The 60948-nt window shown below is 39.7% G+C and overlaps 3 protein-coding genes and 1 long non-coding RNA gene across 4 annotated transcripts; all 4 read right to left on the bottom strand.

The window, feature by feature from the left end:
- Nucleotides 1-1694: 1694 nt before the first annotated feature.
- On the bottom strand, nucleotides 1695-44179 carry LOC139560654 (uncharacterized). The gene is made up of 2 exons (XR_011672002.1): nucleotides 44034-44179; nucleotides 1695-7558 (listed from the first exon to the last, which is right to left on the bottom strand). It is a non-coding gene; the product is annotated as an uncharacterized lncRNA (long non-coding RNA).
- On the bottom strand, nucleotides 27886-30751 carry LOC139560639 (homeobox protein Hox-C4a-like). The gene is made up of 2 exons (XM_071377601.1): nucleotides 30205-30751; nucleotides 27886-29629 (listed from the first exon to the last, which is right to left on the bottom strand). Exons 1-2 carry the CDS (start codon nucleotides 30641-30643, stop codon nucleotides 29244-29246), a joined length of 825 nt encoding a protein of 274 aa, XP_071233702.1. The 5' UTR covers nucleotides 30644-30751; the 3' UTR covers nucleotides 27886-29243.
- Nucleotides 44180-45681: 1502 nt separating the features above from the next.
- On the bottom strand, nucleotides 45682-49813 carry LOC139560640 (homeobox protein Hox-C5-like). Its single transcript, XM_071377615.1, has 2 exons — nucleotides 48412-49813; nucleotides 45682-47439 (listed from the first exon to the last, which is right to left on the bottom strand). Exons 1-2 carry the CDS (start codon nucleotides 48917-48919, stop codon nucleotides 47225-47227), a joined length of 723 nt encoding a protein of 240 aa, XP_071233716.1. The 5' UTR covers nucleotides 48920-49813; the 3' UTR covers nucleotides 45682-47224.
- Nucleotides 49814-51412: 1599 nt separating this feature from the next.
- On the bottom strand, nucleotides 51413-54708 carry LOC139560647 (homeobox protein Hox-C6-like). Its single transcript, XM_071377626.1, has 2 exons — nucleotides 53060-54708; nucleotides 51413-52292 (listed from the first exon to the last, which is right to left on the bottom strand). Exons 1-2 carry the CDS (start codon nucleotides 53457-53459, stop codon nucleotides 51994-51996), a joined length of 699 nt encoding a protein of 232 aa, XP_071233727.1. The 5' UTR covers nucleotides 53460-54708; the 3' UTR covers nucleotides 51413-51993.
- Nucleotides 54709-60948: the final 6240 nt, after the last annotated feature.

The raw sequence follows: 60948 nt of genomic DNA, 5'->3' as shown, positions 1-60948 counted from the left end.
AATCAAGAATCGGCTTTCTATTTCGCAACAAAGCCTCCTTCACGCACGCCGCCAAACTTACCCTAGATCCTACCGATCCTCGACTTCGGCAATGTCATCTACAAAATAGCTTCCAATACTCTACTCAGCAAACTAGATGCAGTTTATCATAGTGCCATCCTGGAGCCACCTTATACCACCCACCACTGCGACCTGTATGCTCTAGTCGGCTGGCCCTCGCTACATATTCGTCGCCAGACCCACTGGCTCCAGGTCATCTATAAGTCCATGCTAGGTAAAGCTCCGCCTTATCTCAGTTCACTGGTCACGATAACAACACCCACCCGTAGCACGCGCTCCAGCAGGTATATCTCACTGATCATCCCAAAAGCCAACACCTCATTTGGCCGCCTTTCCTTCCAGTTCTCTGCTGCCTGTGACTGGAACAAATTGCAAAAATCGCTGAAGTTGGAGACTTTTATTTCCCTCACCAACTTTAAACATCTGCTATCTGAGCAGCTAACTGATCGCTGCAGCTGTACATAGTCCATCTGTAAACAGCCCACCCAATTTACCTACCTCATCCCCTTACTGTTTTTATTTATTTACTTTTCTGCTCTTCTGCACACCAGTATCTCTACTTGCACATGATGATCTGATGATTTATCACTCCAGTGTTAATCTGCTAAATTGTAATTATTCACTCCTATGGCCTATTTATTGCCTACCTCCTCATGCCTTTTGCACACAATGTATGTAGACTCATTTTTTGTTTCTACTGTGTTATTGACTTGTTTATTGTTTACTCCATGTGTAACTCTGTGTTGTTGTCTGTTCACACTGCTATGCTTTATCTTGGCCAGGTCGCAGTTGTAAATGAGAACTTGTTCTCAACTAGCCTACCTGGTTAAATAAAGGTGAAAGAAAAAAAGAAAAAAAAGAGCTCTGTCAGAGTGACCACTGGGATCTTGGTCACCTCCCTGACCAAGGCCCTTCTCCCCCAATTGCTCAGTTTGGCCTGATGGCCAGCTCTAGGAAGTCTTGGTGGCTCCAAACTTCTTCTATTTAAGAATGATGGAGGCCACTGTGTTCTTAGGGACCTTCAATGCTGCAGAAATATTTTGGTATCCTTCCCCAGATCTGTGCCTCGATACAATCCTGTCTCGGAGCTCTACGGGCAATTCCCTCTACCTCGCGGCTTGGTTTTTGCTCTGACATGCACTGTCATCTGTGGGACCTTATATAGACAGGTGTGAGTCTTTCCAAATCATGTCCAATCAAGTAGACTCCAATCAAGTTGTAGAACCACCTTAAGGATGATCACTGGAAATGCACCTGAGCTCAATTTCGAGTCTCATAGCAAAGGGTCTGAATAATTATGTAAATAAGGTATTTCTGTTTTTCATGTAGAATAAATTAGCAAACATTTCAAAAAAAGTTTTTCTCTTGGTCATCATGAGGTCTTGTGTGTAGATTGCTGAGGATTTTAAAAACTTTTTTTTTTTGAATAATGCTGTAATGTAACAAAATGTGGAAAAAGTCAAGGGGTGTGAATACTTTCCGAAGGCACTGTATTTACAGGTCAAGTGCACACACAGAGTTTGAATTTCAATGGGATTGTTTTGCAAGACAACACTTGATTTAATGTCAAGTTATTCCGTGTAAACATATTCCGTGTAAACAGGACCATGCACAGACTTTTCAGGGGGCAGGTGCTCAAATTCGCATTTATTTATTTCTGCAACAACACACTCACTCATCATCACAAGTTGTTAGCAAGCTAGTTACAGTGCCTCCTAAAGACATGATTGACATCTGGAAAAGAGGGTGGGCTATCAGCTGATCTTTGATGTTTATGATCGATGTAAATCTGCTAGTTAGCTAGCTCGATTTATTTTACTGATTGTGATTTACCTCTCTGTCTTTCTGCCTCTCTCTGCTGAGCTTATCAGCCAACCAGTCCGAATATTGATGATGATGTAGGCTAAATCAGTTATGAAGTGTTAATCAAATGTTAAGCTGCTGTGGCAGTACTGTTGATATTTAAATTAGGTAGCTACACACACTGACCGGTGACGGCATCTCTCAAGGCATGCATGTATGGATACCGGGCGCGCAATCTCCATACAGGGCAGACTGGGGAAAAGGCTCAAGAGGGCACAAGTGAGCCCCACCTGTGCAGGTGCCTGCATGTAAAACAGCTGTTGTTCAAGCAAGAGAGATTTTCACATCTTTTGGAGGCTCTTGGCACATCTTGGAGGCTTGAAAGGGAGCTAATGATAATATTTCTGGACCTTCAGAAGTCACACACACAAACGCATAGTATAAGTCAAACCTTAACCGTATTCACACTCTACTTTTCTTAACCACAGCATGACTTGAGGTAGGAAAGAAAATACAAATACAAATGGAACAAGAATGTGAGAAGTCTGAGCAGCAGGCTTGGTTGGACCACTGGGGCAATAACAAATAAACACAATTATAAACAGACAAACAGAGGAAAAACTTGTTTGCTGTTGGTCATTGGGGCTTCCCTCCAGCATTGTGGCAAGTGCTTGGAGTTTCTCCTTTGATTTAATAGCCGTGGGATTTGGAGCCATGTGTCGCCGAAATGCTCTCCTATCTGCATCTGTTCCCGTATTTAAATCATTTTAATCTGAGTGTGATTATTCCAAAATGTCGCTATTCAGCAATGACTTGGGCCACCAGTATGACACCTTCAGGTAATACAGAACATAGGGTAAACTCTGTTCCAGGTCTCTGGGCTTCTGGAGTGATTTGGTTCTGGTGTTTACTCCATATTGTAACTCCAGTAGTATGGCAGTAGCCTACCGCAGGGCCTCCGGAGGAATGGTAAATGTTGCACTAAAGATAAACGGGGAAAAAACATAATTCTCATTTACAATAGTAGTTTGCATTTCTTTTTAATATAGGGTTATGAAAAACCCTTCGATGAATAAGAATGATTAATTTCAACACAATTTCTAGAATTCTCTTTTCGCTAAGACCTAAATTGAAGTTTTCAAGTTCCATTTGTGAAATCTGCAGAAAGAGAGGGTCTTCATGTGGACTTTCTTGTAGATTGAGTTGCATTAATTGCGCTGGTGTATTTCTTCCCCCTCCAATTGTTCTCCTGTGGCCGTGATTAATAGTCGTATGACAGTAATATCAGAATTAGAATGGTAGACCGCGAGGCTCGGAGCACGGAGTTGGCATTTGCTAGTGTCACAAACAGGGGCCATCAGCGGGCCATCTCCACCATTAAGCCCACTGCTGACTGCGTGGGTGATGGATGATAATGCAGTGGCGTATGTACAATAACAGCATCAGCATACACAGCCGCCACTGCAGAAACCATCAGAGAGGCAGCGAGAGAGAGGGAATGAGAGAGAGAGAGAGCAGTATGGATGAAAGAAAAAATAAGCAGTTTTATTTTCCCCAAATCTCATCCTATGTTATTCACTGTCATTGTTTGACAATTATTATTTACATATTCTCTGAAAATAAAATAATTTGAGATGCTAGCAGGTGTTCTGCAGTCATTATTTGGCAAAACCTTTTAACCTAAAACAGTATCAGACTAAATTAGAAAGAAAACAGAGGGACAAAGCTAGATTTGACTGCAATGGGGATAATGTCAACAAGCTCTCACAGTCTCACTGCAGAATTAGACGTTCATCCATGTACTACAAACGTCAAATTTTGAAGTTGCTCCAAACGTCACATTTCATAGCGTTGTTGTTTCTCGTGCTGCTCTGTATCTTTCCATTTCTCCAAATGTCAAATTTCGAAGTTCAGGGTTAGGTTTAGGAACTCATTCCGAATGGTTAAGGTAAGGGTCTGATCCAGAGTCATGGGTTTGGGATAGGGTTAAAACATTATGTTTAGGCAATCATTCCAAATGGCTAAGGTAAGGGTTAAGGGTTGGGAGTTAAAACAAAAAATATAAAAACTGTGTCTACCACTGGGATCAAACAGGCAACCTTCTGATCCAGAATCATGGAATTATGCCCATTCGCCACCCCCATCCACAATGCCCTACTAAAAGGCTACTTGATGGCAAAAGCGCACACTGTTGCACCTAATGGCCAGTTTTGAAAGCATTTCCCCATATCCTCAGGACATGAAGAGATGTCCAATTTTGAGCTCAATCTTGATTGATCTCTCTGAGGAAATTATGTGTTTTGTCTGTGATTTCCATACAACAAGGAACACACCGTTTTATTTGTCACTGTCATGAATCCCCCTCTATCTCTCACAGTAAGTAATGTTATTATTTGCATGTCTAATTTGAACATGTATCACATTTACATTGCTTAGTACTAATGGCACAAACTAGAAAAATACCATCAATACTTTTATTAAAGAGTTTAATCAACAATTTCACAATCTGTGCAGCAAATGTATTTCCAATCTGTCATTTCCATAGTTATCCCTTCCATAATATTTGATGGTGTGTCATTATCACAGCTGTATAATAGACATATATACAGTACCAGTTAAAAGTTTGGACACACCTACTCATTCAAGGGATTTTCTTTATTTTAATATTTTCTACATTGTAGAATAATAATGAAGACATCAAAACTATGAAACAACACACATGGAATCATGTAGTAAGCAAAAAAGTGTTAATCAAATCAAAATATATTTTAGATTTTAGATTCTTCAAAGTAGCAACCCTTTGCCTTGATAACAGCTTAACACACTCATGGCATTCTCTCAGCCAGCTTCACCTGGAATGCTTTTTTTTTTTACCTTGTCACAACACAACCGATTGGCTCAAACGCATTAAGAAGGAAAGAAATTCCACAAATGAACTTTAAACAAGGCACACCTGTTCATTGAAATGCATTCCAGATGACTACCTCATGAAACTGGTTGAGATAATCCCAAGAGTGTGCAAGGCTGTCATCAAGGCAAAGGGTGGCTAGTTTGAAGAATCTCAAATATAAAACATACATTGATTTGTTTAACACTTTTTTGGTTACCGCATGATTCCGTATGTGTTATTTCATAGTTTTGATGTATTCAGTATTATTCTACAATGTAGAAAATAGTACAAATTAAGAAGGTGTAGGTGTGTCCAATCTTTTGACTGGTACTGGATATATATATATATATATATACAGTTGAAGTCGGAAGTTTACATACACTTAGGTTGGAGTCATTAAAACTCGTTTTCAACCACTCCACAAATTTCTTGTTAACAAACTATAGTTTTGGCAAGTCGGTTAGGACATCTAATTTGTGCATGACACATGTCATTCTTCCAACAATTGTTTACAGACAGATTATTTAACTTATAATTCACTGTATCACAATTCCAGTGGGTCAGAAGTTAACATACACTAAGTTGACTGTGCCTTTAAACAGCTTGGAAAATTCCAGAAAATTATGTTATGGCTTTAGAAGCTTCTGATAGGCTAATTGACATCCTTTGAGTCAATTGGAGGTGTACCTGTGGATGTATATCAAGGCCTACCTTCAAACTCAGTCCCTCTTTGCTTGACATCATGGGAAAATCAAAAGAAATCAGCCAAAAATTTGTAGACCTCCACAAGTCTGGTTCATCCTTGGGAGAAATTTTCAAATGACTGAAGGTACCACGTTCATCTGTACAAACAATAGTACACAAGTATAAACACCATGGGACCATGCAGCCGTCATACCGCTCAGGAAGGAGACGCGTTCTGTCTCCTAGAAATGAACGGACTTTGGTGCGAAAAGTGCAAATCATTCCCAGAACAACAGCAAAGGACCTTGTGAAGATGCTGGAGGAAACAGGTACAAAAGTATCTATATCCACAGTTAAACGAGTCCTATATCAACATGACCTGCAAGGTTGGAGCCACTGCTCCAAAACCTGCATAAAAAAGCCTAACTACGGTTTACAACTGCACATGGGGACAAATACCTTTTGGAGAAATGTCCTCTGGTCTGATGAAACAAAAATAGAACTGTTTGGCCATACTGACCATCGTTATGTTTGGAGTAAAAAGGGGGAGGCTTGCAACCCGAAGAACACCATCCCAACCGTGATGCACGGGGGTGGCAGCATCATGTTGTGGGGGTGCTTTGCTGCAGGAGGGACTGGTGCACTTCACAAAATAAATAGCATCATGAGGCAGGAAAATGATGTGGATATACTGAAGCAACATCTCAAGACATCAGTCACGTAGGTAAAGCTTGTTCGCAAATGTGTCTTCCAAATGGACAATGACCCCAAGCATATTTCCAAAGTTGTGGCAAAATGGCTTAAGGACATCAAAGTCAAGGTATTGGAGTGGCCATCACAAAGCCCTGACCTCAATCCTATAGAATATTTGTGGGCAGAACTGAAAAACGTGTTGCGAGCAAGGAGGCCTAAAAACCTGATTCAGTTACACCAGCTCTGTCAGGAGGAATGGGCCAAACTACACCCAACTTATTGGGGGAAGCTTGTGGAAGGCTAGCCGAAACGTTTAACCCAAGTTAAACAATTTAAAGGCAATGCTACCAAATACTAATTGAGTGTATGTTAACTTCTGACCCACTGGGAATGTGATGAATGAAATAAAAGCTGAAAGGAATCATTCTCTCTACTATTATTCTGACATTTCACATTCTTATAATAAAGTGGTGATCCTAACTGACCTAAGATAGGGAATTTTACTAGGATTAAATGTCAGGAATTGTGAAAAACTGAGTTTAAATGTATTTGGCTAAGGTGTATGTAAACCTCCGACTTCAATTGTATATATATATATATATATGTACATTGTTACAGTATTCAATATGAATATCTTAATACACTATTTCAAAAATATAATTAATTAAATCTAATTTAGCAATGAAAAATCAACTCTTTCACTGATAGTGAAATTTGAGGAGTCACAATGGGTCCACCAGATACAATGTTAGTAGAATTACAAAATAGGCAGTGTGTGTGTGTCCTTAGAATGATCTTATCAGTGGTACTTGTCAGAGGCTTCTACCAATGTCCCAGCTTTAGCATCACATATCACATTAACATGACTGGAATAGGTGACGGTCAATGGAGCTGTTGGAGAGCTCACTGGCATGCCGGTCGACAGCAGTCCTCAGAGGTGTTGTCCAACAGAGGCTGATGACAAGCCCTTTTCCAAGGACCTGAGTGTATCACTCTGCTCCCAACAGCCTTCACTAGTCATAACATACAGTACAAACAAAATAATTTAATTTATAATCACTGGAAGACCCCCCAGTCTTAGGGGAGGCCTAAGCCTCTACAGTTCAGCCTTGTTGACTCCTCTGGATTCCTAATACTGAAGGTCCATTTACTAGGGGGCCAGAGGATGCCCCATTTGCTGTAGTAGTAAGGTGGATGGGACATAGCTTCTGCACTTAGGTCCTTCTCAGAGCACTGAATGAAGTGCTGCTGCACTCAGATTCTCCCTTAGAGAATCATATCAAAGGGGAGCCCAAGAGCCTTGTTCCTCACAGCATACATCCCTGTTCAGTGTACTGTGGTCGTCCAAGAGGAACAGGTGTGCTAGGCTCATCAGCTGACTTTGTCATCGGACAAGATCCACCCCACTGTGCCTTTCAGGTGACATACCTGTGGAGATAGAAGGCAGGGGAGAAAGACACATAGGGCAGAGGTTACACATACGAAATCAACAAATTAGAGACTGTCAATACATTTTTGTGACATGATGCAATGCAGCAATTCGCAAAAAGCAAAGAAAATATAATTTGTATTTGCAGAAATTTGACAAAGCATTCTTGTGTGATTTTTAGATGTACAGTACCAGTCAAAAGTTTGGACACACCTACCCATTCAAGGGTTTTTCTTTATTTTACTATTTTCTACATTGTAGAATTATAATGAAGATGTCAACACTATGAAATAACACATACGGAATCATGTAGAATCCCAAAAACATATCAAAGTATATTTTAGATTTTAGATTTTAGATTCTGCAAAGTAGCCACCCTTTGCCTTGATGACAACTTTGCACACTCTTGGCATTCTCTCAACCAGCTTCAACTAGAATGTTTTTCCAACAGTCTTGAAGGAGTTCCCACATACGCTGAGCACTTGTTGGCTGCTTTAACTTCACTCTGTCCAACTCATCCCAAACCATCTCAATTGGGTTGAGGTTGGGTGATTGTGGATGCCATGTCATCTGATGCAGCACTCTAATACTCTCCTTCTTGGTCAAATAGCCCTTAAACAGGCCGGAGGTGTGTTGGGTCATTGTGCTTTTGAAAAACAAATGATAGTCTCACTAATCACAAATCAGATGGGATGGTGTATCGCAGCAGAATGCTATGGTAGCAATGATGGTTAAATGTGCCTTGAATTCAAAATAAATCTCTGACAGTGTCACCAGCAAAGCACCCCCACACCATCACACCTCCTCTTCCATGCTTAATGGTGGGAACCACACATGCAGAGATCATCCGTTCGCTACTCGGAGTCTCACAATGGCACAGCGGTTGGAACCAGATATCTCTTTGCAGGTTTCTTTGCAGCAATTTGACCATGAAGGCCTGATTCACACAGTCTCCTCTGAACAGGTGATGTTGAGATGTGTCTGTTACTTGAACTCTGTGAAGATTTTATTTAGGCTGCAATTTCTGAGGCTGGTAACTCTATTGAACTTATCCTCTGCAGCAGAGGTAACTCTGGGTCTTCCTTTCCTGTGGCGGTCCTCGTGAGAGCCAGTTTCGTCATAGTGCTTGATGGTTATTGCGACCGCACTTGAAGAAACTTTAAAAGTTCTTGAACTGTTCCAGATTGACTGACTTTCATGTCTTAAAGTAATTATGGACTGTTGTTTCTCTTTGCTTATTTGAGCTGTTCTTGCCATAATATGTACTTGGTCTTTTACAAAATATGGCTATCTTCTGTATACCAACCCTACCTTGTCACAACACCACTGATTGGCTCAAACGCATTAAGAAGGAAAGAAATTCCACAAATGAACTTTTAACAAGGCACACCTGTTAATTGAATACCAAACATTTGTAAATCTGTCATCAAGGCAAAGGGTGGCTACTTTGAAGAATAGAATTAGTTAGTTTAACACTTTTTTGGTTACTACATGATTCCATATACGTTATTTCATAGTTTTGATGTATTCAGTATTATTCTACAATGTAGAAAATAGTAAAAATTTGGAAAAACCCTGGAATGAGTAGGTGTGTCCAAACTTTTGACTAGTACTGTACCTCTTTCCATCCAGAGCCTTGAACCAACACCAAAGTTAGAGGACAAGCTACTTGGCTTTCCCTCTTTCATATAACAATTGTATGGCATATTTGGGAGACTTTATGCCACATATAGCTAGCTGCCTTCCACCCTCTGAGTCACATTGTTAGGTAAATGGAAACGTTTGTAGCCTCCACACTAAAGAGAACAAGGATACTCGCTCATCCCCTAAGTGGTTTGAAGGATGTTCTGTAGATATAGTGCAACAAATTCAATTTGTCAATTCTACTCAGAGATGTTTGCTGTCTTTGTGCAACCATAGACCTTTAAAAATGCAATTTGCATTTATTTCAGATTTGCCAAGGCCCCTTTCTCTTGTGGACATCTACTTATGAGGAGGTGAGTCCATTCCTTCGAGAAAGAAAACATAATAGTTCCCTGTTTTAATTTGGTTACAGATATCACTACACAATATTTAGTTTAGTAACAGCCTGAGACTTCAGTCAAACATGTCAAAATGTATTAAAGCAAGGACGAAACTTGGACATACCACAGCAAATTTGAAATAGCGGATAAATATATACAACATATGAAATGTTGTTATAAATAGTTGATACTCGCAGTCTGACATAGAATTGTCACCAGTTCTTGTGGTCATGGGTGTCACGTATACTCCCTCTCTGGCCTCTAGGTCACCAGACTGCTGATTATTACGCACACCTCTCACCATCGTCACGCGGACCAGCGCTTATTGACACTCACCTGGACTCAATCACCTCCTTGATTACCTGCCCTATTTATGTCACTGCCTTTGGTTCCTTCCCCAGTCGTTATTGTTTCTATATCTGTTTCATGTCAGTTTGCTGTTAGTGTTTCTTGTTTTGTTCATGTTTGTTTATTTATTAAATGTATTCACTCCCTGAACTTGCTTCCAGACTCTCAGCGTACATCGTTACAATGTGTGTGTGTTGCAAATCAAATTGCCCAATGTTGAGAAAAAATTGCTTTTCTCAATCTGAAACATAAAATAACATATTATTAGAGACACAAAGTGGCCAAATAGACTATTGCTTAGTTCGGGATTAGAGTAGCCTCTTTCCATCTCCCCGATGATGGATGCCATGTAGGAGAGCATTAACCCAGTATTGATGCGGCCTCTACTGCATATACAGATATGATCTCCATTTAAATGTACCCTTCAAGCCTTTGCGGCCTCCACGTAGTGCTGATAAAACCAGTCTGCCCCATTCCATTAATGCAACTTAATGAGAATTTAACAACATATTATGAATAAAAGGATATATTAATTTTACCCACAGAGGTTATCATAAAAAAAGCTGTAACGAGGCCATGCTAGTCCTTGAAGGAAATTTCCACCCAAAAACAATATTTTGGTAGGCCCTGAATGAGACATGAGCTCCCCTTAACGCAACAAAAGTAAAACTTTGGGGAGGGTCTCTAGATTATAAACCTTGCTGTCTGTCTCTCCGACATTTGCAACGTTGTTTTAATATTCAAATTAGACCTCCAGCTGTCCCATGGTAATGAACATGTCGGGAGGAGACAGACAGAAATGCATGTAGCATTTCTCAGCCAGTTGAAATCATGAATCAGGTAAAACGAAACCAAGTGCAGCTAGTTTGCAGTCTTTCCAGCTTCATTTTGAAGTGATTGTTTTACCTGTGCTGTTGGCTAGCTCTTCTGAACAACAGTGTCCTGATGAGTGAGCACATTTTCTAATCCAGGTGAAATCGCGCCTCATTAGCTCATTGTTATGGGTGTATCCAAATATATGTCACTAGAAACAGCTTAAACAAATGCAAATACACCTACTTTGCTGTTATTCTGGCTGCACTTTTTGATGTGACTATAAGTTAGCTAGCTAGCAAGCAAGGGCTAAGAACCGGGGCAGCGACTAGCCTACTGGGTAGAGCATTGGGGTTGCTGGATTGATTCCCCGAGCTGACAAGGTAAAAATCTGGACTTCTACCCCTTAACAAGGCAGAATAAGAATTTGTTCTTAACTGACTTGCCTAGTTAAATAAATAAGAACGTTGCCAGCCAGTAATGGAACATTTCAAAAGAACGACTGTGTCGTTTCCATAAATACAGAACAAAAAGACTGTGAATGACTGGGTTCGGGTCCATAGATCCAGGATAAAAAGACTGAATCACACCAGCCGGCTTGGTAGCAACCCTAGATTTGTGTCGGGACTATATCTTGTGGAAGGATGGGAGTGTACGAATAAATGTATAAAAAAAAAAAAATGAAAGTATGTCAATCATTATTTGAATATGTTGTATAAAATGGATAATGGCATCGAAGCCGGTGTTTGGAGGATATATTTACATGGTTTGCCGGCCAGAGACCAAACACAATATATCCTCCAAACACCTATATCCTCCAAACCATCGGCTTCTCGGGCATTATCACTTAAATAACCACGTTTCCATCCACAGTTTTTATGCCACTAAAGTCATACCATAAAAAACATCAAGACAGTTGTGATGGAAACAGGAAGTTTCGGACATTTTTGTTGTTGTAATTAGTTTGTTTGACTTGGTGCAATCTATTTAATCAACAGTTTGTGACAAAACTGTCGATAGACTTGAAAATGTGATAGAACACATTGAACATTAGATTTTTATTTGGTACATAAATACTTAAGCGAAAAAGTACATTTTGTGTGCAGTATGTCATCAAGCACTGATTTTTATCTGCAATCAAGTCAGTTTGGTGGAAACACACCACTGGTGGGAAAATGTTTTCTTTATGTGATTTTAGAATGTTTGTACGAAAATCCGTCACCAGTTGGATGAAAACCTAGTTACTAACCAGGTTTCCATTCAACTTTTTTATGCAAGTAGGATAAAAATGTCATGACAGGCCTGATGGAAACAGCAAATTTGTCTGTAAACCTTTTGAATGTAGACAAAATAAAATAATCTAGACAAGGTGGGATCTTTATGTGTTGGTAAAATGTATTATGCCAGAGATGGTGGTGATATAATAAGCATCATACTTTGAGTCAAGAGATCCCTCGTTGTGTGGTCCTCCCACTATGACTCGGGAAAGCATGCAGTTTACTAGATGACATAACTTATATATTTTTATTTATTTAACTAGACAAGTCAGTTAAGAACAAATTCTCATTTACAATGACGGCAATTGTGCACCACCCTATGGGACTCCCAATCACAGGCTAGATTCGAACCAGGGACTGTAGTGACACCTCTTGCACTGAGATGCAGTGCCTTAGACCACTGCGCCACTCGCGAGCCCTTATAAAGACTTCAAAGGGTGGTCAAAGTGTATGATGCTGCTTTCCAATAAATATCGAGAGTCTAAATCTGCAGACATGATGATAGACGCTTGGCTGCCTTTTGACAAATACAAATAATCTGTCCATAATAATCTCATCATGTACCCCGACTGTATCTGCAGCATGTTGGTGAGAGCGCACGTGCAAATACCAGAGTGGGAACATTCTGGTATTTAACAGCAAAAGCTTTATTTATGTGAACTAAATCATCAGCCACAGACTTTTATGCATAGAATATATTTTTTAATGCGGATTTTCGAATATTCGTATGAAAATTTGTCGCCAATTAGATGGAAATTTAGCTAATCAGATGAAAACATAATGACTAGTTGCGTTCATACCACATTAAAAGGTAATGCATGTTTACTGTCAAAATACATGTCTTTAGTATTAGGCCCATAATGATTCCCCACTGTGGGAAATAAGACCAAGCATTTGCTTTCCATTCTATTAACTTGTTGTGCCAATTGAACAGTCGGCTAATAGCTGTTTAGCGTTAATACTTTTGCATATCATTTTCTGTAACCCATTTCCGTTTAAATATTCTGCTGTGATTTGTATTATTGTAATTAGCAGGTCTAATTTTAAGCTTTGTCAGGTTTCCCAGACAGAACAAGTGAGTACAAGCTGGGGAGGTTATAGACAAGAAAAGCAATATCAGGAAACTATATTGCACTATACACAAGTCTTTTCTGCCTGCACAAAATAGAGGCAAGTTTTAACTCAATTTCCTGTGTTGAATAATCCTCATAATAACTGATATGTCTTGAACATCATAAAAGACAGATATAGGCCTAACCAAAGTCATTATAGGAAAATGTGCTTGTCATTTTGCCTAACATTAAGGTTATCATAAGTGTATCAAGTTTGTATAATGTTATGGAAAATTCTGCTTTCTCAAAGAAAATGTAGTTTTATAGACAAGGCCTATTGTTCAGGTGAACACTTTGTTTTCTATTAAATAAATCATGCAAATATTGCACAATTATATAATTCTCAATCTCTTTATTCTTAAGCAAAACAATTCTGCCATAGCTCTCTCAATTCTGCTTCACCAGAGTGACAAAAAATTATGTATTGTTATTAATACTACTACTACTACTTACAGGGTAAACAACAATGTTGTGACTAACAATGTAATTATAATAATTCGTGCTATCGTTGGGTTGCCTTATTATTATCAACATTTTCCATTTTCTATTTTGTTATTCCCTTTCTTCAGAGCGCTAGTCTAGCTCGAGCCTTTCCTTTCCTCTCTGCACAAGCAGGCAGCAGCTCCTCGTGAACTCTGTGTGAACCGCGATGACAACAATAAATTATTTTCTCCCATCGCTCGCGCCTGCGGTTAGCTCACCCTGTCAAACCATTATGTCTCCCTGCCTCCCTTCCCTGGATCTGATCTAGGCTATGGCATATCGAGAAGAAATATAAATAAAAACGAATATTAAAGAAGATTTTAATAAAATAGTAAAACTGGTTGTGTGCTGCTGGTAACTGGACATGCAGTCGATATTCTCACATGTTACAATGGGTTTATTATTGTTTGTTTAGTGAATTCATCAGGCAGATAGTGACTTATGAATTGTAGTTTTGATTCAGCCCCAGGCAAACACAGCCTCTCTCCTTGGGGTCAAATTGTGTGATAGTCTATAGAGTACAGCCTGACTTGGGGGTAAGAGAAGGCAAGAGGCGAGCTGGGGAGACGTGAATGGGCAAAGTACTGGCTGTGGTTAGAACCATGCATACAAATGGCGCTGTCTTGGCGCATTCGGGGTAAGATTTATGACTCCATCGCTTTCTTCGGATGTAAACAACGCTGAGTAAAAGAAAATAAGACGGAGTCGGCCTTTCATTGAGTAGACCAACAATACTGTGCTGGACAATTTCGCAGGATGGCAAATTCTTGTTTCAAGACAACACAGGTTCTAGATTATAATCTTAATAAAAATTGTTATGTAGGCTAATTACTTCTCTCATTGAAAAAAATAGCATTTAGGCATTGTCAATTCTTCATCACCATTATATGTCACATTAGGACAGTCTTAAACAGGTGGAAGAGTAGGCCTGTTTTAATGTGATGAGGCATTATCCACACTTAACCTAGATATAAGCATTATAAATGGCATTATTAGCAGTTATTATATGGCTATTATCTCATGTCCTCCTTATATGTTTAGAGTTTATTGGGATAGCAAATGAAAGGTCCTAAATTGTCCTACCGGTAGGGTAAGGTGGGGTTACTAGCCCCCTGGGGTAACTTCTCCCTGTAATTCTCACAGAAACATACTTTATGTCACCCATTGTCCCCCCCATCACTTTCCCTGGCTGCCACTACTCTTGTTCAACTAAAAATGTTGTCTGTCATATCAAAAATCTTTCACTCTAGCCAAATGATTCAGAGGGAAGTTGATCTAATATTTTGCATTTAGAAAAAGTCATATACACTGAGTATACAAAACATTAAGAACACCTTCTCTTTCCATGACATAGACTGACCAGGTAAATCCAGCTGAAAGCTATGATCCCTTATTGGTGTCACTTGTTAAGTGCACTTCAATCAGTTCAGATGAAGGGGAGGAGACTTTTTAAGCCTTGAGACAATTGAGACATGGATTGTGTGTGTATGTACCATTCAGAGGGTGAATGGGCTAGATAACATTTTTAAGTGCTTGACCAGGCTGACTAAAATGATGTATTACTACTAATATAAGTAGTATTACTATTACTACTACCCCAACCTCTCTGTATAGTGCTAATTGTCATAGATATTTCCTATTTGATATTTTCCTCACAGAAATACAGTGCCTTCAGAAAGTATTCACACCCCTTGACTTTTTCCATATTTTGTTGTGTTACAGCCTGAATTTAAAATGGATTAAATTGAGATGTGTGTGTCAATGGCCTACATACAATACCCCATAATGTCAAAGTGTAATTAGTTTTTTTTATGTTTACAAATTAATTAAAAATGAAAAGCTGAAATGTCTTGAGTAAATAAGTATTCGACCCCTTTGTTATGGCAAGCCTAAATAAGTTCAGGAGTAAACATTTGCTTAACAAGTCAAATAATAAGTTGCATGGACTCACTCTGTGTGCAATAATAATGTGTAACATGTTTTTTGAATGACTGCCTAGTCTCTGTACCCCACGCATACAACTATCTGTAAGGTCCCTCAGTCGAGCAGTTCATTTCAAACACAGATTCAATCACAAAGACCAGGAAGGTTTTCCAATGCCTCACAAAGAAGGGCACCTATTGGTAGATGGGTAAAAATAAAATAAGAACGTGGACATTTGAGCATGGGGAAGTTATTAGTTACACTTTGGATGGTGTAGCAATACACCCATTCCCTTCAAAGATACAGGCATCCATCCTAACTCAGTTGCCAGAGAGGAAGGAAACCGCTCAGGGATTTCACCATGAGACCAATTAATAGTGACTTTAAAATAGTTGCAGAGTTTAATGGCTGTGATAGGAGAAAACTGAGGATGGATCAACAACATTGTAGCTACTCCACAATACTAACCTAAATGACAGAGTGAAAAGAAGGAAGCCTGTAGAGAATACAAATATTCCAAAACATGCATGCTGTATGCAATAAGGCACTAAAGTAAAACTGCAACAAATGTGGCAAAGAAATGAACTTTATGTCCTGAATACAAAGTGTTATGTTTGGTGCAAATCCAACACAACGCATCACTGAGTACCACTCTTCATATTTTCAAGCATGGTGGTGGCTACATCATGTTATGGTATGCTTGTCATCGGTAAGAACTAGGTAGTTCTTAGCATAAAAACAAAACGGAATAGAGCTAAGCACAGGTAAAATCCTTATGAAAAACCTGGTCTGCTTCCAAAATACACTGGGAGACAAATTCACCTTTCAGCAGGACAATAACTTAAAACACAGGGCCAAATATACACGAGTTGCAAGACCCTGGGAGACATTAAATGTTCCTGAGTGGCCTAGTTACAGTTTTGACTTAAATAATCTTCCAAATCTATGGCAAGACTTCAAAATGGCTGTCTAGCAATGATCAACAACCAACTTGAGAGAGCTTGAAGAATTTTTAAAGAATAATGTACAAATATTGTACAATCCAGGTGTGCACTTAGAGACTTACCTAGAAAAACTCACCGCTGTAATCAGTGATTCTAACATACATTGACTCAGGGGATTGAATACTTATGTAATCAAGATATACAGTGGGGCAAAAAAGTATTTAGTCAGCCACCAATTGTGCAGGTTCTCCCACTTAAAAGGCCTGTAATTTTCATCATAGGTACACTTCAACTATGACAGACAAAATGAGAAAAAAAATTCCAGAAAATCACATTGTAGGATTTTTTATGAATTTATTTGCAAATTATGGTGGAAAATAAGTATTTGGTCACCTACAAACAAGCAAGATTTCTGGCTCTCACAGACCTGTAACTTCTTCTTTAAGAGGCTCCTCTGTCCTCCACTCGTTACCTGTATTAATGGCACCTGTTTGAACTTGTTATCAGTATAAAAGACACCTGTCCACAACCTCAAACAGTCACACTCCAAACTCCACTATGGCCAAGACCAAAGAGCTGTCAAAGGACACCAGAAACAAAATTGTAGACCTGCACCAGGCTGGGAAGACTGAATCTGCAATAGGTAAGCAGCTTGGTTTGAAGAAATCAACTGTGGGAGCAATTATTAGGAAATGGAAGACATACAAGACCACTGATAATCTCCCTCGATCTGGGGCTCCACGCAAGATCTCACCCCGGGGGGTTCAAAATGATCACAAGAACGGTGAGCAAAAATCCCAGAACCCCCCGGGAGAACTAGTGAATGACTTGCAGAGAGCTGGGACCAAAGTACCAAAGCCTACCATCAGTAACACACTACGCCGCCAGGGACTCAAATCGTGCAGTGCCAGACGTGTCCCCCTGCTTAAGCCAGTACATGTCCAGGACCGTCTGAAGTTTGCTAGAGAGCATTTGGATGATCCAGAAGAAGATTGGGAGAATGTCATATGGTCAGATGAAACCAAAATATAACTTTTTGGTAAAAACTCAACTCGTCGTGTTTGAAGGACAAAGAATGCTGAGTTGCATCCAAAGAACACCATACCTACTGTGAAGCATGGGGGTGGAAACATCATGCTTTGGGGCTGTTTTTCTGCAAAGGGACCAGGACGACTGATCCGTGTAAAGGAAAGAATGAATGGGGCCATGTATCGTGAGATTTTGAGTGAAAACCTCCTTCCATCAGCAAGGGCATTGAAGATGAAACGTGGCTGGGTCTTTCAGCATGACAATGATCCCAAACACACTGCCCGGGCAACGAAGGAGTGGCTTCGTAAGAAGCATTTCAAGGTCCTGGAGTGGCCTAGCCAGTCTCCAGATCTCAACCCCATAGAAAATCTTTGGAGGGAGTTGAAAGTCCGTGTTGCCCAGCAACAGCCCCAAAACATCACTGCTCTAGAGGAGATCTGCATGGAGGAAAGGGCCAAAATACTAGCAACAGTGTGTGAAAACCTTGTGAAGACTTACAGAAAACGTTTGACCTCTGTCATTGCCAACAAAGGGTATATAACAAAGTATTGAGATAAACTTTTGTTATTGACCAAATACTTATTTTCCACCATAATTTGCAAATAAATTCATTAAAAATCCTACAATGTGATTTTCTGGATTTATTTTTCTCATTTTGTCTGTCATAGTTGAAGTGTACCTATGATGAAAATTACAGGCCTCTATCATCTTTTAAGTGGGAGAACTTGCACAATTGGTGGCTGACTAAATACTTTTTTGCCCCACTGTATTAGTGTTTTATTTTTCATATTGTTTTTTGCAAATGTTCAGTGGCATGTATTCATGGATGTCAATGGAAGCCAGGCTTCCACAAAAAAAATGTACCAAGAAAAAAAGGTGAAAACATTATTATAATTAATCTTTCAACTCTCTGTGTTTCATAATTTTCCTTCAATTTGCAAGAGGCTTATTGTATCTCATCCGAGCGAGCCAAACAACTCCCCTCTGTCTCTGTATGTGTAGGCCATCTATCTGATGCTGTCTGGTCAAAAATAGTATGACATTGTACCATTGAATGCAAGGGAAGCCAGCAAGCATTTGGCCTCTCTTGATAAAAAATAAGTTAAATAATAGCCAATCAGCATTGAGCTAAACTGAGTGAGCTCAACTGTGAATGGTCCTGATGCACCAAATAAGTGTCAAGGGAAGCCAGTTTGGATTTGGCTTCACACCAATCACATCACATCAAAAGCCAAACTTTATTGAAAGAAATTGAATTGTTGCATATTGTTGTTGTTGTCTTCCAGTGGCTAGCTAGCTAAAATTGGGCCTTTCCTAAATTAGCCAGGGATGGAGATAGGGATTTGGTCTTGTGGTTTGATTTAATTCTCCGTACTGGCCAATGAGTATTATGCTGATTCTGATCCAACCATAAATTCATACATTGTGCCCCTGGCCTGAGAGTTTGGAAGTCAATCTGTAGCTAGATGTTGTAGGCTAGTGTTAACTAGCTGGCTCATGAAAGGGGCAACGAGCAAGCATTTTAGCCAGGTAGCCTAGGACAACAAAACTAAAAGTGTGGTCTTTATAACAGAGTCATAGACCATTTCTACATCATGAAAGAGAGGAGGATGGCATTGGCATTTCTCTACAAGTAGGGTGAGCATAGGTGATTTGATGATGTTGAAATATTGAAGTTGAAATGGTGCTGGAACAGTGGAGGCAGCTCCTGTTTTCTTTGCAACTTGCTGTGTTCTAAATCAATAGTGATGAAACAAAGGTGTGGTTGAATATATTCTGCCACTGCGTCTTCTTATTGTCTCGGCCTTAGGCCTATCTATGTATCACGGTAGCAAGGCATATGAACTAACAGGTTTTATAGCAAATAACGCAATTATCACAACACATAGGCCTAGGTTGTAATATGTCTTTTTTTCTCTCGCTTCCTCTGTGATGTTACCCACGCACCGCTACTGCAAATGTTAGAATTTTTTTTTTCACTTTGACATTACAGAGTATTTTGTGTAGATCGTTGACAAAAAAAAAGACTATTCAATACAGTTTAATCGCACCTTGTGACAAAACAAAATGTGGAAAAAGTCAAGGGGTGTGAATACTTTCTGATGGTACTGTATATGTTTTATCAATTGGACTAGATGGTACTGGGCATTATTTTCCACCAATGGGCCTGGGGGGAGAGTCAAACATGACTTTATTTGTCAATGGCATCATTTTGGATCCTCCTAATAAGCTGTTATATATAATTTGAATTAACATTCAGTAGGGGAAAATATGGAATATAATAGAGCAAAATATAGGGCGATTGAGTCTGAACACCCCTAAGCCTATCCACATACTGCATATACTGTACTGAGTTGGTCACATGTGGACAGAGAGGATTCATTGAGGTAATACCAATAACCAGTAGCCAGCTACTGTGCAACTGAACTTCCTTACCTTTGGCATTTCAGTGAGTCCTCGAAATTAAATTATTAACAAATGGATCTAAATAAAATTCCAACTAAGTGTCTAATTAGCCTACAGGCATCTAGTCCTAAGGCACGATACACAAAATGAACATGGAAGATATTGAAGATAGGCTAAGTAGTCTAGGTTGCAGTAATATCCTACTTGTCATCCATTATGATTTAAAACGGCCTATTGGTTATTCATTTACAATATTGTAAGCATGAAAGCAGCAAGTAGGCCTAATATACTGTAAATCTGGCATTCCTCTTAGACCACATATTTTCTGAGAGAACGTGTTGACAACCAAAATATTATCTGATTAGCAAAACTCCCTTATAAAGAGGTGCATGGGATTTGTGAAGTAAAATTATTCCTTACAATGTATGAAGTACAGTACATTGGATAACGAATGAAAATATGCGTTTCGTTTCGTGTACAGTTTTCATCACATCACGTGTGACAGGCTACAGGGATATGTCCTCAACGACCACGCGCGCGCGCATCCGGGGAGAAGGGAACATCTGCTGTGCGCCACAATTTGAATAAGGGAGCAGCTAGATTTATAACACATCACCATTGAGAGTGCCGTTCTTTTTGTTCAATAGCCAGACGACCCCTGTTTCAACTCTGGGCTCCTACATGCTGCTTCCATGATGCACACAAAGCCTAATATTAACTCTCCTGCATACTGAAACTATCCGTGAACTCCCAATAGACTATCACCGTAAAATCCAAATCCAAACCGAAGGCTATAAATAAAAGGCATTTTTTAAATAACTTGGGCATTTGATGAAATATCACAAGTAAGACTGCGTAAATTAGGAAGCCATCTGCTGCAGCTGTAGCCTACGTTTCCGCTCACATTGCCTGGCCTATTCCAAAACCATTCCATGTCTTGTGGAAGATTTCCACATTTTTGCGGGGCGTAAGGGCAATACTTTAAAACGTGCCATAAATCAGAGTGAGACAGAGGAATGCTGGAAAGACACTGCACAGTTCTAAAGCAACCCAGAGGCTGGGGACTCCTCCAGGCATGTAGCGACACAGAAAGTTCTATCCCTATTTAGGCAGGCATACGGAATTACTCAAAGCAGAATGTTTTTGAGTAACTTATGTTTAAACCAATTGATCTATAGGCCTAATTGCAATTTTAATCGCACTTTTCTCAGGGATTTTGGTGGTATTAAAACGGATTTAGGCCTATAGACAAAAAACAATCAAGTGTGCTTGCCAACATGAGGCTAACATGAGGTTAAATTTAAAAAACAATCTTAGTAGAACATTTCAAATCTGACTTGAACACTGATATAATGTTGATATTATGACGATATAACGATACATTTGTGAAATGTAGGCTTAAGATATAATGGTGTCATTTGGAGCGAGCTAACCCACGAATTGTTGTAGGCTACTAAAATACACGAAAGGTCTAAATACCAAATACTACTAAATCCATTTAGGCCTATAGCTAAAATAATGATGGGCCTAAGCATATATGCTCTTACAAAAAGACAAACTTCGATCCAGTTCTCCATCATTCCTCGCATCATATCTGAATGAAGGATTCCTTGGCTAGAGTAAATATAAATATCTGTCCATGTGCCATGCCTATTGTACCTGCTTAATATAGCCTAGTTTGGTGCCAATACAGCCAGTGGTCCATAGCACAGCGCTGAATGGGTCTCTGCTGCACCTATTCTCTTTTATACTCTCTCCTCTAAAGTGTCCTTCCCTGTCTCAAGTAGGGTCATGGCCCTTTTCGTTGCCAGACACGAACTCAAAAGAAACATGTCATTGGGTCTTTAAATATTTATCATTGCTCTGCAAACAGGAGACAAATCCAGAGACTTGGGCTTAGCCTAATACGGCCAAAAACATAGTCCACACCGCACACTTGTTCACCAAAGACATACAAAAACAAAAACAGAGTACAAAAAAAGTAGCCTACACATGCTTAGTTATATCAACACAGATGTCCAAATGGGTGAATAAGCTAAATCAAAAGTTCCAATGTGAGAGGTATGGGGCAATCATTTAGTAATAATGATTATGACAAGGGAAGTCAATTATACGAATTGATTACTTTTTTTTAACCAAATGTCCTTTTGAGGGATAGAGAGGTGGCCGAAAAAGAGAATCGACAGACAGAAAAATAATCTGCATATATTTGAAAAACATTTGGCTCAGTCTACGGATACCAGGCCTTTTTTGTACTCTGTTCAACACATTCTGAAATCCTTAAGGATTCATCAAATCGAAAAGGCTGATGCAGACAGCCTGTTTGTAAAATATTTGTTATAGATTTGTAGAAATAAATAAAAATGGCCAAGTTCTAGGCTCTTATCACGACCTTCTGTGTTTTCGCTGTTGGAGTTGCGCTAAATAAATCGAAATGGATTTTTAGAACCTATCAATTGTATCTTAAAACACTTTTCTAACTCAGCTTTTTTTATTAGCAAATGCAATGATGGTGGTTATAGATATCGATTACTTTTGCCAATATGAAAATGGAATGGACTTGTCAATTCAAGCCTAACAGACACACTCATATCTCTCTGTCCCGTCAAAGACGCCAACATATATAGGAATATATAGGAGGTGATACGGTAAAACGTTTTAGGCTACTGGATGTATGAACGAACACGTGTGCTACAGGCCCATTGATTATCCCATTAGGACATAATAACCCCAATGCTAAACACGTCTTAATGTTTTAAATCCGCTATGTAAGATGTGCATACAGAGAGTGGGCCATGCACCAACAATGGCGCGAATGCATCCGATATGTTTTCCACATGCAAATAACACTTATTTTCTCGGATATACTATATATTTGGTAGGCTGCTATACTCAGAGGATGAAAGTGAGATAAATATAGATTTTTGAAAACACAATTTAGGGTACTAGCTGTTTGGTTACAGGTCTTTAGCTAATATGATTTTATGTTAAATATATAGGCCTAAAAATACACTTTAGTAATTTAGCAGGCACTTTTATCTAAAGTGTCTTACAATAGTGGTTGCATACATTTTGTTATAGGTTGCACCAGTGGGAATCGAACCTACGATCCTGACGTTGTTTGCGCCATGCTCTGGCACACAGAACCCATTCCCAACCATAAAACCTTGTATGTTTTTACACAGGCCAATACGAAGTTTTCAATGTATGGCCCAAGGTGTAGTAGGCCTATTACAAGTTAATAATCATAAGCTAAGCATTGTTATAGGCTATTAATTTCAGACTTTACTCACGCATTTATGTTATAATGGCATAATGAGCTATAGGCTTCATATTTGTAATTAGAGGTCACAGGTACAACAGCATCAGGACAATTAACAAGTCACATCACACACACTCTCCCCAGGACAATTACCATAGAACAAACATCCACAATCAAGGCAACCCCCTGACGACACACACACAAACACACACAAACACACACACACACACATGTTACAAGTCGAGGGAGCTTGACCGCCATGTTAGACCGTTGAAAGGGCCGAGCATCCCGGACTGAAATTAAGCTAATGGCACAGAAAAACGTGTCCCCCGCATGAACCCCAGCCTTTTCTACCATCCGTCTGAAAAAAAGTTCAATAGCATTGCCCTTTTCAGCCGCGCTATAGGGCGACAGAGTGATATAGAAAATAGATCACGGGGAGGCTGCTGTTTTGGTATGCACACATACTCATTTCTCACCGCTGTCCGGGAGTATAATGGCAGCCCGAACGGTGGGTGGATCTGGTGGGGTTCCACTCTCCTTGAAAGTCGTGGCGGAGTGAGGCTTTACACAGCATCTTTCTGTTCCATATTGGATGAAATCTAGAAAGGCCTCACCATGTGGCTTTGTTCTATAGGAAAGAGTTGAGTTGTCCATGCGAATATGGAGACATGTGGATTAAAGGCCCAGTGCAGTTAAAAACGTGATTTACCTCTGTTTTGTATATTTGGTCTGCCTTGTGACATCATGAGGAGGTAAATTAATTAGTAGACCAATAAGAAAGACAGTTCCAAACCTCTCTGCCAATAACTGCTAGTTTTCAGTTTTACCCTCCCCACTCAGACCACTTCCAGACAGTCCTAGCTAAATTCTTGCTTGAGAAATTGCTCTTTGCTAAGAAGCAATTTTTATTTATTTTTAACCATTTTAATTTAAAACAATCCCACTAAGTTACTTAATTGTTTCCCAGAAATGATTTGATATTGAGATAAAAATGGCTGCATTGGACCTTTACGAAGTAGAATAAGCCATGGCCTAAGATTGCTCAAACCGTACACCTTCAGTCTGTAAGTGATGGTAACTAGCAGTATTTGGGCCGTAGGCAATTAATAGCACAATCTGTAGACATGTAGCTGGTTATTAATTTATTAACATATTATAATAAATCACTAAGGACCTATTACTCCAGCGTTATAATTTTGTTGTCATAGAACAAACATCCACAATCAAGGATGTTGTTTTTTAAAGTATTTCTGCTCTCTTGAGCACTACAGATAGCCTATAGATACCACGTGTTATTTGCAAGTGAAAATGGCTTGGAATGCACCTTGGAATATTGTAAACAACTGTTACATATACCAAATGAGGATTCATTGTGAATCTGTAGGTTACGAAGCTACGCTGGTCTTATAACTCTGCTAATAGCAGTCTCACCTATACATTTTAAAATCAATTTTGATTGAACAGACATACTTGATAGTGTAGTTTGATATGGGGTACCTTTGAGTATGCATGAACAGGCTAGTAGACGAATTCAGTGTTTTCTACAATTCAAAGATTACACCTACCAAACACTGGAATTGCTAAATGTGTTTCCTGAAATAACATAACACAATATTTAAGTTACAGCCAAGTAATTGGAGGAATTATGTTTTATACTCCATATATGCAAAACAGTTCCATATAGGCCTATGAAAATGCACACGCAGATCCATTACATAGTTGATAGCCTAATTGAAACATGGACGTCACCTGTGCTTCTATAGTCAAACTTTGGTTGGAAACACATTTTATGACATTAAGCCTCTAAATCAGCAGTCATATTGACGCCATAGTTCCCTCCACGCTCATCACTAAGCTAAGGACCTTAGGACTGAACACCTCCCTCTGCAACTGGATCCTGGACTTCCTGACGTCTGCTCCTAGGTGGTGAGGGTAGGCAACAACACATACGCCACATTGACCCTTACCTTGGGGCCCCTCATGGGTGTGTGCCTAGTCCCCTCCGGTACTCCCTGTACAGGAAGGGATTAACCACCAATAGGACCCTGAACAGCTTCTACCCCAAGCCATAAGACTGCTAAATAGTTAGTTAAATAGTTAAGGAAACAGCTATCCGGAATATCTTCCTTGACCATTTTTGCACTAACTTTTTTGACTCATCACATACGCTGCTGCTACTGTTTATTATCTGTCACTTTATTCCTAGTTATATGTACAGTACCAGTCAAATTGTACTACTCATTCAAGGGTTTTTCTTACTTGTACTATTTTCTACACGGTAGAATAATAGTGAATACATCAAAACTATGAAATAACACATATGGAATCATGTAGTAACCAAAACAGTGATAAACAAATCAAAATATATTTTAGATTCTTCAAAGTAGCCACCCTTTGCCAGTCCCCCACACACTTCTCAATTTACATCAACAACATAGCTCAGGCAGTAGGAAGCTCTCTCATACATTTATATGCAGATGATACAGTCTTATACTCAGTTGGCCCCTCCCGGATTTTGTGTTAAATGCTCTACAACAAATGCTATACTTTCTTAGTGTCCAACAAGCTTTCTCTACCCTTAACCTTGTTCTGAACACATCCAAAACAAAGGTCATGTGGTTTGGTAAGAAGAATGCCCCTCTCCCCACAGGTGAGTACTACCTCTGAGGGTTTAGAGCTTGAGGTAGTCACTTCATACAAGTACTTGGGAGTTTGGCTAGACAGTACACTGTCCTTCTATCAGCACATATCAAAGCTGCAGGCTAAAGTTAAATCTTGACTTGGTTTCCTCTATCGTAATCGCTCCTCTTTCACCCCAGCTGCCAAACTAACCCTGATTCAGATGACCATCCTGCCCATGCTAGATTACGGAGACATAATTTATAGATCAGCAGGTAAGGGTGCTCTTGAGCGGCTAGATGTTCTTTACCATTCGGTCATCAGATTTGCCACCAATGCTCCTTATGGTACCCATCACTGCACTCTATACTCCTCTGTAAACTGGTCATCTCTGTATACCCGTCGCAAGACCCACTGGTTGATGCTTATTTATAAAACCCTCTTAGGCCTCACTCCCCCCTATCTGAGATATCTAATGCAGCCCTCATCCTCCACATACAACACCCATTCTGCCAGTCACATTCTGTTAAAGGTCCCCAAAGCACACACATCCCTGGGTCGCTCATCTTTTCAGTTCGCTGCAGCTAGCGACTGGAACGAGCTGCAACAAACACTCAAACTGGACAGTTTTATCTCAATCCCTTCATTCAAAGACTCAACCATGGACACTCTTACTGACAGTTGTGGCTGCTTTGCGTGATGTATTGTTGTCTCTTCTTGCCCTTTGTGCTGTTGACTTTGCCGAATAATGTTTGTACCATGTTTTGTGCTGCTACCATGTTGTGTTGCTACCATGTTGTTGTCATGTTGTGTTGCTACCATGCTGTGTTGTCATGTGTTGCTGCCTTGCTATGTTGTTCTCTTAGGTCTCTCTTTATGTAGTTGTGTTGTCTCTTGTCGTGATGTGTGTTTTGTCCTATATTTATATGTTATTTAAAAAATATATATAATAATCCCAGCCCCGCAGGAGGTATTTTGCCTTTTGGTAGGCGGTCATTTTAAATAAGAACTTGTTCTTAACTTACTTGCCTAGTTAAATAAAGGTTAAATAAAATACAATAAAAATGATTTGCCTTGACAGCTTTGCACACTCTTGGCATTCTCTCAACCAGCAGTCTTGAAGGAGTTCCCACATATGCTGAGCATTTGTTGGCTGCTTTTCCTTCACTCTGCGTTCCAACTCATCCCAAACCATCTCAATTGGATTGAGGTCGGGTGATTGTGGAGGCCAGGTCATCTGAGGTAGGACTCCATCACTCTCCTTCTTGGTCAAATAGCCCTTACACAGCCTGGAGGTGTTTTGGTTCATTGTCCTGTTGAAAAACAAATTATAGTCCCACTAAGCGCAAACCAGATGGGATGGTGTATCGCTGCAGAATGCTGTGGTAGCCATGCTGGTTAAGTGTGCCATGAATTCTAAATAAATCACAGTGTCAACAGTAAAGCACCCCCCACACCATCACATCTCCTCCTCCATGCTTCGCGGTGGGAGCCACACATGCGGAAATCATCCATTTGCCTACTCTGCAATTTCCATCGGTGTAATGACCATTGCTGGTGTTTCTTGGCCCAAGCAAGTCTCTTCTTCTTATTTGTGTCCTTTAGAAGTGGTTTCTTTGCAGCAATTCGACCATGAAGGCCTGATTCACGCAGTCTCCTCTGAACAGAGGATGTTGAGATGTGTCTGTTACTTGACTGGGAAGTCATTTGTTTGGGCTGCAATTTCTGAGGCTGGTAACTCTAATGAACTTCTGCAGCAGTGGTAACTCTGGGTCTTCCTTTCCTGTGGCAGTCCTCATGAGAGCCAGTTTCATCATAGCGCTTGATGGTTTTTGCGACTGCACTTGAAGAAACTTCCAGATTGACATGAAGCTGGTTGAGAGAATGCCAAGAGTGTGCAAAGCTGTCATCAAGGCAAAGGGTGGCTACTTTGAAGAATCTCAAATATAAAATATTTTTGATTTGTTTAACACTTTTTTGGTTACTACATAATTCAATATGTGTTATTTCAAAGTTTTGATGTCTTCACTATTATTCTACAATGTAGAAAATAGTAAAAATAAAGAAAAACCTTTGAATGAGTAGGTGTATCCAAACTTTTGACTGGTACTGTACATTTACCTCAATTACCTCATACCCCTGCATATTGATTTGGTACTGGTACCCAATGTATATAGCCAAGTTATCATTACTCATTGTGTATTTATTATTACTTTTATTATTATGTGTTTTACTTTTCTATTATTTCGCTATTTTCTTTCTCTCTGCATTGTTGAGAAAGGCCCATAAGTAAGCATTTCACTGTTAGTCTAGACTTGTTGTTTGCAAAGCGTGATTAATATAATTTGATTTGATTGGTTAGTTGGTGATGAATAAAGTATTGACCACTGTGTAAGGTATATGGGCACTGAGACTTTTAGCCTATAGCCTATATGGACAAATGTACCTCCACAATAATTGAATAGTGGCCTATACCCCAAACTATTTAAGGGGGGTATGTTTTAAGAGTGCATGATGTTAATCTGAATTTGGGGAAAATATTTTCTACCTTTTGGTGTACTCTGAAAGGGCTATTCTTGTGAGATGACTCGGAAAACTCTTTGCCCTTCTCACTCACAGAAGAATATAATTGTTCCAAAAGAAGTTATTCCGATGACATATAGGACTACCACTTTAGGGTCCGAGCACTTCTTCGTTGGAACGCTCAACGGTTTCCCATCTCTTACATGGATGAACTTTCAAACCACAGTGTAGGCCATATGTATATAGAATAGATTTTTGTGCTAAATACGTAAATAAAGATGACAAACGTATTTTAAACTACTCGACACTGTTTTATTGACCACTGCGACTATCACAAATACACTAAACGTATTTTGTTGCATCTGATCAATTCAAATAAAGCTAAATCACAAAAAAAGTAATCACAAAACACACTACACTCATTACCTAAGATTTTCTTTTCCTGATAAGAGGTTGTGCTGAAAAATTATTCACAACATTTCACTGATTCACATGTAGGCTATTGCAATATATTGTTTTAATGGTACGTATACTTGCTATTGTTACTGTCACTTCTGAGATTAAAAAATAAATAAATGACCCTACCATTCTTTTTCAGAGAATAAATAAAACTATTTTGCATGTAGATCTATTGACATTCAAATTCATTGATAATGTCCATTATTGTTCGTCAAAAATGTTTTACAAAAAAAATTAACAATTCCTATCATAAATAAATGAACCCTGATAACCGTAATAATGCATTGATATCTACAGTAATCCATGCTATGTAACATGCAATCGTGAATAACTGTGGACTGAGAGGAAAACCCCGTTTACGCACAAGAACACTACGAGGAACAAATATATAAAAAATAATATGTATTTTATAAATAATCCGTTGTTTTTTCTTCCTATTTGTTAGATATTATTGTTTGTCTATAACCTTGTAATATCCTGGTTTCGTTCGACTACGGACACTCGAGAGAGTTCCTCTGAAGCTGGCACAGTGTTGGAGCCCACCGCACGCTGGAGAGTGCTGGCTGTTGTTGACGCTGTGTTGGACCCGGAGATAACGCTAGTGTTGGAGGAGGATCTCACTTTCGTGTTGGGTAGCCTATGGTCTTTTTTCCACTTCATCCTTCGGTTCTGAAACCAAATTTTGATCTGGCGCTCGGAGAGAACCAGGGTGTGGGCAATCTCGATGCGTCTTCGCCGAGTTAGGTAGCGGTTATAGTGAAACTCCTTCTCCAGTTCTAAGACCTGCTGGCGAGTGTAAGCTGTTCTGGACCGCTTTGCGTCTGCTCCATTGTAATTGGGATTCGCTGAGAGGTTTGGAGAGGTAAATAGAAAAGAGAGGAGAAAGGAAATGAAAAGCAGAAGGAAAAGGAGGGAAGCAAGACTGGCGTAAATTGAAATAGGAAAAGAAATAGCGCGGAAAATGGAGGGTGGAATCACTATTATCTAGACCCCAATCAAATATTTCACAGTCAGGGACTCGACTCATGGTCTATATAATGGGTAGCACTTTCTCCACAGCGAGGGAGCAGCTGAATTATTTATTCAACATTACAAATAAAAAAAATATTCTTATCCCTCTTTTTCTCTCTCACTCTCTCCTCCCTCTGACACATAGCCTACATAACACAAAAAGCCACATGGCAATACGGTTGTCCAGACTAGTCCCTCCGCTATAAAATTTATGGCGGGTGTAATTGCCAATGCTGACTCGTAAATCCTCCTCATATGTGCCATTTCAAAGGGGCTGCTCTCTCACAACGTACGTAGCACGAGCCGGTTATAGGCAGGCGATCTAGGTAAAATAAGGGTGAAATAGTGGAAGAGAGAGCGCGAGAGGGAGGGAGGGAGAGTTATTAGAATAACAACACAGATTGCCTACCGGTACTGACGTGGATTTTCTTCATCCATGGGTACACTACAGGCTGCTTAGCCAAGGCAGAGCTGGTGGGTTGCTCCGGGGTGGCTTGGATGCAGGTAGGCGGCGCAGTCGGTGGGGTCGTAGGGGATGTGGGTAACGGTGGCAAGGGCTCACGTGGAGCTGTCTGTGCCTTCCCCGCGAGCAGATTCCCCGAGTGTGTAAGCCCATGGCCAGTCTGGGGCTCGGGTTCGGGGATGCTTACACAGTTATACGGGCGCTCCTGGTAGGTCACTCGCGGAGGAAACAACTCCTGGTGGTGATGCTGGTAGACAGTGTCTCTCGTGCGGCTGTAGTATTCAGGGCTGTGTTCTGGGATGTAGCTATTTTGTGAATATTCCTCACAAGGAGGAAATTTCGGATCGATGTAGTTAGAGTCCATCAAATACGAGCTCATGATCATTAATTTCTGGAGTGAAAAATTATTTTTCTACCTTTGTCGTTTTTCTGGTCCATAAAGCCCTCCTACTAGCAAGCGACCCTGTAAAGTTACTTTAACCACGTGACACAGCAGTCCAATGGCAGCTGGCGAGGTAGTTCCCGGATAAGGAGCCAAATATTTATTAGAATATTTTTGTACTCTTTGTATAGGTGTGAGTGTGTTTTCTCGAGGTTAGGCCTCTTCGATGAAGATCCATATCAAATGACTGAATAGGGCAGAAAGAGGCGAAGGTCAGTGGGAGGTTGTGTGAGTATGCGGGCAGAGATACATCTCAGGCTGGGACTGAGGCTGAGCAAAGGTATTATGACATGACTCGGAAAACACCAAAATAAACAGAACAATGTGGCAATGGAGTAATGTGATGTGAACTATGCACTCCATTCCTAAACCATTACAGCAGAACGCAGTCATACTCATAACCCAATGGCTAACTGATTGATTTAAGAAACAGGACCACATTCTTACCATAACACACTAAACGTCTAATTAATTAGGCAGTATTGATAATCGACAAGCCAATCCGTTGGAGACCGGAACGCAAAAGGATAATTCAACAATTTGTAAATTAACACATCAATCAAGCATTCTAAACCAATGAAGATGATGCTACTACCAGTACTAGGCCACTAATAGATAATAGTAGGCCTACTGCTAATGCTACTTCTCACGATATGAATAGGCTAATAATGATAATATTATGCGTAATATACTATTAGACCATTACTGCACTGTTGGGAATGAGCTCGTAAGTAAGCATTTCACTGTAAAGTCTACACCTGTTGTATTCGGCGCATGTGACCAATAACATTTGATTTAGGCTATTGGAGGCTTGTTATAACAACAACCATATTGTGATTGCAATGTTTTACCGTCTTGTGAAGACCGAAGACAGAATAGTCTAGCATTAGGTCGTGGTAGGGGTGTTAATAGTAGGAGTAGCCTACATGGCAGCTGTCCTTTCAATGGACTAGCAGTTATTATTTGTCTAATGACCCTATGAGTGATAATGGCCTGGCGGGTTACAGACGGAGTCCCCCTCACAGTTCTATATCAGAGCGACTGAGAGCTGAACCTCCAGGTTAACTGTCTCTACTTCCTAAATAATAGGCGTCATTGCTGTGTCAGATTTTATCGGATAAAAATAAAAACGACACATAAAAGTTAGCATGGCTTATTTATTAGAATCGCGCGCCTGCCCGCCCGCTGATGTTGAAGGCTCCTGGTTAAATGTTGTCTGAGTTTTATTGGGCTGTAAAAAGCAGTAAATCAATAGCTTCAAATGATCCCCGCTTGCACGCGTGCTTTACGATTTCTTAGATCATTCTTCTCTCTCCCTCTATCTTGCTCCCTCCCCCCTCTCTATTTGCAGCACCATCACCTTCTCCTTCTCCATCTTCAAACGGTTAGAATTTTGCTCACATCCATTGAAGCATTATCAAATGTTCTTGACGGACGTTGTACTTGACACAGCTGAGGTATTGAAATCGCCCATGTATTCCCGTAGAGGCGAATTTGTGGTTGTGTATTGTTAACACAAATTCGGTTCTACAGGGTGCATATAGACGACTTGAACTGCATTCCAATGCTGCGAGCTGTGATTGTGAAAACGGGGAAAAAATATATATAAATCCCACTCAGAATAATAAGTAGCCTAGGCCAATGGCATGAGGACATTGTCATCCAGGAGGAGATATAGGCCTATTCGGCCTATTCGGCTTGTAAACTTTCTCACAGACTATAGGTTGTGAAGTGTCAATACGCACAACAAAACACCTAGTGGTCTATATCTTGACATATAATATAGGCTATTAATGGGTGCACATAATTCTATAATGTAAGTTGTGGTAATAATTATATAGAATTTAACATTTCTGTCAACATAGCTTTGGAAGTGAATAGTGTTATCTAAACAGGATGAACACAGAAAACCCAAACATTTAAGACATTTCCGTAACACTGAGACGCCGTTAGTGTTAACTATTAGACCCATCCCACTCCGCACAACCTGGTGAATCAACGTTGCAAAGTCATCAACAGCTATTGTTTCAATTCAACCCAGGGTTCAACTAAAAATAGGCAATATATATTAGGCCTAGGGTTTAAAGCTTTGGTTGATTTCAAATGTAATCTAATCATAAAAATGCTGGATTTACGTCTCCATCACAACCACAAATCAAAGTTAAAAAATAGGCCAAAATCAAATCAAACTTTATTTAACGTGCATTTAAAGTTTGATTAGATTTAGTCCTATTCTTTAACATAGATTTTTTATTGAGATGGAGACAGGAATCCAACTTGTCAATTATTAATTTGTAGACAAACTGGCATTCAAAATCCTTTAAATGTTGATGTTTGGTTGTGTTGTCAACCAAACACAATTCAATATTGCTATTGTAATACAGTAAATTGTCTAAAGTTAAGGTTTTCTTACAAACTAATGTACAGTATTTATTCAACCTTAAAATGAGTAACATCCATGGCCACATATTGAGGTTAGCCTACTGTAAAGGCCTTCTTATGTCATCATAGAGAGCTTGAATGTTCAAGCTAGCATGCAAAGGTTGCAGCTCAGTGGAGATCTTCACAATTGCTTTAATAATCTGTACAGGATCTCGAACAGCTTGTACTATGTATCAGTTGTACTATGTACTTTTAATGTAATCTCAACTGCAATCCAGATCATTTGGTTGTACTATTAGATGAAGCACAGTGATAACACATTAAGTAGTTGTATAAATACCAAATATCTGACACGATATTACCATTTGAACTTTGTGCATTTAAATGGTTGACCATATTGAGATGACAACTAAACCAAAGATCAGACATTGTTTTTCTACTGGAATTTGGCTGTGCGTTTAGATGGTTGAACGCATAGTGATAACACATTGGGAACTCATCAAACTTCTGCCTGTCTTTTTGAGTGGGTGAATAAAGGTTGAAATCTCATTGATCAACGTCTCAACCAAATATTACCCACATTTCCACGTTGAAATGACGTGGTGTGCACAGTGGGATAGATTAGTAGAGGCAAGACCCTGTGACCTCTGCACTGCTTCTCTCCACCCTCAAATCTTTTGTTGCACAAAATGTATGCCTTTATCTGAATCTCCTAATATGTCAGGCCTACTCCTGGAATGGATAGGCTTAAGCTACACAAAGGAACCGCGAGAAGTAGTTTAAACACACCACAAACAAGTGAATATGCATGCGTAAAACTTACATTTATTGTCAAATGTCTTTCAAAATTGCACTGAATGTAACCTTGCGGCTGTGTACCCCTTCCTAATCATAAATATTCCGTTTGGAAAAACAGAGGACACAAAGCGGCCACGTGACAGTAGAGATGAAAAATGACTTTCTATTATCCCCAAGGGTTTATTGTGTTCTTCATTACCATACTGACCGCTGGGTAACCCGAGTGTGGCACACTGAACAAACGAAATAGACTATGCCTATGCAAGACATCAAATAAAGGAACTCCCAGAAAAATACCTTGACTGTAAGCTACACTGATTAAATATAAACCTCACCGAGCAATAATGATATTAATATGAAGAATAAGAGTAAGCAGCATTTTCAAAAGGAAGTAATTGGCTATTTTGTCTGTTTTGTTTCATATTTGAGAACCTTAGCCTGCTTGATACAAATAGGCTAGTCTAAGAGAGGCCCTTGACTATCTATAAAGTCATTTCCTATAGGCTTATATGTGAGGGAACAAGACTATCGCTTTATTTACCATCCCCCACAGTCCTCTTTCTCTCTCATACCCTTTCTCGCTGAAGCCACATTTAATATTAACTGGTAGACAGCTTGACCGGCGTTTCACCTCTTGCGTTTGACTCGTTCCAATAGTTCACTGCCAAGGGGTTATTGATGAAGAATCACCAATTAAATTTGTCTTAAAATCCCATTTAGATCTGTTACCTCATTCAATAACTCAGTATAGGTAGAGATGGAAAGATGAACCCCTTGAGTTGATAATCTTAAGTTATTTTTATTATGGCAAATGGACGTTTCTTGAATCTATGGAAATCATATGGGCTCTGTTGCAATATGTAGGATTCTTCAACTCAACGCATGCTTTTGGAAAACGTCTTAAAACTACTCTGTCTGCATCCTCAACCCTCTGGTTTATTGGTTTTATGCGGGACAGAGACTATACATTTAGCCATTTCCTGAAATGTTGTGAGTTGGTGGTGATACCCACTTGAAAAGCACTTTCAATTGATTGCAGTAATAGATCAATGACATGCTATTTTATCCAATCAAACAGACACGCTTACTGAGCAATGCTGTTGCCATAGCATTCACTGAAAATAGTAAGGTAACCAACAATGACATTTGCAGGTACACTCTTAGAAGAAAAAAAATATGGATAGAACCAAAAAGGATTCTATTGCTTGCTTCACATATGGCACCCCTAAAGGTTCTGTATGAACCCTTTTTTAGGGTTCTTTGATCAGAACCCCAGGTGTTATTTTTCACTGAACCAAAATTGGTTCCATGTTAGAAACTTTGGGTTCCATGTAGGGTTCTATATGGAACAAATTTCCATTCTATATAGAACCGTTAGGGGTGCCATATATGAAGCAAGCATAGAATCCTTTTTATTCTATCCATAACCTTTTTTTCTAAGAGTGTAGGCCCAATTGGTGTATTATGGAGTGTCCTCTCTAAATCCCATGTCGGGAAGCGTTTGAATGTTGTATGAAAAAAAAAAATATATACAGTATATATTTTCAGTTATACACCCCCCAAGGTGTCGAAAGCCATGTAGGCTCCAATGCTACCCACAGTTGTGTCAAGTTGGCTTATTGTTTTGTACACTCAGTGTATATCACAATATATTTATTTTCTCTTGTTGATGCAGTTTAATTCATCAAGTTGGAAGACTCTTTCATATTCTTCTAGTCAGGATGTTCCAGTTCTCTAGCTTTCACAAACAGTTCTCCACAAATCCATGAAACCCGTTTGGCAATCAAATGATGTTAGATGTTAACTGGGAAAAAACAGCCTACATGTGTCTATTGATTGAATTTTGATCATTTAAAAGTTCCTTCACGTACACCACTTGAGATGCAGTCAGATAATGAATACTCTGTGCTTGCACAAAAGTTGACCCCAACATCATTAGTGTGTTTCTGGCCTACCAAGGACTGACGTGTACTCGAGATCGATATTGATGATGAATCTTCAAAGATGATTAGCCTATATTGTAATCGTTTGTTAAAGCAATAAACTATTTATAATGGTGGGGAAATGGTTTTAATCCTTCATAAAACATGCAGTATTGAAATCCTACAGAATTGAAAGCTAACACAATAAAACACAATATTAGGCCTTAAAAAACAAGTTAGCCTACTATAGAAACTAATAAGTTCAGTTAACAAGTGTTTTTATGTAAAAGTGAAAGTTGATAGGAGTATTCGGGGTGCAATAGCTGAGTATGACAGCATACTAGATTATTGATTGCACTGATTTAATAACTGAGGCATAGGCTTTTCTCAATGTTGTTAAGGGTTGGATAAGTGAGTAGAGGTGATAATAATTCAGAGGTGCATGGATGAAATATATAGCATGCAGGGTATGTTTATAGCATGCAGGGTATGTTTTTCAAATTAGGAGGACAGATCCGGAGAAATGTGGCCCTGATGGAAACTATAATATAATGCACATCATTCATTTTAAAGGTTAGGCCTATTGTTATTTTAAAAATGAAGTAAAAACATACTGTTATCAATACACATGTTTGAGCATCGAAGAATTACAGGTGGTACAACACTGCTTTGAGGAATCTTTACAGATAAATGTTAGCGTGATAATCCTGTATGAATATGGAATAATGATGAGTGAGAAAGTTACAGAGGGTCAAAGATCATACCCCCAAGTCATGCTAACCTCTCTCCACTACCAGTAACAAGGGAAGTTAGCATGTCTTGGGGGTATGATTTTTGACCCTCTGTAATTTTTCTCTGGCTGGAGTCTCTGACAATTTTTAGGGCCTTCCTCTGACACTGCCTGGTATAGATTTCCTGGATGGCAGGGAGCTAATCCTAAGGATGTACTGGGCCGTTCCCACTACCCTCTGTAGCGTCTTGTGGTCGGATGCCAAGCAGTTGCCATACCATACGGTGATGCAGCCAGTCAAGATGCTCTCAATGGTGCAGCTGTATAACTTTTTGAGGGCCCATGACAAATCTTTTCTGCCTCCTGAGGGGAAAGAGGCATTGTCGTACCCTCTTCACGACTGTGTTGGTGTGTTTGGACCATGATAGATCCTTCACTTCAGTCCCATCGATGTGAATGGGGGTGTGCTCGGCCCTCCGTTTCCTGTAGTCCACGATCAGCTCCTTTGTCTTGCTGACATTGAGTGAGAGGTTGTTGTCCTGGCACCACACTGCCAGGTCTCTGACTTCCTCCCTATAGACTGTCTCATCGTAATCATCATCGTGATTGGTAAACTTAATGATGGTGTTGGAGTCTTGCGAGGCCACGCGGTTATGGGTGAACAGGGAGTACAGGAAGATAATAATTTTGACAGGTTACCTTGGCGTTCTTGGGCACAGGAACTATGGTGGTCTGCTTGAAACATGTAGGTATTACAGACTGGGTCAGGAAGAGGTTGAAAATGTCAGTGAAGACATTTGCCAGTTGGTCAGCAGATTCTCTGAGTATGCGTCTTTGTAAGCCGTCTGACCTTATGGCCTTGTGAATGTTAAAGGGAAATGTTGAACATTGTCCACTTCATTCTCCAGCACCACCCCAACATCAACATATGTGAAAATTTCACATTTTTATGTTATGTAGTAAAAAAAAAGATAGAGGCAGGTAAGTGTTTCCAATGACATCATCAGTGTGCATCATATGATTTTAACCAATTACAAGTAGGCATTGCCCACCAATTGTCTACTAATTGGTTGATGATGTCATTGGAAACATTTATCTTCCTCTATCCTTTTTACTACAAAACATAGAAATTTGGCTTTTTCACATATGTTGATGTTGGGGTGGAGCTGGAGATGATGAATATGAATTTGAACAATTTAGAAATTTGCCTTTAACCTGTTTACTCATATCACCTATAGAAAGCATGATCACACAGTCGTATAGAACACCTCACTAGAAAACCTCATGATAAGCTGTTAACCATACTGTTTACCAAGAGAGTTTTCATCTATATTTTTTCAGTGGGCTGTAAATTTACCACCACAACCTGATGCTGCCACTAAGACCGCACTCAACAAGCTGTATATGGCCAAAACCAAACAAGAAAATGCTCATCCGTAAGCGGCGCTCCTAGTGGCCTGTTATTTTAATGCAGGAAAACTGAAATCCGGCTTACCTAATTTCTACCAGCATGTCACCTGTGCAACTAGAGGCGAAACTCTAGATCACCTTTACTCCACACACAGAGACGCATACAGAGCTCTCCCTCGTCCTCCATTTGACAAATCTGACCATAACTCTATGCTTCTGATTCCTGCTTACAAGCACAAATTCAAACAGGAAGTACCAGTAACGCACTCAATACGGAAGTGGTCCGATGAAGCGGATGCTAAGCTACAGGACTTTTTCGCAAGCACAAACAGGAATATGTTCCGTTACTCATCCAATGGCATTGAGGAATTTAACACATCCGTCACCGGCTTCATTAATAAGTACATCGATGACATCGTCCCCACAGTGACCATCCGTACATATCCCAACCAGAAGCCATGGATTACAGGCAACATCCGCACTAAGCTAAAGGCTTGAGCTGCTGCTTTCAAGGAATTTAACACTAACCTGGACGCTTATAAAAAACATATGCTACACCCTCTGACGAATCATCAGACATGTTTCAATTACACAACAATATAGCATGCCCAAAATGACCATATTACACCCTGCGGAACCTCATAACAAACTAAACTTTTACTTTTAGAGTCAAGATCATTTAAAATTCCAGCGCCATCCCCTTCTATGATAACCCTAATGAATCAGGTAAATTTGAGAGAGAGATAAAGGAAACCAGCAGTGATTATGACCATTGAAAACAGACTGGGCACCACATCTCCAATACACTTCCTTATAAATTCACTCACCGAGTCAGCATATAGGTCAATGTTATTCTCTGAGGCTGACCGGAACATATCCCAGTCCGCGTGATCAAAACAATCTTGACGCGTGGATTCCAATTGGTCAGACCAGCATTGAATGGTTCTAGTCACTTGTACATCCTGTTTGAGTTTCTGCCTCCTTTCTGCCTCCTATAAGACGGTAGGAGCAAGATGCTGCCCTCACTTCGGCAAATCCGACCACATTGCCATCATGCTCCTACCGTCTTATAGGCAGAAACTCAAACAGGATGTACCAGTGACGAGAACCATTTCTTAACCAGAAACCGTGGATGGATAGTGGCATTCGCGCAAAACTGAAAGTGCGAACCACCGCATTTAACCATGGAAAGAGGTCTGGGAATATGGCTGAATATTAACAGTGTAGTTATTCCCTCCGCAAGGCAATCAAACAAGCGAAATGCTGGTACAGGGACAAAGTGGAGTCGCAATTCAATGGCTCAGACACGAGACGTATGTGGCAGGGTCTACAGGAAATAACGGACTACAAAAAGAAAATCAGCCACATCACGTACACTGACGTCACGCTTCCAGACAAACTAAACACCTTCTTTGCCTACTTTGAGGATAATACAGTGCCACCGTCCCGGCTCGCTAATAACAACTGTGCCCCCACTCCTCCTTCTCCGTGGCCGACGTGAGTAATACATTTAAACGTGTTAATCTCTCGCAAGGTTGCTGGCCCACACGGCATCCATAGCCGCGTCCTCAGAGCATGCGTAGACCAGCTGGCTGGTGTGTTTACGGACATATTCAATCGCTCCCTATCCTAGTCTGCTGTACCCAGGAAGGCAAAGATAACTTAACTAAATGACTACCTCCCCGTAGCACTCACTTCTGTCATCATGAAGAGCTTTGCGAGACTAGTCAAGGATCATATCACCTGCACCTTACCGGCCACCCTAGACCCACTTCAGTTTGCATACCGCCCTAACAGGTCCACAGACGATGCAATTGCCATCACACTGCACACTGCACACTGCCCTATGCCATCTGGACAAGAGGAATACCTATGTAAGAATGCTGTTCATTGACTACAGCTCAGCATTCAACACCATAGTAACCCCCGAGCTCATCATCAAGCTGGAGGCCCTGGGCCTTGACCCCGCCCTGTGCAATTGGGTCCAGGACTTTCTGACTGGCCGCTCCCAGGTGGTGATGGTAGGGAACAACATCTCCACCTCACTGACCCTCAACACTGGGGCCCCACAAGGGTGTGTGCTCAACCCCCTCCTGTACTCCCTGTTCACACACGACTGCGTGGCCATGCACGCCTCCAACTCAATCCTCAAGTTTGCAGACGACACAACAGTAGTGGGCTTGATCACAACAACAACGAGAAAGCCTACAGAGAGGAGGTGAGGGCCCCCAGAGTGTGGTGTCAGGAAAACAACCTCTCACTCAAAGTCAACAAAACAAAGGAGATGATTGTGGACTTCAGGAAACAGCAGAGGGAGCACCCCCCTATCCACATCGAAGGGACGGCAGTGGAGAAAGTGGAAAGTTTTAAGTTTCTCGGCGTACACATCAACGACAAACTGAAATGGTCCAGCCACACAGACAGTGTGGTGAAGAAGGCGCAACGGCGCCTCTTCAACCTCAGGAGGCTGAAGAAATTTGGCTTGTCACCCAAAACCCTGACTATCTTTTACAGATCCACAATCGAGAGCATCCTGTCAGGCTGTATCACAGCCTGGTACGGCAACTGCTCCACCCTCAACCGCAAGGTTCTCCAGAGGGTGGTGCAGTCTGCACAACGCATCACCAGGTGCAAACTACCTGCCCTCCATGACACCTATAGCACCCGATGTCACAGGAAGGCAAAAAAAATTATCAAAGACAATAACCACCGGAGCCACTGCCTGCTCACCTCGCTACCATCCAGAAGGCGAGGTCAGTACAGGTGCATCAAAACTGGGGCCGAGAGACTGAAGAACAGCTTCTATCTCAAGGCCATCAGACTGCTAAACAGCAATCACTAACTCAGAGAGGCTGCTGCCTACATGGGGACCCAATCACTGGCTACTTTAACAAATGGATCACTAGTCACTTTAACAATGCCACTTTAATAATTCTTACATATCTTACATTACTCATATCATATGTATATACTGTATTTTATACCATCTATTGCACCTTGCCTATGCCGCTCACTCGGCCATCGTTCATCCATGTATTTATTACACCCCTTTTAGATTTGTGTGTATTAGGTATTTGTTGGGGAACTGTTAGATTACTTAGATATTACTGCACTGTCGGAACCAGAAGCATTTCACTACACTCGCATTAACATCTGCTAACCATGTGTATGTGGCAAATAACATTTGATTTGAAGCCAGCAGTTTTGTTGTTGCTTCAATTACACAATGCTATAAGCATGCCCAACATGACCATATTACACCCTTGCGGAACCTCATAACAAACTCAACTTTTCATTTTAGAGTCAAGATCATTCAAAATGTATAGCGGTGGCCTGTAGTATTTTTTAAAGTCTCATTATAACATTGAATATCACAGATACCTGTCCAATGTTATGTTAAAAAGGATCAGGCCCTTTTTAATTTTTTTTGCCTATAATGACATACCCAAATATAACTGCTTGTAACTCAGGACCTGAAGCAAGGATATGCATATGCTTGATAACATTTGAAAGGAAACACTTTGAAGATTGTGGAAAAGTGAAATTAATTTAGGAGAATATAACACATTAGATCTGGAAGATAATACAAACAAAAAAACATGCGTTTTCTATGTTCTTTGTTGTTCCATCATCTTTGAAATGCAAGAGAAAGGCCATAATATAATATTGCAGTTTAGGCACAATTTAGATTGTGACCACTAGATGGCAGCAGTGTGTGTGCAAAGTTTCAGATTGATCCAGTGAAACATTGCAATACTGAACAATATCTACCCAAATGTGCCGAATTGGTCAATAGATACATTTTCAAGTTCATAACTACAGAGAACCTACAAAAATGATATGATAATCCAAAATGTAAGTTTACACACTCCCAGGAATGTCATACATGATGGATCATTAGCTTATATACTAATTTTCACACATCTAGATGGCCGGGTGGAGTGGGTGTGGAGCCAGAGACAGCAGGGGCTCAAACTGTAGAACCCAGTTCCCACATTTGAATTTCAAAATATATTTTATCAAGCAAAACTATACTACATTTTATCTCTGGGACCCTCAGGATGACAAATCAGAGCAAGATTACTGAATGTAAGAACATGATTTAGCTTCAGAGGTGAATGTATCAATCCAGTTGCTGTGATAAAAGTTTTCTGTTGTTGTGCACTCTCCTCAAACAATAGCATGGTATCTTTTCACTGTAATAGCTACTGTAAATTGGACAGTGCAGTTAGATTAACAAGAATTTAAGTTTTCTGCCCATATAAGACATGTCTATGTCCTGGAAAGTTTGCTGTTACTACGGGACACTGAACCCGTAGAGGTTTAATGAGGCCAGAATTGCAGCAGTCTGTAGAGAGTAGTCAAACAGACATGACATCACATGACCCAATCGTTATATCCTGAACCATAATATGGATCTGGCCCTGACTGTATCTGTCATGTAAAAAATGTATTCCAGCAATATTTAAATTTTTGTTGATATTCAATTCATTCAGAAATTAGCTCCTGTCTACATTTCCTGGGCTACTGGTGAAGCCTAAGCTAGGCTACTCATGGAAACTTCCATACAGCCTCTGGGGGAAACTATTCAAAACAAACATCAAACAGAGAATGAAACAAATCACCACTTGTAAAACCTGTCTATTGAACTAACAGCAAGCCACCATCTAACGTTAAACACAAGCAAACCACTAGCCTACCCAGCTGCGATTTTTTAAGTTAAATTCAGAGGGCCGGAAAATTAGACTTGCACAATCTGTTCCTGTGTTCAGTAAGGACCGGGAGTCTCTAATGAATGAATGGGTGCCTGCGATACTGGCAGGCATCACAGGGTTTAATGGTCCAACCGGCTGGTATGCTCGCTACAAACTTTGAGATTGAATAATTGCTATCACAAACCACGTTACATTCAAAGTTTTTATGCGAGTAAAGTCATAGCTTATTTTTTTTAAATCACGACAGCTGTGATGGAAACAGAGAGTTTCGGTACAATTTTATAAATGCGACAAATAATTTGTTCATTCGAGATGGTGAGCTGTTTTTGTTGTAAAATTAATTGTGCGAGAAATGGCGGTGGAAACGCCTTTATGCTCAAATATTGAAATAATAACCATAATGTCGAAGAAAACTTGGAGTCACACGATGATATGGTGTGTCTTCCCACTAAGACTCGGGAAACCATGCAGTTTATTAGAATATTTCTGAAATTAAATTATGATGAACTTCACAGGGTGGTGAAAGTGCACTGTGATGTTGATGCTCCTTGCCAATAAATATAGAGGGTCTTATTCTGCTTGACTGCTGCTTATCCATAATAATCTCATCATGTAGACTATACACCTTTATGCGGTTTGTAGAATATATATCTGTCGACAAGTTGGATTGAAACCTAGCTTCTAAGTAGCCTGATAGCAGCAGAATGGTTCCTTTGTAGACTACCCCCCACCCACACCCCACACCCCCACCCCACTCACACAGACACAGACACAATACTATTCAATACAGTGAGCTGTGATTAACTTTTGAAATTAAGTTGATAGCCTACAATTGCCTTGCTTCCATGTTGAATTTTTAAAGGAGTTATTATTTGTTCATTACTAATCAACCCATTTTGTTTTATGTTCATGTTCCCTTAAAAACATTAAGCTATTAACCCTGTATAAATGGTGATTGCTGAATCAAAGCTGATTGTTTGCTGCATCAACGAAACAAAATTAACTCAAAGACAATCACATTGCAATGTTGAAGTCTAATTATGTAACGACAACTCCACACACGTCGAGAGAACACAGGGGGCTTCCGATATGCTACAAGCTACAAAGACCTAAATGAAACGCACTTAGCCTATACTGAACTGTTAACCCCCACAGCATCACATCTATACCACATGCAAATAGTCTACCTTTAAAAGTAATCTGAGTTGAGAGAAAATGCCAACATGTAAAGAGCCTAATTGAAAACCATTCGCGCCAGATCACCAAGGCATTTATCAGGCTAACATTAAAATAACAGTATTAATTAACCCCCCTGGTGTTACAAGGGGCAGGTGTCTATTTCATTACCAGCAAGATAAACAAGATTATTAACTTACTGCACCGTCTGGGAACCATTTGCCCGAGTCAAACGATGAGAGTGCAGAGTATTGAGGGCGAGATGGTCCTTACTAAACGCCTCATACACCACCGTCCACTCAGATACGAGCGTCCAACAGCTGCGATTCACGACAGTTAAGATTACATGTGATGTAAATATATCGAGGACTGGGTTGTCAGCTCTCCCAAACCATAAAACTTACTTTAATGGCATCACGTGTTCCCCGCGAGCCACTCAGGGTCAGCGCCCTAGGCCCTTCTGCATACACAACCTCCAAAAGTTTAAAAGTACAAAAGACAGACAGACGGAAACAAAAAAGGACGCTATCCAATAGAACAAAAAAAACTACTCTACGCGTCAAGTCTGAAACTGACATACCCGATAGGTATGTCAGACGTACGACTTCTTGGGGGAACTATAACCACAATAATGAAGAGGTGAGTCATGTTTGTTTCATTCTTTCTGACATGGAACAGGGTTTGACATGTAAATAGTGTTGGGGAAATACTGTACCAAGAAGTCGCAGAAGACTGCAAGGTAGACACCAGTTTATCCTCTTGTGGAAAGGACTCCTTCACATGTGAAAGGGCTTGAGGAGGGGAGGGGTTGTCCAGCACTGTTTACCTGTGTTGATATGTTTGAGACAGCAAGGTTGATGCTGCGTGATGACGGCTCCAGAGGTTCCTCCTGAGTTTTTTATTTACATGGTGTCATACTGCTCCCGGTGTAGGATCATGGAGGCAAGGCATGTAGGCTACTATTACAGACAGACAAGATAGTTGACCCTAATAATTAACCAAACCAGAATTCTCTATAACCAGCGGTTTTTAAAATGATCGATGCAAAAGTGATACTTTAGTGCATGTTTCCGTCAAAGGTGGCTCCATAAATGTGTTTTTGATCGAAAAGTTCCGTCAGAAACATTGATATGGACAACATGTGCCATTAAGGAAGAAATCATGTTTGGACCTGTTTTGAGTTCAAATACATTTTAAATGATAGTTTCGGGTCCAAAGTTGGTGGATCATTCAAAACGACAAGAGAAAGCTTTTACGTTGTCACATAAGTTAGATATTGTGTTGAATGTTCCTGGAAATAGCCAAAGAGAATAATATAGTATTTCTAGTTCAACTGCTGCTTGGGACTTTGATTAAAAGTTTACTTTTCCCAATGAAAATGATATTAATTTTGTCAATCTTGGGTGATTAAGTTAGTATTTTAGCAAAATGAACAGATTGGTTACATCAAATGGAATTAGCGTTTTCTCCTGTATTCAGAGCCTTCCTGAAAGTGCATCTGTTTCGCTAGACAGGAAACAACTGTCGTTGTTTGAGCGGTGTTAGGGAAAGCTGTAAAGTTTTATGACACGACAAGGCCATAAAGTTTTACAGGCATCCGTCTGTACTGTAAACAATTACTAAGGAAGTGGAGCCTGACAGTGAACCGGCGAGCACGTTGAGAACTGCTATGGGCCAAAGAGTAAAAAAACAACCAATTCTTCTTGGAGTTGGCTAATCAATCCGCTACTGAATTAGCCGCACAAAGTTCCAGTATACCATTATACTTTCCCACACACCGTTTCCCCCGTGACATATTCAAAAGACATAGTTGTAATATGAAGCACATACGACGCTGTTTTTTCCCCCCAAATTCACCCATCTTTATTTCATGACTTAAAACACAAACATAGCACGAATGCCTTTCTCCTCAAGATTTCAGTTCACTTCAACGATAAAACTTCAGCTATCTATAATCAAGATGAGCAAATTTAAATCTAAGCTATACTATGGTGCTAAATGTTCTAGTTAATATAGGTAATTCAATTATTCAAGTGCATTTCGTTCCAGAGGATCATCCTCCGTTAAACCACTCAATAGATTATTATTATTTCTACAAAGTGAAAAGAAACTTGGTCAAGAATATGTTCAATGTAATATGTGAATTTGTTTTACCTACAAGGCCTTCAAAGTTGTATATGTGAGGAATGAGTCTCCTGCCTCATGACAACCTTTATGTCAACCCAAAATCTCACATTAGTTGGAGAGATACGTTTTCAGAAGAAAAGGAATACCATGTTTGTGTTCTTCACTTTCAAACCTTAGGCACATTAATAATGAATCATTATTGAAGTGAACATAAGTTACACATTAGGCCTACATAAATTCTAGACTACAGGTTGTCTTTTTGTTTGCCCATGTTCCCCATTAATCTTAAATTGGCAGGAAATGTAGGATGTGTGGGCTATTGCCCAATTCTCAGCTGTAATCTGCCACTACATGTATTTTTCGTGTTTTACAGAATATTCTAAATTGCTAATAATGATTTGTGACAAATGTAATGCTGGGGTTTAAAAAAAAATCCCAGGATCATACTTGGCACATTGAGTCAGATCTTAGTCAACAATCAGGCCAAATATTATGTTTCCCCCAAATATGAAGCCCCTGCCTATACTGGCAAGTTATGTAGCCTAATACAATATACCTTTTCACATGAGGAACCCATTCACAGTATACATGTTAACTACGAAATGTATAGTAAGGTTTAAGTATATCACTGTTCTCACGACACTTTATGTCCAAAACCAATCATTTTATGTGGACTATTTTAAATACAATCACAGAATGATATAGCCCTCGCAATTTACTAAAATGTGTCTATGTTACATCTTAAGATCCCTGGTTGTTTAAACGGGGCTGATAAAAAAACACAAACAGAAAATAATTACTTAAGGAGTTTGAAAATAAACTACAAGGAATTTACCTTCTTGATGTTTTTTATATAAATAATAGGCATCTCTCACGAAGAAAACAATAGTGATAGTACAGTGGAAATACGATAATAACAATAAAACGTTCAACTTTAAAATACTTTAAGGTAAAAAAAAGGGAAGTGATGAAATGTTACAATTTTCGCTAATTAATATATTTCAAGCGTTTCCATTCTCACAAGTTATATAAGACTCTGCTGAACAAGTACATATTCAAAGATAGAAAATAAAACAATACAATATTCAAACCAAATGACAGGTATATTACATAATCAGATCCATAATCGAAGAATGTTCAATATTTTTCATCACACTGAAACATCGCATCACAAAAGTCACTGTTTGGAAACATGGGTGGTGCTGACAGTCTTTGAATGACATCTCTAAGGAACGTTGATAACGTTTGAAAATGGCTCCATGTTTTAGATTGACTCTTTAATTTTAAGCTTTGAGTCCTTCTTCCACTTCATTCGGCGGTTCTGGAACCAGATTTTGATCTGCCTCTCGTTCAGACAGAGAGTATGGGCGATCTCGATGCGCCTACGACGCGTCAGATACCGGTTGAAATGGAACTCTTTCTCCAACTCCAGAGTTTGGTAGCGCGTGTAACTCGTCCTTGACCTTTTACCGTCAGCCTCTGGAGTGTAATTGAGAGAACAATCATCTGTGACCACACTGGAAATCTGACAATTCATAGAAACATTCTCAACATTATCACTTAAAATATGTCTTAACTTGTCAATGGACATGCAATGACTTGTAGCATATCAATTAATAAGAATGAATAGCAAAACACAGCCTCTTCTGTGACTATATCCTCCTGTTAAAATATTACTTTAACATTTTAAAGTTACTGTATGGCTTAATGAATATAGCCTATATGAGGGTAGCTGGATGGCTGGATAAATGGTAATCAATGTGGAGCTGCGTGAGTTACCAAAACCCCGCAAAAGGTGTCCATTCGGGTTCACTCAATGAAACTACAATGATTGTATTACTAGTAGGCTTATTACTAATAATATTATTGTTATTATAATAATCATTATTATTATAACTACAATTAAAACAAGAACAAGGTGGTTACAGTTACAGAAATATCATTTGTCCCTCTAAAGTAGGTTACATGCCCTGTTACATAACACAGAATAAGTTGCCATGGCAAGTAAGTAGACTATTCAAATTTTATAAACGTTCAGTTAAAGTGCACAGTGAAATCCACAATCTCACCCTTCAACTCTCCTCAAAATAAGCATCATAGGCCTACTTATCATACTATCTTGTTTTGATTCTAAATAAAGTAGAATGAAAACGTTGTTTGTTGAGATTTTTAAGGGACTTGTGTCTCCCTTATCCAATGACCCCGTCATAAATTTGGACGCAGATCGCTTCTTCGGTGTAACAGGACATTTTTACGAGCAATTGATGACTTTGTCATAAAATTTACGACTGCGAGTTTTATTGTTTCCGAATACAGCCTATAAAACTCAAGTAAGAAAAACTGTGAATGGACTCAGGAGGGTAAAAATAGAGACACACATGGAGGAGAGAGGGTGTGAGAAAGAAACTTCCCTTTGTACAGAATAAAGAAAAGATATACATGAAACTTTACCGTGACCCATGTGTAGTTTAGTCATCCAGGGATATATTTGTGGTTGCGGTTCGCTGGTTTGTGGCTGAGTAGAATGGTTTCCTTGTCTTACTGGCTGGACGGGTTGCAAAGTTACGACTTTGATCTCGCCTGTTTGAGTCTTACAGATATGCATTTCGCTGAAATCCGAGTCCGTCTCGGGTTTGCGACAATACAGTCCGAGATTTAGAGAACCCTGGCGGCTTGTCTGCTCGTTCATGTGGCGTCTCTGGGAAGCGTCTCCTGTGGAAGACTCTGGTCGTGGTGTAAGGTCGCCAGGATTGCCATGCAGCCCAGAGTTCATCTCTACCATGCCAAGGGAGCTCGAAGACGGCGGGGACGCGAATGACCCCCGGTGATCATGCCCTCCAAAACCACAGTAGCCGGACAAGTTGAGTTCGGGGCTAGAGCCGTATCCATGGTTGTTCAAAGCGAAGGCTGACGCCTCGTGAGTTTGCTTAAACAATGAGTTGGCTACGTAAGAGCTCATTTCAAGAGAAAACGCTAAGGAAACGAAATGGAAGCATTTATATGGACTAAATTATTGCATTCAAGTTTTTATGTAACCCGATAATTGTAAAATATGTAGGCCTACAGATAGCAGTTGTTACGGTTTGTTATTATTATTGCGTTTGATTTGTAGCTCTTTTGAAGTTCATGGGGTTTTATCCTAAAAATGACCACGATTTATAGGTGGGTGATTTTTTATTTTTTTCTCCATTGCCCAAATATGGGATGTTAAAAAATAATCACGTGCTCGTATCGGCCAGTCATAAATTTGGTTAGATCACACTTGGAGGTTATTGATGGAAATAGGAGAAACGCCTGATATCCGGGCAGCAGGGACCCCGTTGGGGCACTGGCGGTGCAGTGCTGGACGAAAGGCCGAGAGCGTCACCTGGTGCCAGGGATGGATAAGACCATAAAACACACAAGCCCCCCCACATGCAAACTATGTAGTAATCAACACAACATTTGTGTGGTGTGCATAGGATAGAACTGCATTGAAGGCCTAATGTTAAAGTTTGTTATAACCAGTTGCAGACGAACGAATTGATTACCACCAAAACTACCGATAGTAAAGGGGGATAAGGAAAGGGGGATACCTAGTCAGTTGTACAACTGAATGCCTTCAAATGAAATGTGTTTTCCGCATTTAACCCAACCCCTCTGAATCAGAGAGGTGCGGGGGCTGCCTTAATCGACATCCACCTCTTCGGCGCTCGGGGAACAATGGGTTAACTGCCTTGCTCAGCGGCAGAACGACAGATGTTTACCTTGTCAGCTCGGGGATTCGTTCCAGCAACCTATAGGTATAAAATCATCCTTAAAAGTGTAGCATAGAGCAGGCAGTTGGTCTCCAAACTGTAAAAGGCAATAGAATAGGCAGCATCAATGGTGGCTACATAATGTCTGACCACAACTTTATGCAAAATTCCCACTGGGCACAGACATAAATTCAACGTCTATTCCACGTTGGTTCAACTTGGAAATAACGTTGATTCAACCCGTGTGTGCCAAGTGGGTTGTCAGTAGCATTTATTTCATTGTTTGTCACAATAAACAGATAATAATAATAAAATGTAATAATAATAATATTAATGGGCTAAACAATCAATTGCTATGGCATATTACTTTGGCCAGCTGATATTCAGTCAACGTAATAGCAATGCATGAGAACATTCTACTTGTTTGGGTCGCTATACTGTAAGTACACTGTTTAGCCAATTAATATTATTATTATTACATTTTCACTATATGTTTTATATCGTACTTTAGGACTATCTGGGATTGTTTTCTAAATGGCTTGACTGACCACTAGGAACAATTTTCTCGATAAGGCAGGTATGCCAGAATTCGAATTCGACGTGAATAATTGTGCGTAATTGTATAGCCTACAACGACTGATAGCCTACTTAGAATGATAATGCCAACGTTGATGATAATGGTGATAATAATAACAGTAACCCTAAGTTATCTTTATTCAAGTTGCATCATTGGTTTATCTTAAAGGTAAAGCGCAAACAGAATGTCATCTTAACTGCAACATCTCCTGGCAATGGTTTGAATTGGCTTGTGTGTGACATGAGTCACATGACTGACTGGACAAGTTTTCTACAAAGAAGGCCTACTTAATAACACGTATGAAAACTTTCAATCATACTGTGTAAGCTGAAATGGAAGTTTATTTAGACGTAGCAATTAGATAGGCCTCTCAGGCAGTGATTTTATATCGAATTGTGGGATTTGCTTTTCCTCTACTCTCCCCATCCACATTTTCCAACATTTCTGTAGCTATTTGAAGTGACTATTCAAATACTTCACTGCATTGCTTTGACAAAATGAGTGTGCCAATTTATATTGCTTTAATCAAATCAAATCAAATGTATTTATATAGCCCTTCGTACATCAGCTGATATCTCAAAGTGCTGTACAGAAACCCAGCCTAAAACCCCAAACAGCAAGCAATGCAGATGTAGAAGCAACATCTCAGTGAAAGCCTATACCACACAGTCACTGACAAATGTAAAAACTTTTTTTTAAACTGTAACTACCAGGCTTTCTCTTCCTTTCTTTAAGTGGCGAAGCTTTGAATTCACAAATAACATGGAAGAACCATTATATAGATAGGGTGACTGGCTTTGGGTCTGTTATATGACGAATAAAAAACGTGAACAATGATAATGTACATATATTACATGGAGGGCTATAATTGAGAACTAGACCAACTTGGTATGATGGGCGCAAAAACATGAACGACAACTTTTTTTATTAACAGTTTTATTAAATATGTCTTGAAGTGAATCTCATAGCCTTCATCACTGTTATTGTTTTATTTTGGATTTTCAACTAACACTACAATTCAAGCCACATCGGTCAGTTATGATTTGACCACATACTCAATGTAGGCTAGCCTACTGGTACATATCTAAACATAAATAAAGTAGGCTAGCTAATACAAAGAAGGTGCGGGATGCGGACGAATGCTCTCACAGGACTAAGGCGTGTAATATAGATATACATATATTTACAAACATATCAACAATTTAGGTAGTGTGAGTCGTTATTATTCAGCATCGTTTTTTCGTACAACAAAACAGCAAAACGAAAAAAACATAAATGGGTTACTCAAGCGGATGTAACGCTTATACCTTCCTTCACATCTTATGACAATTACTTTTGTAAAACATATTGCCAACATCATAGGTGTATAGACATCTGAGAACCACTGTTTTTCATTGCTGTCAAACAGCATTTAAGAACATATAATGATGAATGTCTTCGCGTTACACACAGTTTGGGTATATAAGGGAATGTCAAGTAAGGAATTAAATGATGTGGTCACGGTGAAATGTTCATATCCAATACAGAAAGAAATTAAAAAGGCAAACATTGATGTCTGAAGATATGTAGCGTCCACATTGCATTTAACGCAGCCACATATTTTACTACACTAGTTTCTTTATTGTGCCAAACAATAGTTTATAGGTAGACTACTTGATAGGTAGTTAAGTTATCCTCACAGAACGGCGGATTGATGCATATAGTAAGTTAGGAAGTCGTTCATTCTTTCTTCTCTTCTGTCGCCTCTTCTGTGTCCTCTTTACCCGTGTCTTGACTCACCCCTGCCGAACCACTTTCGGTGAGAGTCGAAGTTAGATTGCTTTCCTTTTTCCATTTCATCCGGCGATTCTGGAACCAGATTTTTATCTGACGTTCGGTGAGACAGAGTGCATTGGCGATTTCAATACGTCTGCGTCTCGTCAAGTAGCGGTTGAAATGGAATTCCTTTTCGAGTTCTAGAGTTTGGTACCGGGAGTAAATTTGGCGGCCTCTTCGTCTGTCAGAACCGTATCCAACTCCTGAGTGGAAACACAATTTAAATTAGCATAATCAGGAAATATATTTTAAAGTAAGCTATATGCAATGTCACTACCCCAGCGTTTCCCAAACTCGGTTCTCCGGACGTCAAGGGGTGCACGTTTTAATTTTGCCCTAACACTACACAGCTGATTCAAATGATCAAAGCTTGATGATTAGTTGATTATTTGTATAATGGTAGGCAAAAACCAAAACGTGCACCCCTTGGGGTCCCTCGGACCGAGTTTGGGAAACCCTGCACTACCCAAACACACATAATCACAAAAACCCACGGAAATAATCGATATAGGCCTTCATTCATAATCATTCGCAGTCTAGGATATAGCCCTATCGTGTCCGTTTTTTTCATGCTAGCCTATGTTTTGCAGTTATCCAAATAAACAACAGTTGTGGTAGCCTATGTACTGACGCAACACACACACTTTCCCTATCAGGGGAACCCAGTCTACTGAGTAATATTTGAAGAGATTATACTCGTTTTAAAATTCCGTGAACTCTGCTATGGGTCACAAAAAGATGAAGTTAAATGCTATAAACTCTTTTGTTTTAAGGGAAATAGGGATGGACTGTGACGGAGAACAGCGGATAGTTTGTCGAAAAGGGATTTCCTACGAAGATAAAAGGTCTTTATTGCCGGCGACAGGGTGCTGCTGTAGTATAATGGTTTATGGGGTGATAAAAAGTAGCTTCCCTAGTCGTAAAACGGGCCAGCTCGTCTAATTTATCTCTAGGAGTTGGTAATACTCACCGCTATGAGAGTTCATCCGCTGCATCCACGGGAAGATCTGAATGTTCCCCTTCTGTTCCTGCGAGCCGTTCCTGCCCTGATCAGACGCGTAATCCTGGGGGAGTGAGGTTTGTGCACCTTGTCCCAAACTGCTCTGCCTACAGCTGGGCAGCACGTCCTTATCTTGGTAAAACACGTTGGATCCATACTCGTACGGTCCCCTGCTCGAGCCGAACACTACGTTGTCTTGGGGCGAATAGAAAGGCGAGGAATATATCCGATTTTGGGCCACAGCGGCTCCGTAGGATGAGTAGTGTCGAACAGCGTCATAGGTAGTTGAGTTTAGGGCCACGTTAGGTAAAACCTCTTGACCACCAGCTAAATGGCATGAGAGCGACGGGTTTGCGAAATACGAATTCATACCTTGCCTCTCTCCCTTGCTCCCTCTTTCTCTTTCCCTCCCTCCCTTTCAATCTCACCTCTCTCTCTATTCTCCCTCTCTCACACTAAGTCACTCTCTTTTTTTCTCTGTCAGTCTATCTTTTAATACCGGCACGCTGAATGATTTCTTTATAATGTATTTCTAGACACCAATAAAGACACAAGGTACAAAGCCGAATGTTGTTGCTAAAGCCTCACTCTAGGATGGACAAGATGACAATGTCAGCTGACCAAATTTCCTCCAATAAAAAGCAAGGAGTAGAGGACTAAGGGAGAAAAAAAACGTTACTTCATTTAAAAAAATCCTCGCTTAAAACTACTCTCACATACGCGCATGTACACACACAAACGCCATCGCAAGCTAATACATTGTCATATGCGTGCGCACATACAGAAAGACGGACAACATAAATAAGGAGCGTTTACACACACACGCGAGCGCGCATGCGCACGCACAAAGTTACATACTTGCCAATCTGCCTCCGCAACACATGTCTTTGTTGCACAGTAGCCTATACTATACTGAAGCAAAAATAATAACACTAATGCTCATAAATGTATAAAGAACATGCAGTGGATGAACTTAATCAGATAGGCCATAAACAATCACATTAATCAATTAGCCTAAATGTAGAATTGAATTATTGAGAGAAATAGATGCTAACGCTAGACAAGCATGCTCTATTTCAATTATTTGACTTGAGTTCATTCTCTTGTTCTTTTTTTAAAGATGGACCTTAGAGACGACGGAGAGTTATGTTTTGAAGTCTCTCGGGTCGAGAAAATAAGATTAGGCTCCGCAACTGCAATACAGTGATCGAATTATTCAGTTCGAAAATGTCTTGACAATATGGCCCTCTTAAATCGATTAATATATTTTTCCTCGGTGTGAGATACATAGCTTATAAACTGATTAAAAAGCATGATTTATGATAAACAAAGGGGTTTAATCAAATTGTTCAAATAGAGTTTAGAAAACGTGTTTGGGTGACATTGAATTATATCGTTTGTAATAGCAACGTTGCTGTAGGCTTTAGACTTACATGAATGGACTGAATGTTAATGTATTCGATAATAGGAATGGCAATAACACAGTTGTCTAATCTTATGATATAAAATCTAAATAGTAAGTATTGAGTTAATTCAGTTTGACATAAAACAAGTCCTAACACAGGCTTGTTTTGAAGCCTAGAGGCTGACAGGAAAACTGAACACAGGAGCGTGCGCTTTGACACACACACACACACACACACACACACACACACACACACACACACACACACACACACACACACACACACACACACACACACACACACACACACACACACACACACACACACACACACACACACACACACACACCTAATTTATCATTAGAGCTGGAATTACACGAAATAGTTTGCCATGCAATGGGATCACTGTTACTTATGTCACGATAGGCCTCCACGATAAGAGTAATAAATGGAGTTGTATTTTACCTGAAATTGCGTTGTTGTGGATAGACATGCATGTAAGGATATGCCAAAATCTTTTGAGGCTTCTCCATCAAAAAAGACAGGTCTAGGCTACATTTGATAGCACATGAGGGTTGCCTGCTAGGCTATAGTCTATAGCAACTTTTGACAATAATTAGATTAGAGCTGGTGCACGAAATTCGACACATTTATTCGAAGAGGTAAGGAAAGTCTTATATTGGGACAAGCGTTTTTTTTGGCGCGTTGCCCCTTTGTTCAGTGCGAATTCTTTGGGCAAAAAGAGTGGGGGTTTATTGCAGTTTTACAGCGAAAGAATGTCTTTAACGCCTGTGTAAGCCGCAGAAGTCATAAAACCAGACAAATGACAGCTTCCAGTCTACCGCCTATAACGCTCCACCACTGCATGCACTGTGTGTATCCGCGTGTTGGAAATCCTAGCCCAACAAAGAAATTAACTGCACTAGTGAATGGAAGGTTTTAGCGTTACCGCATGGAAAGAGAATAAACTTAAATTGAAGACACTGGATAGTCAAGCGGTTTCTTTAAAACATATATAATGGACAAAACCACAAAATTTTGTTAGGCCTATTACAAACAAGGCCAATAGGCTTAAACAGCAAGAGAGCAACGTTTATTAAACTACGGCAGCCTATACTGCAGTGAACATTTGAGGGTTGTAACTGTAATAGTTGATATTTAGTTGATGAACTAGCTAAGCCAGTGTGTAGATGGAAAATATTACTATTTGACGGTAAAGGCCTATTGCAGGACAACACAATATAAAATAAACGATGACAAATTTAAATATAGCGAACATCCTGCTTTTAAAATATTCACCAATATTTTCGAACGTGTCTGTGGCGTCTTAATCGATATCAAACTCAGATTATTAGACTTCCATATAAACAATATAGCCTACTTAAAGTTAGATTTGAATGATAAGCCATTGCTATTAGGCTATCTTTTCTTTTTGGAATAACATGGGAAAGATAATAAGGACTTTTATGACAGGTATGATGAATTCATAGCCTAATCAATCATTCTAGGCTTTCCAATATAAAAGTTCCGCACTCAGTTTAATCGAACTAATGAGCTCACGGGTTGGCAGAAGTTGTCGGATACAAACGTGGTGTTCCCCAAACATCCTTTGATCTCTACATCCGAATGCTTTTAAAAGGCTATTACTTTAATGTGGGCCATATGACGAACGCAGCAGTGGGATGTTATCGGTGAGCATTTCTCTGAATTGAATAGAGAACTAGTTAATATGGAACATTTGTCCTCTGTAAGCCAGGTTTATCATGCAACTTCTTAAGATAATGAATACATGTATTAACTGAGACCCCCCCACCATACACACAATATTAGGCTATACGTGGTTGAGTAGATTATATCTTTCGAATAGAAAATAGGCAGCGTTACTTCGCGTTAAGCATAGGCCTATGTTGTTGATGCGCTTTCTGTGAAGGAAACGTGAATTGGGTTGGGGAGAGGTAGAGAGCGGTTTTATTGTACTGTGGAAGTGTATGGGGAAGTGTTTTATTGCACCCTTTGTGGAAAACAGTCTGGCATTTGCACGGAAAAAAACAGCTGGTCACTTATATCCTTAGGAGGTATGGAGGTATAGCCTACCATTTGAACCAGACAAAAATCGGACAAAAATAAGGCTCCAATTCTCGTCCTGAATATAGTCTAACTCAGCCGTAGACGTATACAAGAGTAGCACAATTTTGCATTCTAAACACAAAGTATTGCAACTCTAACTCTGTCTCCTGGGCCAGTAGCACAAAGAGGATAGGTAAGTAAATAACTAGACTTCACTGATAATAACAATTATGATATCAGGGTTATAGGCTAGATTATATTCAATACGCTATTACTGGTGTAATGCTGAAATAGTCTAGAAACTCATCGCTAAATTATAATATTATCTTTTTTGCATGGGCAAAACAACCCTAAACAAAAGTTTTGAAATAAATTATTGCTATCATTATGCTATTGTTATAAAATTACATACTTATTCTGATTATTTAAAACAGTTTAATAAAGCACAATAGCAGACGGGGTATCATAACCATCTGCATTTTAGGACCAATAGCCTACCAAAATAATGCAGGCCTACACTTGCGATTTACAAATGATATCCCCCAATAATATCTACAACTTTGAAGCATTCATTTTTCTATTTTCAACTAATTGTATCCCCAAATAAATCAACATATTGAAGACCTACTCTTGTAAATATAAAGGTTTAAAATGTGTCTTTACCCTATGATGGGTGGTTGCCCTTCTCTAAAACAGTTTTTTTAAACCAATTTCCTGATCAGGTGCCATGTGAAGGTGAGAAGTCAAGCGCATTGTCAATAGCACCCTGCTTTCACAGCACAATAAATGAACAATAAACTACAATGAAAACAACCACACGAGGACAGGCACCCTAGCGAAAAGCAAGGGCTTTTCTAGGCCTTGCATTTTTAGTGCAGCGTTTTGGGTTTTATTTGGTGTCAACCAAATATTAGCCTACCTATTTAGATGCCCATCATTTTATTTTGGCATGACATTTGTTTACTCGAATAAATATTTACTCTTAATGTTGTACTTTTTTGTTGTTGCTTGAGTAGAATGTTTATGAAAGCCTGTTGCAGTCTATTTACAAGTAGGCTATAGGCCTGCACATTTGTTGTGTTTGATGACATTTTCTAAATGCCAGGCATGCATGCCAAGCGTTTTGTGACGATATTTTCTCCCTTATAGACAGGCCTACAAAGTTCCCTCACTTCTTGACTGTGAGGCCATAACCTTTAATAACCTTACACCCCCCACTCCCATTTTTTCTCCCTCTCTGCAGCTCTGCGGAAGGATAATCTGAACGCATGTGTCCTTGGATAAACTCCAGGAGGCCCAAGAACTGGAACAATAAAAAGGATCTGCTGCAATCCTCCATCAAAACAACAACACGTTGGTGGACATTCGTCCCGCACAATATTGTAAAAGAAATGGCAGAGGAAATAGAAGTACATTTTCTTAAATTATAGTTCTGAATTTATTGAGGTCAAATATAATAGTCGTTAAGGGACAATTTTGTCATGGCAAACTTTGTGTGTGGTTAGCACAAGACAAATGTTTTGGATGACTAGTTAACAGGACATCTGCGCGCATCAACCTGAATTTACGCAAATATATTTATCTGACAATCCACGATTTACGGGAAAATGTGAGTTGTGCGCCTATCTCAGGTCAGGGTTATGGTTCCTATATGCTGCAGCTATTTGACCCATTTCTTGGCAAACGACAAAACTCTATATCTTGCAGGTAACGGACTGCAGCCCACTCTTTTTACATGGGAGGCATTTAAAGGGCTACTAAATTGTGGTCTTGTCTTCTTGGTAATAATTACAGGCAAGGTAAATCCCAAACAAAGCCAAGCACCACCTGGCTCTCATTTTAGTAAAAAAATAACTGTGAAAACAGCAACAACAGAAGCTATAATAATAATAAAGCGTATTATTATTATTTAATAGGAATAAGTCTTCAACCCTTATTGCTGGCAAGGAATGGCAATTTAGTATGGTAAAGCCATTGGGTTGTTGGTTGCTGCATTGTAGTCACAAGGTCTTTGCCATGTGTCATATTTTGTTATTTTATTAGGATCCCCATTAGCTGGTGCAAAAGCGTAGGTCCCTAAGACGAATCTTTAAAATAGGCCCTACTATTCGCAGGGCCGGTTCCAGGTATAAGCGACATAAGCGGTCGCTTAGGGCCCCGGTCGCTAGGGGGCCCTGACCACCCCAAAAAGGAACTCAGTCAGGTCTCAATTTACTATTGAGTAGTAAAATACCCCAGGTGCAATTTCAAAATTTGGTTGTGCATCAGAAGTTGGTAGTTAGTCTAGCCAGCCATCTAAACTTGTAGTAATCATGGCCGAATACCGACCAGCACACAGGGCACGTGCCCAGGGGCTCTGACCGCCATGGGGGACTCATTGATTTTATTAGTCATTCTCACTCAGATATCATATTGACACGACATAAGTAATTACAACATTTGTAGAATTGCAGGAAATTTGCTTTAAAACTTCAAAAATGTCTCTCCACCCCATGGCAAAATTAGTAGAATTTTATGAAATATGTCATAAAATTGAAAGGTTTTCTCTCCGCCCCATGGCAAAATGTGTATAATTGACAAAAACTTGCATTAAAACTGCAACATTTTCTCTACGCCCCATGTCAAAATGTGTAGAATTGCAGAAAATGAACTATAAAATGTAAATTTTTCTCTCCATCGTCAAGATGGGGGCACTGTAATGTTTTGCCGCAAGGTGCCCCCCCCCCCCCCCCCCAAATCTTGCTTAGGGCCCCAAAACATCTAGAGCGCCAGCCCAAACTATTACATACAGGGTATATAGGGAGCAGTGCAAACAACACTTTGTGCAGCTTTCCGTGTGTTATGCAAACAACATCATGTTATTATTTTGTCCAATATTGTGTCATAGTCAACATCTAATTAGATAAAACTAACGTGACTGGACATACACTATTGACAATAGGCCTATGCCACATGTACTCACAGTATGGATCACACAGTATATTGGCAGTGAGGTGCTGTGATTGAACACTAGATGGCAGTGTTGAATGTAATGCAAATTAGGTGTGAGAAAAGAGGTTTGGGCCTGAATTGGTAGGGTATTGCCACATTCCACTGCTTATTTGCTGTGCCTGACAAAATCTATAACATGTCTGATTTTGTATTGCTGTGATAAGTTATTGACTGAGGCTATCCAATGTGTAACTAAATAAAGTGTTTGGCTTTGGTGATCCATGATGATTAAATGTGTGTAAATAAACTTCCTTGTACTGATAGACCACACAGTAGTGTATGTACATTATACACATTATACACAACACACATTAGTGTATACGACGTACATTATACACAATACTCATTAGTGTATATGGAGATTATAACCTACACTTTATACACAAGTGTACCAGTTCAATAAACAAAACTAATATGATGACACCACCACAATGTCACCACAACCATCAACACCACCTTTCTTTTGTCTGCTCATGTTGCAATATGGTTCAGATAAATAACCAACTGAACAATTGGTCTTTTATTTACGCATGTGTCACAGCTTTACCTACCTATATAATATCAGTGTGAAGGTTTATACTAAAGGCCATATCTGTGCGCATCTCAATGTAATGCCACAAATTAAAGACATGAGTCCTAAACATTAAAGCCAAAACAATAGCCTAGGCCTGGTAATAAGGAATGGTTACTAATGAAATATTTACTTGACTGCAGCCTGAGAAAACATAATTCCTGAATCACACCAGGGTATCATAAGGCATCACACTTGATGTTTAAGACATGTACCATTCAAGAGTTAAAGGAAAATTATGCCCCCAAATTGTTTTTGTTGTATTTGTTTCATTAGTCCATTGTTGATATAGTCCCAAAATGTTTTGCTTGTCAGCAATCAAGTTTTCAACATATGTAACTTTCAACATACAGAAATGATCCCGTATGATGCCTTTTGCATTTGCATCATGATTTGGGGTGGAATTTTCCTTTAAATAAAACAAGTAGCTCAAATGTAATAGGAACAATTACAGTAAACTATCCCAGGCATCAATGCACCAACCAGCAAGCTCTTTAGTTCTATCCCCCACGCCACAAGGTACCAGTTACTTTCTATGGTCTGATACAATAAGCATTACAACAAGTTAGTCCTGGTGATGCACATTGACCCTCTTGACTATTTCTGTCAGAACCAAAATGACTGCTCACATGGGTTACAGCAAGCTACTAGGAATAGTTCCACTTGCAGATTCATTGGCCTATCACTAAAACTTTGAGAGATGCAGGCTCAGGTCCAAAAAAAAGTAAATTAAACTGCACAAACCAATATTAATTCTATAACAAAACAAAGCCTAATAGACTCTCTTTTTATTACAACGGCAGAATGTGTAGCTTATTACTAAA

This window comes from Salvelinus alpinus, chromosome 2, assembly GCF_045679555.1.
Source record: "Salvelinus alpinus chromosome 2, SLU_Salpinus.1, whole genome shotgun sequence".
NCBI lineage: Eukaryota > Metazoa > Chordata > Actinopteri > Salmoniformes > Salmonidae > Salvelinus > Salvelinus alpinus.
Note: the sequence above shows the minus strand (reverse complement) of the source record. Positions and strands in the feature narration are given on the sequence as shown.

Bases quoted from the DNA above. Each gene is read 5' to 3' on its own strand.
- LOC139560640 (XM_071377615.1), bottom strand. From the start codon at position 48,919: ATGAGCTCTTACGTAGCCAACTCATTGTTTAAGCAAACTCACGAGGCG. The intron at 47,440-48,411 runs GTAAAGTTTCAT...ATTACACTCCAG, and splicing joins TAAACTACACATGGGTCACG to AGGCTGACGGTAAAAGGTCA.
- LOC139560647 (XM_071377626.1), bottom strand. From the start codon at position 53,459: ATGAATTCGTATTTCGCAAACCCGTCGCTCTCATGCCATTTAGCTGGT. The intron at 52,293-53,059 runs GTGAGTATTACC...GTTTCCACTCAG, and splicing joins GCGGATGAACTCTCATAGCG to GAGTTGGATACGGTTCTGAC.
- LOC139560639 (XM_071377601.1), bottom strand. From the start codon at position 30,643: ATGATCATGAGCTCGTATTTGATGGACTCTAACTACATCGATCCGAAA. The intron at 29,630-30,204 runs GTAGGCAATCTG...CAAACCTCTCAG, and splicing joins GAAAATCCACGTCAGTACCG to CGAATCCCAATTACAATGGA.